Source organism: Lagopus leucura, unplaced genomic scaffold (assembly GCF_019238085.1).
Source record: "Lagopus leucura isolate 7727_CA_CO unplaced genomic scaffold, USGS_WTPT01 Super-Scaffold_100054, whole genome shotgun sequence".
NCBI lineage: Eukaryota > Metazoa > Chordata > Aves > Galliformes > Phasianidae > Lagopus > Lagopus leucura.
This window is the reverse complement of record NW_024962300.1, coordinates 799,614-866,230: the sequence shown is the minus strand read 5'-3', so window position 1 is coordinate 866,230 and position 66,617 is coordinate 799,614. Positions and strand designations below refer to the sequence as shown.

General features: G+C 52.1%; 4 protein-coding genes across 13 annotated transcripts in view; all 4 read left to right on the top strand.

The window, feature by feature from the left end:
- The window catches only part of WDR59 (WD repeat domain 59), a 48,339-nt gene extending 22,526 nt beyond the window's left edge, over nt 1-25,813 (top strand). The window contains exons 13-27 of one of the 4 annotated variants that reach the window (XM_042886047.1): nt 2,178-2,302; nt 3,129-3,293; nt 4,553-4,648; nt 6,048-6,204; nt 7,163-7,232; nt 7,485-7,638; nt 10,792-10,848; nt 15,880-16,013; nt 16,995-17,076; nt 18,949-19,061; nt 20,067-20,214; nt 20,304-20,376; nt 22,520-22,646; nt 23,017-23,159; nt 25,007-25,813. In XM_042886047.1, coding sequence (XP_042741981.1) covers nt 2,178-2,302; nt 3,129-3,293; nt 4,553-4,648; nt 6,048-6,204; nt 7,163-7,232; nt 7,485-7,638; nt 10,792-10,848; nt 15,880-16,013; nt 16,995-17,076; nt 18,949-19,061; nt 20,067-20,214; nt 20,304-20,376; nt 22,520-22,646; nt 23,017-23,159; nt 25,007-25,242 — 1,880 coding nt within the window. In that variant the 3' untranslated portion in view covers nt 25,243-25,813. Of the gene's footprint in view, nt 1-2,177; nt 2,303-3,128; nt 3,294-4,552; nt 4,649-6,047; nt 6,205-7,162; nt 7,233-7,484; nt 7,639-10,791; nt 10,849-15,879; nt 16,014-16,994; nt 17,077-18,948; nt 19,062-20,066; nt 20,215-20,303; nt 20,398-22,519; nt 22,647-22,999; nt 23,160-25,006 lie in introns of all 4 variants that reach the window. The other 3 variants (XM_042886045.1, XM_042886044.1, XM_042886046.1) reach the window with 3 other exon arrangements.
- Nucleotides 25,814-28,279: 2,466 nt separating this feature from the next.
- On the top strand, nt 28,280-35,953 carry FA2H (fatty acid 2-hydroxylase). 2 transcript variants are annotated; one of them, XM_042886162.1, is made up of 7 exons: nt 28,280-28,534; nt 31,460-31,540; nt 32,334-32,476; nt 32,561-32,667; nt 33,786-33,958; nt 34,283-34,535; nt 35,116-35,953. In XM_042886162.1, the coding sequence occupies exons 1-7, from the start codon at nt 28,280-28,282 to the stop codon at nt 35,193-35,195; spliced, it is 1,092 nt and encodes a 363-aa protein (XP_042742096.1). In that variant the 3' UTR covers nt 35,196-35,953. The 2 variants fall into 2 exon arrangements, with proteins under 2 accessions (XP_042742096.1, XP_042742097.1); XM_042886163.1 differs by lacking the exon at nt 28,280-28,534 and adding an exon at nt 30,873-31,342.
- A 762-nt stretch (nt 35,954-36,715) lies between these two features.
- Nucleotides 36,716-41,042, top strand: MLKL (mixed lineage kinase domain like pseudokinase). Its single transcript, XM_042886113.1, has 11 exons — nt 36,716-36,747; nt 37,134-37,696; nt 37,880-37,993; nt 38,145-38,319; nt 38,708-38,805; nt 39,138-39,273; nt 39,390-39,474; nt 39,660-39,811; nt 39,997-40,046; nt 40,384-40,524; nt 40,924-41,042. Exons 2-11 carry the CDS (start codon nt 37,240-37,242, stop codon nt 40,974-40,976), a joined length of 1,461 nt encoding a protein of 486 aa, XP_042742047.1. The 5' UTR covers nt 36,716-36,747; nt 37,134-37,239; the 3' UTR covers nt 40,977-41,042.
- Nucleotides 41,043-41,522: 480 nt separating this feature from the next.
- On the top strand, nt 41,523-65,179 carry RFWD3 (ring finger and WD repeat domain 3). 6 transcript variants are annotated; one of them, XM_042886099.1, is made up of 16 exons: nt 41,523-41,552; nt 41,850-42,052; nt 43,005-43,118; nt 43,271-43,667; nt 45,064-45,287; nt 47,025-47,125; nt 47,229-47,429; nt 49,468-49,559; nt 51,447-51,561; nt 55,743-55,971; nt 57,092-57,242; nt 59,842-60,018; nt 60,784-60,998; nt 61,788-62,005; nt 63,408-63,541; nt 63,758-65,179. In XM_042886099.1, the coding sequence occupies exons 4-16, from the start codon at nt 43,273-43,275 to the stop codon at nt 63,873-63,875; spliced, it is 2,370 nt and encodes a 789-aa protein (XP_042742033.1). In that variant the 5' UTR covers nt 41,523-41,552; nt 41,850-42,052; nt 43,005-43,118; nt 43,271-43,272; the 3' UTR covers nt 63,876-65,179. The 6 variants fall into 6 exon arrangements, with proteins under 6 accessions (XP_042742033.1, XP_042742035.1, XP_042742032.1 ...); XM_042886101.1 differs by lacking the exon at nt 41,523-41,552 and having other exon boundaries at nt 41,697-41,990; XM_042886098.1 differs by lacking the exon at nt 41,523-41,552 and having other exon boundaries at nt 41,697-42,052.
- The last annotated feature ends 1,438 nt before the right edge of the window (nt 65,180-66,617 follow it).

The following is a 66,617-nucleotide window of genomic DNA, read 5'->3' as shown; positions in this document are numbered from 1 at the left end:
TGTCAGGTTGGGTTTAAATTCACAGTTCCTTTCTGTACTGAAGCAGGGTGCAGCAATGGATGCCTGTGTGGCAGGTTTATAGGAAAGCAGTTTGATTCTCCTGGGTTGCCAGCAAGCTGAAGAGAGGGTGAGGAAATGGTCTAATAACTGTCCTCTGAATCATAGAGACAGCTCTGAGGTCCCTTAGGGAAGCTTTTCCTGATGCTGGAGGATTCCAGCCCAGTGAAGTTCCTTTGTAACCTCCATGGGTGCTCACAGAACAAGTTTCTAAAGGTTGCCAGCACGTCTGTCTCCATGAGGATTTTAGAATATGATAGCAAATGTTCTGGCTCTCTGTGCTTACCATGAGTAATCCCGTATGAAGAGGCACAGACTCTCTTGCTCTAGCTGGGAGTATTAAGAGAAGGGATGTCATTCTGACTACCTGATCTCTCCAAGGGAGAGGGTCTTTCATGTCCCTGACAAGGTCACATCCATGGTTTCTGTGTGGGTCTGGTAAGACTTCCTTTGTTTCAAAGGGAATTAAAATTAAAAAGGGAAATAAAAGTCATTAAAATGACTTTTCTGTAGGAGGGTAGATGTTGCTGCAAATAGTATGACTTCATGATCACTGCACAAGTAAGTCTCTAGGTAGGAGTTTCAGCTCTTTCCAGTCCACAAGCAATTGTGGACTGCTGATGTGAGCGACCCTGGAAGTGGCTTAATTTCCATTGCAAAGTCTCCATGTTAGGTTTGTAAAGCTCTGTGGGGGATCTTTAAAGAGAATGATGCTCTACAGATAAATCAGAAAGCACACCAGCTGTGCCTTCAGTGTACAGCTCTTCTCACTGGTTGTTGCCTATAAAGATCATTAGGAATCTGGACAGATATGTGGGCTTTTGGAGATTAGAAGCTAATTGGAAGGGAAGAGGGGGAGAAGGCGAAGGGAAGGCAGTGCCCATTTTAGGAACCTCAGGGATGGCTTTTTAGTTAAGCTGTGGTGGTGTCTTTGAGCTAGAAATGATTATCTTCCCTGAGAGCCACTGATCTTCCTTTAATCCTTTTTTCAATTCCCTATTGTGAGATGTATATATAAGCACTATAATAAAATCACAGATAGGAATTACTAAGCATCCTACCTGTCCAAATTCAGCAGCCAGCTGGGCAGCAGTAAAGCCAGATATATTTGTCCTAGCAGCAAAGACAGTGACTTTCAGGCAAACCCCTGTACAAGGATAGCCTTTTTTTTTTGCATTTCTTGTTTTCTGTTTTCTCCCTAAGAATAGTCTGTGTGAGATCAAGGTGAGAATGACAGCTGAGTAAATGGGACATCCCTTGTATCTTTTGATGTTTCTGAGGACATATTTGGTCGGCTTAGGAAGGGTTGCCACAGCAAAACCCCTTGAACAGGAGCTTCGTCTGTCCTAATGGAGGTGGGTAGCAAGAATTAAGGCAAGAGCCAGCCAGGCACAGCAGGCAGTGACCAATTCTTTTGAAACTCAGTCAAATTGGCTATCTTAACCATGATTCCTACTCAGCAGCACTTGCCTGGCTCTTTAAATACATTCTGTGTTTGAGGGGTTATTGTCCTCCTGAAAAATATTGATAGTGGAAGAGGACAGCTAGATCCAACACTTAAATGAGTCTTTAAGGACTGTTCGCTAGAATGCTTTACAACATTAAATGGACACTGCTGCTTCAAATTAATTAAACCTCTCCTAAGGCCAGAAATACCCTCTCCTCCCTCCCAAAGCCTTATTCATCAGATTGCTTTGGATGCATTCCCTGAAAGCCAAGAGCGGTGGAGTGTGAATCCCAAGACCAGAGCTCCTCCTGGAGACTGCTTTGGCAGTAGCTCTTTCCTGCCAGACCAAGAGACTCCAGTTCATCTGTTCATGTCTGGCAGTGCTGTGTAGGGAGGAGAAGGTGTCTCAAGTGAGTAGAGACCAGACCGTTTTAAGGCTGTATGGAGTACAGGTGGCTTCTTTAACCTTCTTGGGAAACCATTGTGCAGACAGATTGTTTCTGTTTTATGAACAAGGCTCTGAAGTCCTCTAAACGACAGCTTAGATCCTTGCCAGGTAGAACTCGTGCTTTTGTATATCAAAAAGCTGCCTGTTCTCCTTGCTGCCTCGTGGCATTGCATGCCAAAGCTCTACTCTAACTTGCCTTCACCTGTAATGCATCTTTTCTGCCAGCCTTAAAGGAAGACTTCCTGAACGACCTCCTGGTGGGAAAGAAAACAGACCAACTGGGGCTGCCTCAAACACTGCAGCAGGAGTTCTCACTGATCAACGTGCAGATCCGAAATGTCAACGTGGAGGTAGTTTCCTTTCACCACTTGGCTAGAAGGGGATATGGGCAAGCTGGCTCGTCAGAGCCTTCTGAAGGGAACTCTCCTGCTGCAGTGGGTTTATTTTGAGCCGTAGAGATCCTTTTGGCCATGGGTGGTAGAAAGGAGGATAATCGCAAACACTGGGAGTGCGAGAGGTATTTCAGCATAGTAACTGTGCTGGCACTGGCCCCAAGGAGGCTGGACTGTGTTTTTCTTCTGCCAAAACTGCAGAGGGGCTTGTTCCAGTACGTGCAGCTGATCTCATTTCAACTGTTTCTGAACTCAGTCAGATCAGCCCTCACTGTCCCACGCTCTGGCCCTCAGTTTTGGCATCTCTCTGTCACAGCAGAGCCTCTTCTGTGTGTGGAAGGTGACTGAAGGCCCAGTGCAGTGCTGGAATAGCAGGCTTGGGGCTGCTGCCTGTCATCTTTCCCCACCACTGTGGTTTTCACATTTTCAGATGCCTTCCTGAGAGTCCTGTATGGCTGTAGATGCCTGTTACTGCTGCACTGGGCCTGAAGTGTTCTGTGGCCAAGGGCAGGGGGGTGGAGTGCGGCAGCTGTTGGGAGCTGCCTGATTCCTGCTGCAGCCTGGGCTGGCTGGAGTCTCCAGATGCTGCTGGACTGGCAGTCTGCTGGTGAAAACTGTTCCCTGGGTTTTTTTTTGCTGTTGCTGTGTTCATTGCCCGTGACAACAGCACGACTTTGTCTTATGGGTGTGCAGGGGAATCAGTCCCTCAGTTTGAATTGAAGCCACCGCAAGTTAAAAGGTCCTTGGAGATCTGAATGCAAGGCTGTTGCTGTTCCTCACACAGATGGATGCGGTGAATCGTAGCTGCACAGTGTCAGTGCACTGTGGCAACCACCGGGTCAGGATGCTGGTGATGTTCCCTGTCCAGTATCCCAATAATGCTGCACCATCCTTCCAGTTCATCAACCCGACCTCCATCACTGCCTCCATGAAGGCCAAGCTGCTGAAGGTACGTGGTCCAACAGCTAGACACATGCTCAACACCTGCTGTCTAGACTTCTGGCACAGTCAGACCTTGCTGAAGGTATACCACAGACTGCTGTTTGAACTGACGTATTCTGGAGCCTGTAGGATGGGGTGTTTGTTGGCATTGCAGCCTAATTCTTCCTTTTCCCCACTGATGCTTTTTGAACATGGTTTTCTCTGCATCTTGGTATGAGTGTCGTGTGTATTACCTGAGGATCCTCCTAGAGCAGCTGCCCCAAGCCTCATAATGGACAAAATGACCAGCAAAGCATCCATTTGCAAAATGGCAGTATTTCTGAGCTGGCATGTTGTTTCCTGCTTTCCTCTACGAGCTGTTTTAAGAGTTTTGCACAAAGCCCATTAATTCCAGATCAAGTGTTTGATCAATTGATGCAGGAAGTCCTATTGCTGCTGAAATCGCTTCTCGGGCAGCAAGGGCTGCTCTCCCTTGCCACTCCTGAAAGAGCACTAGGAAAGCAGGCTTATTTTACCTTTGGACCACAAAGAAAGGATGAAGTGCTAGGCTATTTCCCAGTATTTCCTAATGTAAAGCAGATGGTGGTGGTGACAGAAAGCGTAGCTGACTTTGGACTTGTTTTCCCTGCATTTTGTTGTGTTCTGCTCAAAGCAGAGTGGAGGATCACAGATACTTTGTGTCTTCCTTGGAGAGGTGAGACTTTTTTTTTAAATATTTGACTGCAGACCATTGGGAATGGTTTGTGTTTGAATGGAAAGGAATGATGAGAAGTTGCTCTTTAAGGGAAGGAAGCAAGAACCTGGGATTTCAAAGTGCATGAGTGCCTCAGCTTTGGTCCTCCCATGTCCAACAGTGTTATGTGTTAGGGCTGAAATGGCTGCCTTGGAGCAAAGTAGCCTCAGGCTTAGGCCTAAGCTTATCCATCAGGCAGAAGGATCCGTTTGGGTTCCTTCTTGAAAAAGCTGGATCCAGTTTGCCACAAACTGGTATGGAATATTATGGGCTACAGTAATACAGAAGCCCAAAGCCTGGATCAGGGTGTGCTGAACGTCAGTGAGCCCTCCGTGCTCTGATCAAAGCTCAGTCATTCTTTCCTTGAAGCAGACAGCGCATCAGTGGGTGAATGTGGCTCCGGTGGGTGTTCTGGGATGTCTCTGGCCCTGCAGTCTCATGAGCCTGGCAACTTTGCTACTCTGCAGACAAAAAAGGATGTGGGAAGGTGCGGATATAACTATGACTCAAGCTGTATCTTGCATGTATTCCAGATACTGAAAGACACTTCCCTGCAGAAAGTGAAGAGGAACCAGAGCTGCCTGGAGCCCTGCCTGCGTCAGCTCGTCTCCTGGCTGGAGTCTGTCGTGGTATGGAGAATTCCATGGGCTTTCTGCCCTACTTTGTTGTCTTCTCTCACATCCCACGCTTCTGACTCTGCATGGAGAGTCTGGCCTCATTAGGCATGTAAATAGACCCCTGTGACTGGCTGATAGATCTGTGGAAGTTCTTGTGGTTAATGTTGAAGAAAACAGAGTTGGCTGATCAGGCTCTGAAGGTTTGCTGTTGTGTGGGTGCTCACTAATAATTAGGTTAGCAGGAGTTACTGTTGGTTGCAGCATCACAGTGGAGCATGGTAGCTTTCCAGCTCTGAGCAGATCTCACTGACCAGCAGGGCATGGATATCAGCTGTAGAAGAAAATAAGATGTCAGGAAGGTGATGAGTTCATTCTGGTCTGAAAGGCAGTGGCAGATGTCTTTACCTCTCAGTTCTATTCAAAGGTCGTGCCAACCAGAGGGCTTTTGTTTTCTTCCTTTGAACAAAGATATGAAAGTCTGGTTTTTTTCTAAAGCCTTGTGCAAGGGTTATATAGGGTTGATACCACAAATGAATGCAAGTCCCACTCTGCCCTTAGCTGAGAGATTGGTGATACCTACTCAGCATCCTGGTGTCAGGTAATAGGTCTGTGGGTGGGTGCAGTGTACTGTAACGTGTGTTTTTAGCATTCAGAAAAAGATGAGTCTTCTCAGGTTTCTTTTTCAAGAGGTTTTGTTTATTCATCATGAATAGGGGATTTTTTTTGTTTGGAGGTGTTGTTTTAATTTTTTAAATTTTCTCTTTTTCCACGTTGGAAGCTTATTTCTGTTTGGTTTCAGCAGTACTTGTATGGAAAATTTGAGTCAGATGCTTTTATAGGATTCCTTTAGACCTGAGCTGTATCTTTTCCAATTGAATGCAGATTTCTGCCATAATTTCTCAGGGCAGACCTGAGATCTCCCAGACTTTCACCACCTGCCTCCCTCACTTCAAGATGTCCGGCTTTTCTTTGACACCCCCACATTTGCATGGGGTGTCAAGATGCTCATCTTTAAGGTGACTTTGTCTTACTGGCGTCATCGAGGTACCAGGTTTTTCTCAGCTTTGTGTTTTGTTGCTGGGAGTCACATCTGAAGGTCAGATTTCCTATATAGTTTTCCCTCGAGGCCGCTGTTTCCACCCTAGTTGAGCTCTGCATTTCAACACAGCCGTGGTGGGAGAGAGCTCTCCATACAAACAGCAGTGCAGAGGAGCACTTGGCTCAGAGGTACGCATGCTTGCAAATGCTTTCGGAGCCACAGTGGTAGCTGTGCTCTCTTCTTGATCTGCTTTGACTCGAAGGAGAGGTAGATGTCTGTGTGAGGCTGCTTGGCACGAGGATTCCCAGTGCTCCAGCTGGGTTTCCTCCATGGGGCAGCAGGAGCATGACCTTGTCTAACTTTCTGTTTCAGAACCAAGAGGACAGCACGTCCAGCAACCCCTATGCTCTGTCCAACTCCGTGACGACCCCCCTGCCCACCTTTGCCCGGGTCTCCAATGCCTATGGCTCCTACCAGGACTCAAACATCCCATTTCCACGGACCTCTGGAGCCCGGTTCTGTGGTGCAGGTTAGCCTCGTCACTGATACAATGGCAGCCATCAGAAGAAGGGTACTTAAAAGTACATCTTGGGGAACAGTTGCATCTGAACAAGACAAGGCTTTGGTTGCTGCCATGCAAGGAGTATTAAATGCTTCTCATGCAGCTATATTATGATAAATTTGCAGATAATGGGCCTGCTTGCAGTTGGTGTTCCATGTGGGATTTTAGGATACAGATCTGGAAATCCAGAATTGATGGAAGAGATGGCCTTTGGCACAAGGCATGCCAAGGCACTGATGCAACTCTTCATTTTCCAGAAGTCTGGGGGTAGCTTTTATCCTTCCATAGTTCCCTCCTGCCCACATCAAATTGCTGCATGTGCTCTGGCTCTTGGGTCTTCGCAAAATGCCTGTAACTTTGGGTTGAACTTATCCTTTGTTAAAGGTTATTCTTGTTACTGACTCAATGTTTTGAGAGCTTTTTTTTCATACACGTTTCACTGAATTCCAAGCATAAGTAAAACAGTAATGCTGCATTGAGCAGGCTGAGTGAAACCTGCTCTGCTTCAAAACTCCTGCACCTGGGTGAGTGGCTGTGGACACTTGAAGTGGTAGCAAGTGGAGTAAAGCTTGTGGGAGCACTTTGGAGGTAGTGTCAGATGGCTTGGGTTGTCCTTTCAAAGAGATTTACCAGCTCTTGTGAGTTCTTTGCATGTTAATGGCCTCACTTGCATCTGGAGTATCAGAATGCTGGACAATCCTGGTGAAGAGGTAAAGCACAAAAGCATGTGTGTGTCCAACAACTTGTTTGATTGCCTTAAAAGCACCAACACATGCTCTTTCAAGCATTTGAAAGAGGTAGATTTGGGTTGGGAAAACTATTTAGAAGCATTCAGGGTAATGGATAGGCCTCTAGGCCCTTCATGCCACCCCTGGGCAGTCTGCTCCTCCTGGCAGAATCTGTATTCTGTGTCCTGTCCCTGCAGGGTACCTGGTGTATTTCACGAGGCCCATGACCATGCACCGTGCAGTGTCCCCAACGGAGCCCACACCCCGGTGAGTTGCCTGCATCACCTTTCAGATGTTACACTGCCACGTGGGCAGAGAGGCAGATCCTGTGCTGGAGCTGTTGGCCCTCAGAAAGCACTGTTAGCTGTGTGGCACAGCCTGGTCCCATAGGTCCCAGACCCCTTCTCTCAACACACCTAAAAATGCTACTCACAGCTTGGGTTAGAGGAGTTGTTTGTCTCAGCCTTCAAGACGTTTTGATGGATGTAAGCTCCAGAAAGCATGTTCTCTTGTTCCTAGGTCCCTGTCAGCCTTGTCAGCATACCACAGTGGCCTCATTACTCCGATGAAGATCCGTACAGAGACTCCAGGCAATCTGCGTTTGTACAGCGGCAGTCCCACGCGCAGTGAGAAGGAGCAGGTCTCCATTAGCTCCTTCTACTACAAAGAGAGGGTAAGCACCGTGCTAAAAAGCCTTCCCAGTACTTCAGCTTTTGACTTGTACTCTTTTCTTACGGCTGTGAGCATTGCTGGTAACGGTAGCTTCACATTCCTCTGAGGAAGGCATCTTTTACAAGCAGCTCTGTACAAATGTCGCATGGATTTATCTACTGTTAGTAACTTCTTTGCTGATCCTCTTAGCATTTGACTTGCTTAACTTTAGCACGTTGAGATCTCTCAAGACTCACCATTACAGCTTCCTTCAGTTCACTGCCTCCCTTTGCATTAGATGCGGTTAAAACCTCACGCTTGAGAAGCTTTAGTCTCCATCTAAGTACATTGCTGGCCACTCTGATTTTCTCTGCACCCTCGATGTGTATAGCTGCAAAGGGCTGGGGATCTGTGAAGCTTACTGACAGTCTCTTCTGGATTATGGGGTATATTTGAGTGATTTCTGTTACAGGTGTCTCTTTCAGGGATGTGTGCCCCTTTGGACTATTTTAAACAAAAAAAAAAAAGGTCCCTTCATGATCCTCCAAAGACCTTTTAATAACCTGTACCTCTGTTTTAGACATAGGCCTTGTATCACTGCTGTTCACAAGCAAGGCTTTGGAGAAGAGTGGGGATTGTTTCCTTCCAGGGCACACGGGGTGCAGAAGGACAGTTGGAAACTACAGGGTAGTTCTGCAGTGTTAGATGGCCTGATTTGCCATGAGGACGTTGGGCAGAAGAGCTGATGCCATGGGAGCAATCAGCCATGCAGTGTGCTCTGAAACAAACTCCCTGCGCTTCAGCAGGAAGTGGTGTGGCTTACAAAAAGGTAGTAAGCTTTCACTGAGAGCCTGAGAATTCAGGGCATTCAAGCAGTTTGTCACTGTTTTGTGGGCACATTTCTGCGGCAGTGAAGGAGAGCTTCCAGGTACCCAGAGAAAGCCAAGTGCTGCACTGGAGCTCAGGAGCAGAGGAAGAATCAGAGCCTTGAGCTTTCATCCTTTCTTGGTGCTGCAAGAAGTCTTGATTTTTCCAGTAGTCCCAAACATGACAGCCAGCCCTTCTGGGGTTGTGTCCTGCTTATGTGAAGCCAGTCAGTGATTGCACCTGCCAGCCTCTGTCCCCATTGCAGGTTTTGCTTCCATTCAGGCCCTGGGAGACTCTTGCAGTCCACATTGTGTTATTTTTTTTTCTTTCCCCACACAAACTTCTTTGGATGAGAAAACAGCACTGCCTGATACAGGAGTTACAACCTGCCCTGGTCTGTGCAGGAGAGCTTATTTAAAGTGCTTCTTCTGTCCTCTGCAGTGTGCTTGTCTCTGACATGCAGCTCTCTAAGATGACAGACAAGACTAAAAATAACGTGGAAGCAGCTTGGTGCAATTTCAAGTGACCCATCTCCCCAGTCCGTGTGGCAATGGTGACAAGATTTTTGTCAGGGTGGGGAGAAAATCTAGGGAACAAAGTGTGTGTGTAGGCATGTCGCCTGAAATCCAGGGAAGTAAATGGCTGCTCTCCAACCCCATGCTAAGCTCTGTCCTTGCATCCTGGGTTGGAAGAAGTTGTAAGAACCTTAGAAGGGAGCTAGCAAAAGTGTTCTGCAAATGAGAGAGTTCTAAAAAGCCTCCATCTCCCTTCAGCAGAAGTTTTCTGGCTCCTCAGGAGCTGATGTTCCCAGCCTTTGTAGATAGTGCTAAATAGTTTCGATGTTTAACTGTGAGGATTTTAAGGCATAAAAACCCCAGGCTCTGAATCTCATTAGCTCCTTGCTCTGAAGCTTGAATTTTATATTTCCATTGAATAAAAAATTGGAATTTGGTGGTAAACAAAACCAAAAATCCTATAACTTCATTCCCAAAAATGAATTTCTCAGAGATGACCAAGCATTTGAACTGAAATCCCATGTAGCAATGCACTAGCCTTGCTGCCATTAACAACTAAATGGAATGTGTGTGTTGCTGGGTGGGGAATGTGTCGTGTTCCCAGAAGGGCAGAGGAGATGCAGCAGAGATCTGCTTAGTAGACACAGCACAGCTACACCAGCCCCTGAGCCTTCCTGGGCTCCTTCACAGATGTGTGTCTGTACACAAGCATGTGTTTCCACTTTTTATTCACACATGCATGCTCCTCCAAAAAACAAAAATAGTCCTAATGCAGCAGTCCATCAGCAGTGCCCGGCTGCAGGCTTCTCCCAGTGGTGAGCTGCAAGGGGAGGCAGAAGCCCGGGCATTGCCTGGTGATGCTGACTGTCTATTAGCAGCTGAAAATAAATGCAAAGTACCTCACAGCACAAATAACTCTCTTCTTCTCCTTTTTATTGTGCTGACTCTCACAGAGGTATGACAAATATTTTTTTCCAAGTGAGTGCAGAATAATATGCTTGGAGAGATTCAGTTTATTGTTACAGTACTGCGTAAGCACTTAATGAAATGCCTGCAGGTTCATAATGAAAGCCTACTTTGGAGCTGTTCTGCATAGTCAATCAGTGAACTTGATTGCTCGCTCAACCTGAACGAATTCCTCAGCCCATAATGGCAATTTCCACACTGTCCTGCTGGGCAGCGGGGTCTCTACATCCCTTTAATATCCTGACATTTGCCTTTTATTGCTTTCGACATGAAAGTGAACAGCTGCAGCAGGTTCCAGTGGAAGAAGTCCTGGAGGATGCTGGATGTTAAAGGGATGTCTGAGAAACAGGAGCTTTTATTGAGCTTGCTGCAGATTTCTGTGCCAGGCAGCTGTGTTAAAAACGTTAAATGCAGCTGAGGCAGCACTTAGACACCTCCTCCTTTACCTGAAAGGGAGGAAAACTGGTTAGAGTAGGAGCCTGTCACATGGGGTACCATGGGTTGTTCTCTCCCCTGCTGTCAAGGCACGGTATGAACAAGGTCATGTTGCTTGTTGCATTGGAGGGCTGCTCAGAGTTGAGGTCGCTGCAGTCCTTCCACAGAGCAGCCCGCAGTTTCCCAGGTCTGCAGGTAATGTAGAGCACAGCTGTGCACGGATGAAAGCGGAGACCTGGTTTTGCAACTGCCATTGTGTAACAGAACCATGGGGAACGGTGTCTTTTACTCTGCTGGTTCAGAGCGCTTTTCACTTTGGTTTGTTTACCTTTGCCTTTAATTTTCTTGGTGTCTCTCTCCCCTTTTCCTGGGTATAACGTTTTCACACGCAGATGTCTCCTCGCTCTGCCCGGCGGCGTTGGTCCATACAAGCAATTAACGACTTCCCGGTACTGTGCGCTGTGCTGATACTGTCCTTGATACAACCCTGTCTTCTGCCCAAGGGCCCAAGAATAAAATGCCACCTGCCTGCCTTTGAGTAACCTGCACAGAGGTGGGGGACCCGCGCTCCACACAGGGCCTAGGGCTTCAGGAGCACTAAGTGCATGTGTAAGTGGGCAGGAGCAGACACGATCTCAAAGGGTACAAACGCTGCCTTATATATGACATGCCTTTGTCACCTGGCCTTGCAGTCAGGAAAGGATCCAAGGGGTAATTTGAAGTTTAAGAAAGGATCAACCTCTAAGAAGCGTGCGCTAAGAAGAGCGCACCGCAGAGGAGTTGAGTGATGATTATTATGCATCATCAGGTAACTGATGAGGCTGACATGAGAACACCTCATCTCTGGAAAAGACAAAACCCTTCTGGAGAGGGAGGAGTTCTGGAACATAATATTAAAGAGCAGCAAGCTGCTGGCATGGCATTGCTTAAGAGCTGTGGAAGAAGCAAACCGGTTGAGCTGCTGATAATGATCTGTCATCTCATTAAAACGAGCGTGTGTTGCACCAGAAATGCCTTATTTCCTGGAGCAATAAGTAGGATTTCTCCTCGATTCATGATCTTCTCCAGCGCTTAGAATTGCACTGCTCTGCATTCAGTCGAGGTGCAACACTGGCTGGTGCTCCCTCCTCCTGGCACCTGCCCTTCCAAGACTGTTTTGACAAGTCATGTTGCTGTAGTCCACTTGTCTTTAACGCTTGAAGACATCATTCATGTGAGCGTCTTGATAATATCAGCGTTGCTCAAGCTGCAATGTGGATTTGGGCAATTACTGTTTCATCAGTCCTTTGCCAAGCACAGGCGAAGCCTAGAAGACTCCAGTTCAATTTAAAGATGATTTCTTTAGGTCTGTGTGAACAACTGTTTTTCACAGCTGTTTGCCTTCATGCTATCTCTTCAAGACAGCAGGGGATAAAATAGAATCCCGTAACACCTAATTTAACTTGGTATAATAGGTCGAGCCTTCCTAATTACAACAACACTGAGTCTATACTGTCAAATAATAGGTGAGAGAAACCAGAAGAAATTTACTTGACTCGGAGGCTTTTTGTGAAGAGCTAACGAAATGTGAGTGGTGGAGGCAAGAAATGAGGCTCTTCATTGGAGTAGGAATTGACTAAAGGAGAGAAAACCAGGCAAGAGCTTGCCAGAGTTTGGTGCAATAAATCGTGGTCCACTCAGGACCTCAGTTGAATTTGCTTTCCACCGGCTTGGAAGGAAGAGCAAGTGCTGATGTGATGAAGTTAACTTTTTGTGCAACATGCTTATTTTTAGGGTATGTGGGATAGTTCAAGCCTGGGCATACTGATTGCATTAGTGGATAACTGCTGGAAAAGCCTCATCACGCTCTCCTGAGTGGGCAGCGGTGCCCAAGATGAAGATATTTGGAAGAAAAAGAAACACTCCTGCTGGGGGACGTTGATTTTTGGCCTCTCTGGGGACGTGCCTGGTGCTGCAGGAGATGCTGTGAGCCGTCAGTGTGGATTCTTTGGAGATAAAGTCCAGGCAGTGCTGCACGACCTGCACCAGGAGTTAATCTGCAGGCACTTGTTCAGAGTAAAGGAACCTGCAGGGGAGCAGCAATTTTAAAACTTAATTTAAAAAATAAGTTCTTAGAAGCAGCTTGAACCTGGCTTTGAACTTGTTTAACTCTTTATTTTGTAAATACCTTAATGCAGCTTAATCTCTGGTGTTGAGCCTCTTCTCTTTCGTCCACAACCTTTCCCTTTGCCCTGCTAGCACACCAGCTTACCCTACAAACTGAGGTTTTGCATACGCTGATGTGAACCAGGCACTCTGCATTTCACAAAGTCAACTTCCAGCGCTGCCTGCCTCAGCAGGACCCGCAGGCACACACACCCCACAGCCCAGCATCCTTTCCAAGCGGGCACGCAGCACTTTGTACCTACTTCTGCTGAGTATGCAGTGATGGTGGTTGCTACGAAGCAGTTGGTGGCTTATTCTTGGGCTGTCTGTTTCTACATGTAACCCATTTACTGCCATCGTTATCACCTCAGACTGCAGCAAATTACAGCCTTGGGTATGGTAGTGCAGTGCAGGCTGGCTTTTTTAGTCATTGTTCAGTGCTGTTCCTCGCTGTCACCTCCAACCCCTTGATTGCCGTAAATGCTCTGGTTTCTTTCCTTCTGGTGCTCCGAGGAGCTGATGAGCCTTAATTTGCTATTGCCACAGCTATTTTCTTTCTTTTCTTCCTTTCCTTAAGCTCTCAGGACCAGGTGGGTAGATGCAGTTCACCCTGGCCCAGACTCTAGTTGCAGATAGGAGTGCTGGGGCAGTGCAGAAGGCCTGTGTCTTTGCCCTTAGCGGTAGTTTGGTGTGTGCATGCTGACTTGCTTTTGCTCCAACCGTTGTGTTCCCTGCTCCCCTCTGTCACCTGTGCTCCAGCCCCTGGGAAGAGACGTGTCTCCTGTCCCCCCTGCTGCCTGTGAGCCTTGCCTAACACCACAGGGGAAGATTCTCACTGGAGCAGGCTTGGAATAGAAGGAAGAGAGGAACCTTGTGGTGGACCTTGGCCAGCCAGACCCGAGCTAGAGCTCTCCTTGCCTTTGAGCCCCTTTCTGCAGAGGCCTACCCGAATTTTGAAAAAGCATGACACGTAGAACTGTGGCTGCACCCTTAATTTTATGATTTTCTTTTATCACAGTTCAAGGGGCAGGAAGCAGTGGTGCTGGCAGGGTGTGTGGTCATAGGCCAACCTGCTGCTGGAGCTGCACCAGTAGAGGATTAGGTCTTCCCTGTTGGTCAGTAACCAGGCAGAGCTAGGAGGAAAAAAAGCAGGACTTTGTGAGTTCAGGCTTTCACAGGGCTCTGATGCATTTAGTGTCTTCATTTGTCTGGTGGTATGCTAACAGCAAGCAGGAAGCCATTCATGGGCTCTTTTTTCCATGCTCATCCTCATTTGTTGCCATTCTCAAAAAAAAAAAAAGTGACTAAATTGCCTGTGCAAAGTGGTGTGTGTTGTCCGTGTTCCTGGTCTTTGCAATACCTGCTGGGAGGCTTCTTCAGCTGGCTCGTGCAGGGGGCAGGAGCAGGTTGAGCTGTTCTCAGTGACAGCGCAGGGTAACGCTCCATCAGCTGCGACTTGCAGATGCTCAGGAGGTAGCAAGCTGCTCCCCAAATTTCCTGCCGAGCTCTAGACCTGCAAAGCGTGGCTCTGTGCCTGCAAGCCTGCATTCAGATGCGGCACAGGGGGCTGCTTTTGGTGAATACTGCCTGCACTCCTGCCCTGGTGGCACGTCCTCGTTCTGGGGCTCCCGAGCTTTGCTCCAGTGTTGGTTTTGGCAGCATCAGCAACTCCTTGCTGCACCTCGTCCTGCAGATGAGGAAGCAGGGACAGGCAACACAGTGGTTTGAGAACCTTATCATCATACAGTCCACATCTTTCAGCACAGAAAGGGTAGCGATGCTTTTAGGTGTTATCAGAAGAAAGTTTTGTGCCCAAGGGTGAGAGCCAGAGCTGGTCCAGGCAGGGCCTTGGCTGGAAGCTGATGGATTGAGGAGTGGTTGATCTCCCATCCTGTAGTCACCTTCCACTGCATAGTCCTCAGTTTGAGCAGTAGATGAGATAAAAACTGAAAGCAAATTGTTTGGATGGATCAGAGTTTGAAGGGCTGTAGCTGAGAACAAAATTAGGCCCTGGCTGTCCAGTTCCCAAGCGTTGAGTGCTGAGTTTCCATCTGGTACCTCTGGCTGGGCAGTGTGCGTGCTCCTCTTTACTCTGGGGAGCAGTGGAAGACCAGGGGAGCGGGTGAGGATCTGTCACGAAGGCAGAAAAGTCCACCTTCACTTCCTTCAAGACTGAATTGCCTCCTTTACTCACTGCCAAACCTGTGCTCGAGCCTTTGGGCCTCGGCCACTCGTTGTGTGGGAACACAAGCAGTGAAGAAGGCCCCGGTGCTGTGCTTCCCCCAGCTCAGTCTGCTCTTTAGGAGCACTGATGTGCCTGGGTGAGCTGTGCCTGCCTTGCAGAGCCAGCAGTGCAGCAGGACAGAGGGACTGTGAGCTCTGGCTGTGCTCAGCAGAGCCTCTGCAGCTCAGTGGGACGTGGGAACGCTTCTGGATAGGAGCGTGTCAGTGAGGGAGCTCACAGCACTGCAAGGCACCACCGCTGCTCGTAGCAGCCAGCGCTTCCTCCTAGAGATCCTGTGTAGCCTTTGCTTGCCTGTGCTGCACATCCTCAGCCCTCATCACTGCCCTCCTGCAGCAAGGAGCTGCCCGATACTCGACGGGCTGTCATGTGGCCGAGGCAGCGTTACGCAGCTTGGCACGAAGATGGCCTCTGTGTCTGTTACAGGGAGTATTTAGGATCCTGGCTCCCTGGTTTTTTCCTTCGTGCCGATTCCTCTCCTTCCTTTTTCCCCCCAGCTGTGTGCCCTGAGCCAGCTGTGAGCATGGTAGCTGAGGATCCTTGCTAGGAAAACGTGGGCCCTGCTTTATCATCTGCCATTTGTTTGAAGCTCTTGATAAAGCAGGAGAGGTGATCTCAGACCAAAGGAGGGTCTGGAGCTGTTGGCCCTGCCTGAAGCCGAGGGCGAACAGAAGCTGGCTCCTGCTGGTCTCTGTGCTGAGTGTTGGCCGAAGCCAGCGGTGGTCTGTGTGCAAGGCTTCCCAGACCAGACCTCTAACGAGTGCTAATTGAACCATATCCTGCCAAACCTCCCCGGGTCTGATTGGCAGCCCGATGCCAATTTGTTTCTTATTGGCTTTCATTGGAGAACTCACTGAATACTTTTTGAGTGAGTTTGACCTTGAGCTCGTTGCCTTGACCTGCTTTTCACTTCCTGCAGATGGAGATGCTTGTTCTCCTGGGCATGTCATGGATGTTTTCCAGGGTGACACAGAGCCTTCTGAAAGGCGGGTTTGGGTGCTGCTTGCATTATTCCTGACGCTAGTGCTTTGTTCCCTGGCCCACGAAGGCTGCTGTCCTGCTCCCCAGTAACACGCTGCCATTTGTTCTGCAGAAGTCGAGGAGGTGGAAAAGCAAACGGGAGGGGACAGATGCCAACAACCGACCCATCAAAGCTGCCGGGAAAGTTATTATACAAGATATTTCCTGCTTGCTGCCTGTGCACAAGCTGCTGGGAGAGCTCTACATGTGAGTACGGGCTGGCAGCCTTTCTTAAAGGAAAGCAGTTGTTTTTGGCACTGCCGTGCTTTTGTCCTTCAAACGTTTCTTCCTTTTTTCTTGCCTTTCTGCTTTTTTTATAGTGTTGCTCTGCCTGTGAGAAGAGACTTGTCTTTCTTCCATCTGAAAAGCAATGGAAGAAATACGTGATGGTGTAATTGTATACAGAGTGAACTGGTGCTCCAGCATCATCACTACAACTCTTTCAGGCTCGGGCTTTTGTCAGCCGGAGAGAGAAGTTAGTGGTACAAATTCAGGGAAGGAGCAGGCTGCCCTTCTTAAGGGATAGTGGGGAGGAGAAAGCCTTCCTTCTCTCTTGTCTGTGTTATGAAAGAGAATGTTCTTTAAAGAGACCCGATGGATCTTTCTTCTCTGGTTACCTCACTTGTAAAAAATGTCAAGTGTCTGAAGAACCTTTCTGACGATGAATGGGAAAGCTCATTTGGTTTCTTCAGGCTCCCCCTGCCCCTTGTCAGGCACCCAGAGACTCTGCAAGGGGTGTGTTATCCAGCTCAGAAACGTGCTTGTCTGCGGGTAAGGCTGATTTCTTCCAGTTAAGTAGAACAGATCAACAGGCTGGATGGAGACAGAGCCACATCACTGATGGATCCTAAGGACAGGAACGATCCTTGGCTTGGTGCTGTTCTGGCACAAGTTGGATCCAGCATCCCCATGGAAGTGGTGCATCTTAGGACCAAGCCAGCTTGGAGCTGGACTTGGTGCAATAAGCAGTGTGTTAGGGAAGATGAATAGTGGGAGCTGCCAGAAGGATGGCAGTGATCCCTGAGTAACACAGGGGGGCCAGATGAGATCCTGGTCGTGCTTGTAGGCTCACAGTGATCAGCACGTTCTGGGCTACTTACTATTACCAGTACCACATCCTCCCCATTCCTCCCTGCCTTCTCAGGCAGCATGCCAGCCAAAAAGCTGATCTGTCTTGCTTCTTTTCAGATTGAACGTAAATAATATCCAGGAGACTTGCCAGAAGAATGCTGCCTCAGCCATGGCCGTTGGACGGAGGGATCTTGTACAGGTATTACAATGAATCAGACCTCTTTCTCACTACCCTTGGATGCCTTGTGCTATTGCCTTGGTACCTGGACAGTCAGCTGACCTCAGCAGTTGTTCCAGTGTGTGTGAAAAGGCTGATGAACCGAGGGGTGTGAGACAGCTCCAGAGGTGCTCTGTAGCTCCTTGGTTTGGGCAGTTAGAGGTCCCCTTGCTGGGCTGCAGGCAGGATGTGGTATGCCTGTTGCCAAACAAAGTGAAGCACATTTTTCAGGCAATTCCTGCAGGCAGAGCTAGGGATGCAGTCTGTGTTCGAGTCTGCAGAGGAAGTAACTGTGCACAGAGTTGCCAAGCTGCTGTTAGGATTTGATCGATGGTTTTGTCTTGTGTAATACTTCCTGTTGTAATTAGCTCAGCGTTAATCTGCACCGCTGCTGTGTGCTAACTGCAGCCAGCTCTCCCCAAGAAAACTCTGCATCCAGAGCCCCAGCCCTAGAATGGGGGGCTATCCACTTGCATTCGGCTAGTAGCAGGGGAAGGATGACTGCTTTGGCTTGTGCCTTGCCCTGTGGTTAGTCTGTAGCAACAGGCAAACATTTGCCAGGACTGGGGAGCAGGCTGGCACTGCCAGAGGAGCCTGTGCCCCTGTGCTGAGCATTTGGCTCCCCCTAGCACTGTGCAGGGAGCAGCCATGGGCTTGCTGAATGGCAGGAGCCACCTCAAGCTGTTGTCTGAGATTGTTAGCTTGTGGTTCTGCCACACCCCCAGGAAGAAGGTAGGTCTCTTTTCCCTCTGTGCCTCATTGAGCAGACTGGTTTACCTGGAGCACAGGAGCTTGGGTAGGACAGCTTCAGCAGGATCCTTCTGATATCTCTGTTTCTTGCTCGTTGTTCCCTGCCTGTGTAACTCCAGCCTGTATTGTAGCTTGCCTTGCTCCTTAAAGATGTGGAGGTTTGAGTGATGGAGTCACATGCTAGACATGCTCTGCAGCAGTATAGGAAGTGACATTTTTCCAGGTTCCTTTCTATAGTTTTTCACACTCAGACCTGTCCTTGTTTCAGTCTCTTTACTGTCTCTTTCTCTCCCATTTATGGGGTTGTGATTCCTGGCTGTTCCTCTGGGTACTTGCAGCACTTGGGTTTTCTCCCCAGCTTTTCTGTGTTTGCAGGTACAGCTGTCCCCTCTCTGACTCCTGCTCTTTCCAGCATGGTGCTCACTTTCCTTTTCTTTTATTATTTTTTTGTGCCAAACTCAGAACTTTGTTTTGCCCTGGAATATTGTGTTCTAATTGCTCCATTTTAAAAAGGTGCAGCCGGAACAAAAACAGTCCTAGGTTTGATTCAGTTGTGCACATTCAGAGGGATGCAGACCGAAAAGATGGAGCCATTTTCAGAGAAAAGGGAGATAAGAGAAAGGTGGTGTGTGAAAGAGGGAGGTAACCCGTGGGGCAGGGGTGGCAAACTGCCCATCTGTCTGTGCTCAGCTGTGTGTGCAGTAACGCAGCTCAGCAGAGGGTTCGTGCCAAGCAAATAAAGTTGCACTGGCAATCTTTCTGTCACCAGATGTTTCTGAACCCAGGAACTGCATCGAATTGAAACCCGTCTGAGGTTTGTGAATGTAAATGAGCTAATAGGTCTGCTTAAATTCTCCTGTTGAACTTTGAAGAAGAATAAGCTATGGCTTAACCCAACTCCGAAGCAAAAGCATCTGTTTTTTTTTGCTCTACATACTCCTTGTCACACTGAGGCTGGAACTGCTCCCTCTTGGTAGTTGTGTTTTGTTTTGTTTTGTTGAAATCCATTATTATTTATCTGCGAGTGAATCTGTGCACACCTATCCCCCAGGAGTCTGCCTGTTTCTAATTGTAACTTTGATGCTTTTCCTTCCTGTCTGCCAGGTTTGGTCACTGGCTATGGTAGCCACTGATCTTTGTCTTGGACCGAAGTCTGACCCAGATCTGGAGATACCTTGGGCACAGCATCCATTTGGACGTCAATTACTGGAGTCCCTGTAGGTCTCTGAATGCTAGGGAGGGATGGGAGTGGCTGCTGAAGCAGGGGGAGCCTTTCATCCGTGTGTATATTGTATGGCAGCTTTGTGCAAGTGCGTTGGTGACGTGCAGGGGGCAGCATTTGGCCTCCATCAGGCACCCGGGAGTCCCTGGGCTGACAGCGAGCGACAGCTCAGGTGCAGTTGGAGCTCTGTTCTCCCGTGTGCCCACAACGCCTGACTTACAAATAAAGATTCAGGTTTTCTGCTCCCCGCCTCCTAAATGGTTGTGTGGGTGCAGCTGCTTGATTCGCTTTCACATTCACTGTTGCCACGCAGCATTAGTGGGAATTACTTTACTGCTCTCAGAGCCAAGTATGAGCCGCACAAGTCTTCCTGCCAGTGAATCTGTTCAGGAGGGAGAACGATTAGTAATTAACATTATCTGTTGATCTATGCCATTTGAAGACACAGTTTGTGTGTTGTACTTGCTATGCGATTGCTTGACCTCGCTCTTTCCTGCTGTGCAGCAGCTGTGGGAGGGGAGCATGGGCAGCTCTTTGTTGCTCTCAGTCTTCAGGGACTTCATAGCAATCCAGGAGACGTGCGGCGGAGATTTGCCTTGTGATCTGGGTGCAGGATGGTTGCATGCAGAGGGTCTCAGAACAAAAAAAAAGCAGTGCAAGCAGGGGATGAGTTTAGTGGCCCCAGCTTTATATCCACGAGCTGTGTGGGCCTTGTTCCTGAAGCTGCACGGAGCTGGGATAGTGGGGCCACGAGCACTGCTGGATTCCCAGAGTTCCTCCCTGCCTTTCTCCCACCTGTTAGGCCAGGAGTGTTTGCAGGGGGAGGGCTTGGTTCCTGAAAGGCGTGATAGAAAAGGCAGCAGAATGCACATGCCTCCCGTGGGCAGTAATGTGCCCTGAATGGATTTATGCAGCAGGCTTGAAATTATTTGCCTTGGAGTCTCAGTGCTTTTTCCACTGAACTGTGCCAATCTCAGACTTGGTGTTTTTCATTTCCTAGGCTGGCTCACTACTCGCAGCTCCACGATGTGCAGACCCTGGCCATGCTGTGCAGTGTGTTTGAAGCCCAGTCCAGGTTACAGGGGTGCCCAAACTCCTATGGCCCCTTTCCTCAGCGTGCCTCCAACCTGGCCTCCCACAGCCGATACGTATGACAGCCATTTCTTTCCTGCTTGCCTCAGAAGCCTTTGAACATCTCTTGTGTAGATGACACGATTTCTTTTTTTCCGCTCAACAGCCCAGCTTCACTTCCTCTGGTTCCTGTTCCAGCATGTCGGATCCTGGACTTGGCACTGGAGGCTGGAGCATAGGTACTGAGACCTGGGGAGCAGGTAGAGAAATCTGCCTCCCTTCTGGCCTAGGTCTTAGATAGCTCGTGTGTTGGGGAGGGCAGGGAGCTAGCGCTGGCTGACTGCAGATCTACTCGGCCAGAGAAGCTTTCTGTGCATTGGCCCACAGGGTATTCTTTGGCTGGAAGTTAGCATGGTTTACAGTAACCATGCTGGTGGTCCCACAGTCCTGCTCCTTCTGTCTCCTGAGCTTTGCAGAAACTGCTACAAACCCTCTAGACATGCCAAGTTAGACTCCCTGATCACAGGTTAACCCATGGCCAAGAGCTTCCACTGCTGCAGCAAGTGAAGAGAGACCAGGTTGTGTTGTTTTGCTTCCAGACTGGCTGTCGTTGCTCGTGCTGACTGTCTCACTGCTGATTGGTGATGTAAGCATTCCGTAGCCCTGGTACTTTGTACTGTTTGAGGCTGTTATCTCCGTGCAGTGAGGCTGCAGTCTTCAACAGACAGTGCTACTGAAAGGGCCTTCGTGTCTTTTGTTTCAGAGGATGTCTGGTGTTGGAAGGGTCCTCTGGAGGTCATGCAGTCTGCCTTCCTGCTCACACGGGGTACTTGGAGCAGGTTGCTACAAACAGAGCCACCTAAAACTGGTTGCTCAGGACCACGTCCAGGAAGCCTTTGAGTATCTCTGAGGGACTATAAAGCCTCACTGGTGCCTGGGGTTGTTCCTCCCCAGGTGCAGGACTTGGCATTTCCCCTTGTAGAAATGCATGAGGTTCCTGTTGGCCCACTTCCCCAGCCTGCTGATGCCTCTCTGAATGGCAGCACAACCTCTGGCATATCAGCTACTCCTCACAGTTTCGTGTCATTAGTAAACTCTCTGCCACGTCGTGCAGACCATTAATGAAGATGTTAAACAGGCCTGGACCCAGTGTTGACCCCTGGGGCACAATGCTATTTACCAGCCTCAAAGTAGACTTCCTTCCACTGATCACCACCTTGTGGGCCCAGCTGCTTGTCCAGTTTTTAATCCGCCTCACTGTCTGCTCATCCACCCCACGTTCCATCAGCTTGTCTGTGAGGATCACATGGGAGACAGGGTCAGAAGCCTTACTGAAGTGAAAGGAAAGCAGGCAATGGCCACTGCTTTCTAGAGAGCCAGCCATTTAATCACAGAACGTTATCAGGTTGGTCAGACGTGACCTCTGTGTGGTTAAGCCATGCTGGCTGCTTGTGATGATTTTCTCATCCTTCACACGTCTAGCGATGGTCCCAGGATTAAGTGCTCCATTAGGTTAGTAGGGAGTGAGGTGATGTTGCCTGGCCTGCAGGTCCCCAGGTCAGTTTTGCCTTTTTTGAAGATACTCTGAGTGATATTTGCCTTCCTCCAGTCTTCAGGCACCCCTACCAGTCACCACAATCATTCAGCTGTTATCGAGTGTGGCTTTGCAATGTCATCAGGCAGATAATTGCGCAGGATTTATTTGGGGGGGAAAAAAGCAATGCTGTGCTTTCTCCTGTCACTGGGAGAGCAGCAGCAGCAGCAACTGGGTAGGCTGAGTTTTTGGTGGCCTGAGTAGCTGTGACACTAATGACATTTCCTGCTGATCTGTGGAGGTGTCAAAAGCAAGTCACTCTCAAGGGCTCCAGGGTCACAGAGTTGAAACGTGGCTTGGGGCAGCATCAGCCCTGCTGGCAGCAAAGCTGTAGCCTGTCAGTGTCTTATCTTTGACATGGGAAATAGTGGGGAAATGGCTGTAAACAGAGCTGATGTTGTCTTGTAGCAGTTAGCAGTGCTGCCCGCAGGGCAGGACGTACAGAGACCCCCTTACGTAACTGCAGCTCTGGTGATGGGAATCCTTCCTGCCCAGGAAAGAGAACCCAGGCATTCCAGGGTTAACGTTCCCAAGCACAGCTTCAAGGAATTGCCTGAATGCTTCTTAATAGAAAGTGAGAGGCAAAGGGGATTCCTGCATTTCACATTGCTCTGCCTCCCTGTGCCTCACCAGGAGCATGGGGTTGGCATTGGTTTTCTGTGCCAAAGCAACGTCTAGGGGGGTGGGGGGGCTCAGAAGGCAGTGATGTGGCTGTGTGATGTGCATCTTGTGCTGCTGAGGGCTGTGCCTTCTGACCTACGCTCACAGCACTCTTCTGATGCCTGCAGCAAACAAGGACACTGAGCAGAGCTCCGCTCCCTGGTGCGAGTCTTCTCCAGATGAGTTCCGCTACAGCAACCTGATGTACCCCGATCATCGGGAGCGAGAGAAGGACCAGCACGAGAAGAACAAAAGGTGGGTTGTGGGCTGGGCTGTGGGGTGCCTTGGGGCCCTCAGGGTATGGCAGCCTGAGCTCTGTAGCCGGGTCTCTGCTGGTGCTTTGAAACCAGGAGGGAAGCAGCAACCCTGCTCCTGCACCTTTACCTTCAGGTGGTAACTTGGAGAACTGTGCAGCACAGCTCAACTCCGCTGGGTTTTCTTGTGACACGTGGGAGCTGCTGGGGTCCTCCTGTTAGAACAAGCCGGGGGCAGACCAGCGGTTCTCCGTAGCACATCAGCAGCACGTGGGAAGTAATCTGTTGTTGTTCTAGTGATGGGAGCTGGTTCCCATCACTAGCAACGGGACTGCAGCCAGACTGAGAGCACAGTTTGTTTTTTCCTCAAGGCTCCTGGATCCTGCCAATACTCAGCAGTTTGATGACTTTAAGAAGTGCTACGGTGAAATCCTCTATCGCTGGGGTCTGCGAGAGAAGCGAGCTGAGGTCCTGAAGTTTGTCTCCAGTCCTCCTGATCCCCACAAAGGAATTGGTGAGTGCCTGCTTCAGTCTTCTCTGGTTGTCCAGGCAACAGGCTGCCCAGAGAGGCTGTGGATGCCCCATCCTTGGAGGTGTTCAAGGCCAGGTTGGATGGGGCCTTGGGCAGCCTGGTTTAGCATTAAACGTGGAGGTTGGTGGCCCTGCATGTGGCAGGGGGGTTGGAGATTCATGATCCTTGAGGTCCCTTCCAACCCTGGCCATTCTGTGATTCTGTGAAAGTTGGTGACTTCATTGTGTTATCTTCTCCATAGTGAGCAGTCAAGACATTGATATCACTGATATCAGATGTGCTCTCTGTGATGGGAGAACATTGCTGCTCCTGTTTGTTTCTAGCCACACTTAGATGTGAGGCAGATGAGAGCAGCCAGAAGCCTTCCTCTCTGCAGCATGTCTCAGTCTAGAAATGACACATGTTCCATCCAACAGCTGTTTAGCCATCAGGACAATCAGTGGGCCAGCCTGTGTCCAGCACTCTGACTGCCTGTCGGTGGTGATAAGTCTTTGCTCCTTTTGGAGACAAACTGAGGTCTGTGAAACACAGATTGTTGTCCCGTTGTGAAGCAGGAATCCCTCCTGCTCCAACCTTTTATCTTTATTAATGACATCGATGAGGGAATTGAGTGCACCCTCAGCAAGTTTGCTGACAACACCAAGCTGAGTGGTGCGGTTGATACAGTGGAAGGAAGGGATGCCATTCAGAGGGACCTCGACAGGCTGGAGGGCTGGGCTCGGGTGAACCTGATGAGGTTCAACACGGCAAAGTGCAAGGTTTTGCATTTGGGCCGGAAGAACCCCAGGCACCTGTACAGGCTGGGAGGAGCGGTCCTTGAGAGCAGCTCGGCAGAGAAGGACCTGGGGGTCCTGATGGACGAGAGACTGAACATGAGCCAGCAGTGCGCTCTGGCAGCTCGAAAGGCAAATGGGATCCTGGGCTCCATCAGGAGAGGGGTGGTCAGCAGGGACAGGGAGGTGATTGTCCCTCTCTACTCGGCTCTTGTGAGGCCCCATCTGGAGTACTGTGTCCAGGTGTGGAGCCCTCAGTACAAGAAAGACATTGAGATTTTGGAAAGGCTCCAGAGGAGGGCGACTAAGATGATCAGGGGGCTGGAGCACCTCCCCTATGAGGACAGGCTGAGGGAGTTGGGCTTGTTCAGCCTGGAGAAGAGAAGGCTGCGGGGTGACCTCATTGCAGCCTATCAATACCTGAAGGGAACCTACACCCAGGAGGGGAGTAAACTCTTCAAAAGGGCTGACAACAGCAGGACTAGGGGAAATGGTTTTAAGTTGAAGGAGGGAAGATTTAGGTTGGATGTTAGGGGGAAGTTCTTTACAAGGAGAGTGGCTAGGCCCTGGAACGGGCTGCCCAGGGAGGTTGTGGATGCCCCGTCCTTGGACGTGTTTAAGGCCAGGTTGGACGGGGTCCTGGGCAACCTGATCTGAATGTGTGTGTTTGGTGGCCCTGCTAGGCAGGGGGGTTGGAACTACGTGATCCTTGAGGTCCCTTCCAACCCGGGTGATTCTGTGTGATTCTGTGTGATTCTGTGACCTGAGCAAGAGCCGATGGGCCCAAGTTGCACCAAGGGAGGCTCAGGTGGGATTTTAGGAACAATTTCTTCTCCCCAAGAGCGGTGATGCAGTGGCACAGCTGCGCAAGGCAGTGGGGAGTCCCCATCCCTGGAGGTGTCCCCAGAGCCGCGGGGATGTGGCACTGAGGGCTGTGGGCACGGTGGGGCTGGGCTGGGCTGTGACTTCAGGATCTGCGAGGCCTTTCCCAGCCTTAATGACTCCGTGGTTTCCAGCAGCACTGATCGTCTCGCTCTCCGTTCTGCCCTCCCACAGAGTTTGGTGTGTACTGCAGCCACTGCCGCAGCGAGGCGCGGGGCACGCAGTGCGCCATCTGCAAGGGCTTCACCTTCCAGTGCGCCATCTGCCACGTGGCCGTGCGGGGCTCCTCCAACTTCTGCCTGACCTGTGGGCACGGTGGCCACACCAGCCACATGATGGAGTGGTTTCGCACGCAGGAGGTTTGCCCCACGGGCTGCGGCTGCCACTGCCTGCTCGAGAGCACCTTCTGAACGGCGGCAGAGCACAGCGCCCCGGGAAGGGGACTGGGGATGGAATTCCCGAGCCACGTGGACTCAGCTCTGCGGCGTCTGGAGGAGCCGTGCTGGGAGCCGGCGCAGGACTGGTGGTGACCTTTCTGAGTGCTTCCAGTGTCACTGTGCTGCCTGGGTTGCTTCCAGACCGCTTGGACCAAACTCCAGTGTGTCCATTGCTGGCGATGGATGCCGCACCACCGAGCTCACACTTGTCCTGCAGGAGTGTAAATGTTGGCCGGTCTCTGCCAGGCTGTGGAAGGGCGTCGGAGTTCCTTTGGAAAGCACTCGGCTGGCAGAGCCAGACCTGCTCCAGCTGCCTAATGTCTTTCCAGGTGCCTCTGGATGGGCCAAGGGTGAGCCAGGCACAGCCTTCTTCACACACTTGAGACAGAAATAATTTGCAAGCAGCAGTGAGCTCTGCAGGCTCACTGTCACCTGTGCTCAACAAGTGGCTGTGCTCCAAGTCACTTTCTGAGCCAACAGGGTCCTTATTTTTGAACTTCTGTTTACGTTGCTGAGGTTATCCCATAAAGCAAGAGTGAAATGACGTTTTTCAGCATTATTTCCTGAATACTTTCTTCCCACTGTTCCGTATCAGCCCCTGCTGTGAAAAGCCCAGCCACACAACCACAGCCATTAGGATTAGTTGCTTTCTTCCAGAAGTTTATTGCTCTTCAGTAAGTGTCCCTGCGTTCTGCCCTGGGTGATTCAGTGCACTTTAACTTGCCTGTCCCTGCCTTGCTGGCAGCTCATCCTCAGGGCTGGGAGAGGCAGCTGCTTTTCTGTTTGGGATCCACAGCAGGTTTCGAGGTCTCCCTTCACCTGCGGGGGGCAATGCAGAAAGGTTTGGGAAGACACAGGCAGAACATTTGCTCCGTGCAGGGGGAATTGATGAGTAATTGGTGATGGTTTCAAGGGGAAAAGGGGTTTGGAAAAGCGGTGGGGATGACAGAGGCAACAGGTTTGTGCCTTCCATTGGAGAATGTCCTGGATGGACCCCTCTCTATGGGGCCGTGCCTGCCGCCTGGCCTGGCCTGTGTCTGTGATAACTCAGGCCGGGGGTTCCTGCTGTGCAACAAGCAGAAGACATCTCTTAAAATTAAAGTTATTTTTTGAAGCGTGCTCTGGTCGTCGTGCCGTGAGCAGCTCGCCCTCCCCGTGCGATTCCACTGCACTTGCTGTGCATCCTCTGGGCCCCCCAGGGCTCCCACTCCCCATTCCCACACCCACTTCCCCTCTGTGTCACCCTGGAAGCAGTGTGGCTGCCCGCAGCTCCCTACGTGCCAGCCGTCTACCCCTGCGTGCCTTCATTTCCATGCTCGAGAGTGCACGTCTAGGCTGGGAGGGAAGGGAGACTTGTTATTTAAAGATGACAGGCTGACAGATTGTGGCATTTGCACGTTATTACAGATCATTACAGGCTATCTCCATAGTATCTGAATGCCTTGCAGCTGGAGGGCGGCTGATGCTTCAGAGCGCGGTGGAAAAGCTCCGGGTGTTTGTGCAACCCTGCCGAGGGAGGAGGAACTTCTTCCCGGACGCTCTCACACCCTGCAGCGAGCGCAGCGCCGGCCTTGGGAACGCTCTTGCTCAATGCGCGGTGACTGCGAGGAGGCAGGAAGGGCTGATTCCCACCGGACGGAGCAGGGAGCTGCCGAGGGACCCCGCATCTGCACGGGCTGCTTCCTGTGCAGCCAAGTCCCCATGAACCCGGCGTCAGGGCTGCAGGGCTTCGTCCCCGCAAACGCCGTGGCCGCATTCCTGCATCCGGTGGGCAGGTGAACCGGTCTGGGAGCAGCGGGTGTCGGCAGCGCCCGAGGGCGCGCTGGTGGCTGGAGTCCCTCCGCCTGCATTGCAGGGCGCTGCCCGTCCCCGTGGCTCCAGGGGCGCAGGGTGCTCCTTGCATTGGGTGCTGCGCCCCAGACGCGCCCTCGGGATGGGGGTTGTCCGGATCCACCTCCGCCCCCATCCCCGAGTGGAAACCCCCTGCCTCGCCCTAGGGCTCGGGGACCCCGAAATGAGGACGGTGGGCCTCGAGCTGCCGCTGGGCAAAGATGTCACGCGGGGGCACGGGCGCTTTGGAGTCTGCCCCGATTAAAGGCTTCGCTCAGCAGCCGGGCCTGGGGTGCTGCAGGGCAGGGGGGGCCGCGTTCCTGGGCAGGGAGCACCCATGGCTGGGCTGGGCTGCGGCGTGGGGGCGTCCCCTGAGGCAGCCTCACACCCACGGGGGCAGAAGCCACAGCGGGGGGGAGGGGTTGGGGGATAATGGGGAGGAGAAGCAGGGCTGTCAGCAGCGCTTTATTTATCCCCCTTAACCTCCACTCCTGGAGGGATTCTTGGGGGGGGACTCCATCCTGCCCTCCCAGCTGGGGGCCCATCCGGCTCGTTGCATCGGTGACAAATCTGCAAAGAGCCAGGGGTCAGGGGAGCAGGACCAGGGTGCCCACAGCCGTGGTGCCCCCAGCATCACCCCGTCCTCTCTCTCAGGCACACCCGCACCTCCATTGCCCCAGGGGGTCCCACCGTCACTGCTGCGCCCCACATTTCTGCCATTCCTTAGAATCATAGGATCACAGCATGGCCTGGGTTGCAAAGGAGCACAGCGCTCATCCAGCTTCAACCCCCTGCTGTGTGCAGGTCGCCAACCAGCAGCCCAGGCTGCCCAGAGCCACATCCAGCCTGGCCTTGGATCCCTGCATCCACAGCCTCCTTGGGCAGCCTGTTCCAGTGCCTCACCGCTCTCTGAAGTCTTCCAGACTGGCGCAGGGTGCCGCTCACCCCATAGCCCCCATTTCTCAGAGGCGCCGCATCGCCCCCCGCTCCCCCAGCCCTCCGTTCTGCAACCCCGCACCTGCCGGGTGGGCGGGGCCACCCTCCGCAAGCCCCTCCCCGTTTTCCACCCCCCACCCAATGGGCGCGCGGGAGGGGCGTGGCCTCCCCGCCTAATGAGCGGCGCGGGCGCGCAGGTGGCGGCAGAGCGCGGCGGGGCCGGGGCCGGGGCCGGGCGGGGGCCATGGCGGCGCCGCGCTCCTTCAGCGCCGCGGAGGTGCGGGATCGCTGCGCGCGGGGCGAGTGCCTGGTGCGGTGCCGCCGCCGTCTGTACGACCTGAGCGCCTTCGTGCGGCTGCATCCCGGCGGCGAGCGGCTGCTGCGGAGCCGAGCGGGCACCGACGTGAGCACCGCGTTAGACGGGCCCCCGCACCGGCACTCGGCCAACGCCCGGCGCTGGCTCGAGCAGTACTACGTGGGCGAGCTGCGGGACGAGCAGGTAGCGGGCTGCGGGCTGCGGGAGCCGTCCGGTGCAACGGGAGCGGGGTGGGGGTGCGGAGTCCGTTGGGCGTGCCGGAGTTGGGCCGGAGGGGTGCGGGGTTTGGAGGGTGCGTTGGGAGCAGCGTTGGAGGTGTGGGGTGTGCGGGGTATGGTGGGAGCGGGGCGGGGGGTGGGGGAGGTCCGGGGGGGGGGGGGAGCGGTGTGGGGTCTGTAGGGTGCCTTGGAGCTGGGCTCAGTGCTGTGGGGTCCATGTGGTGCCCCGGAAGCAGGGTAGGAAGTTTAGGGTCTGTAGGATGTGCTGGGTGTGAGTTGGGATGTATGGAGTCTGCAGGGTGCCCCAGGGTTGGGATGGACGCCGTGGTGTCTGTAGGGTAGTGTGGAAGTTGGGTAGGAAGTATAGGATCCACTAGGGTGTGCTGGGAATGTTTGGGAAGTCTGGGGTCAGTAGGGTGTGCCGGGTGGGATGAGGGGTACGGGGTCTGTAGTGAGTTCTAAGGGGGGGTGGGGATCCATAAGGTGACCCAGAGTTGGGTTTGACACTAAAGGGGTTGTAGGGTGTCATGAGGGTGGCATAGGAGATACGGGGTCTGTAGGTTGCCTCAAGAGTCGGGGAGAATGGGATCCATAGGGTGTGCTGGGTGAGCGAGCTGATGTGCAATGGGCCTATAGGGTGCCCCAGGGTTGGAGTGGGCAGCATGGGGTCTGTGGGGCAGCTGGGTCCCGTGAGCGTGGGATGGAGCTGCACGGTGCCTGCAGGTGTCCGGGGTGAAATGAGCTGTGCAGCATCTGCAGGGCACCTCGAGAGCTGTGCGGCGTCTATGGGGCGCCCCGTGTCCCTGTCTATGGGGCTGAGCTGCGTGTGGCGCTCAGGGCCACGAAGGCTTGGGACGTGATGCAGGGTGCGTGTGGAGCGCCCAGCACCTGTGGTGCAAAGGTCTGGGGCACACCCAGGCTCCGGGGGGGGGGGGGGGGGGGGCGGCGGACGGCGAGCGGGGGGTGGGGTGCCAGCACCGCAGCCGGGCTGTTGGGGTGTGTGGGGCGGGCTGTGGGCTGTAGGAGCGCTGCTGCTGCAGCGGTGTGCGTTGACTGAACGCCCAGTGCCGCGGGGTCGATGACCGGCGGTGCTTCCCGGCGCTGTTTGCTCTCCGGCCCCGCACAGACACAGCTTTGTTCGGCTCTTGCAGCCCCAAAGCCCGGCGATGGCAGCGCCTTTGTTGGGACGCGGCCTCCACAACAAGCCCGACAGGTTCGGCCGAGCGCCGGTACCGACCAAACGGGTTCTGTGCCGCTGCGCGAAGGCAAATACCGGTGCGATAACACCAGGCGAGGGGATCGCGCGCTGCCTGGCACCGGATAACGCGTCCTGGATGGCGGTGGCACCGGGGTGAGAGCAGCCCTGCTGGGGCCGGCGTGCGCCCTTGGCGATGCTCAGGGTTGGTTTGGAGCGGACGCGGCCCCGGTGTGGATTTGGAGGAGGTGCTGTGCCGCAGGACGTCCCATAGGAATGCGAGTTTATTAAACGAGAGCCCGGCTTAATTATGGAGCGTGTGGGTCCGGGGCAGCCCCCGGCGGGTGGGCGGCTATCGGGGGCTGAATCACCCGTCCCCATTTCCGTGGCCGAAGTGCGCGCACGGAGCGCAGCACAGATGAAAGCGAGGAACGGCAATTAGCTCCGCGAGACGGCGGGGTTCAGCAGCTTCGCTGGGGGGGAACCGGATCGTATAATTAGCCGGCAATTTGAGCAATGGGGCTTTCATCAGAGCTCCGCGGGGCTGCGCGACGCTGCCGTGAGTCACCGCGCATCTCCCGGCGCCGTGTGAGCTCAGCGTACGTAGGCGCTCACCTGCTGGGAGGTGTTGTAATAAAAAGGGCCCTGCTTTTTATTATTATCTTTTTTTTTTTTTTTTTTAAACCCGCGTTTTATGGGCCGTGTCACCTCGCATCCGCATCTCACCGCCCTGTGATTCACGGCCTGAAGGCGGGATGGTGACGCGGGCACCGTGGGGTGAGCTTGGGGTGTCCGCGCCCCATAAGGCCGACAGGGGTCGCGGGCACGGGAGCATCGCTGGGTGCCGCGCGGTGGAAACGCAGCGCAACCTTCCTTCGCTTCCCAGCAGGGCCGCCCGCGGTCGGGGCGAGGTGCAGGGCGGCGGCGCTCCGTAGGCGGGCGCGACTTTCCCTGCCTTACATCACGGCTCCGGCAGGACCTGTTCGCCCTGCGCCGCGTCAGAGGCAGCAGCAGCGTCGCCCACGGCGCAGCCCCGCCGCCGCCTCCCCTTCGGCTGAAACTCTCCGGGTCTCCGTCCGGCAGAACCAAGCGGGAAGACTCAAGACGCCTAAAGCTGAAGGTCTTCCCGCTCGGTTCTGCTGCCCGGCCCGGGTGTCACCTTGTCCCACTGGCAGTGGGTCGGTCAACGGCCCCGCGTCAGCATCACGAGGGCTCCATAAAGCCCTGGCTGCCCGCCGAGGCACCGCTGGGGCCGTGTCACCTCCACTCGTGTCCCTGTGTGGGGACCGTCCCACGTGTCCCAACCATCTGGGGAAAACCTATGGCTGGTTAATGGGTAACCGAGGTGACGAGGCAGGGGAAAGGTGCGTCGGCACCCAGAAGCACGGAGGGATGGAGGTGCCACCACGGTGGTGGGCAAAGCCACGTGGGGGGGATTCCCCCTTTTTCTCCGTCCTTGTGTCCCCGGCCCTCGTGTGCCTCGATGTCCCAAACACCGCAGTGCCCTCCAGCCGTAACAGCAGCCTGGTGTGTGTGCGCGCATTGCAGAAACACATGGATGTGGTTCATGGGGACGTGGTGAGCATGCAGTGCTGCGGCAGGCGGGCAGTTGGACGAGATGTGGTGGTGGTCTCTATCGACTGCGGCGACCCTGAGCTTCCCCAGCACCCCCAAACCATCGCTTTCTCATTGCAGAGCTGCCCCAAGGCCGAGAAGCCACTGGACGCTGCAGCCCCACGGCTGGATCCCCGCTGCAAGCCGGTGGACGTGGGCACGGTGAGGCCGTACTCTGCCCTTTGCCCTGCACACAGCGCTGCCTTTATGGCCCAGGAGCAGCCACTCTGGAAGGCTCCTCTGTGGGCGCCGGTGCCTTTCTTTGACAGCAGCTTTGCCTGTAGAAGCAGGACGTGCTGCTACACCACGCCTCGCACTGTTTGCTTTTTTGTTATTATTATTATTTCTATTCATTTATCATTTGTTTTTCCCTTTTTGCTGACATATAAGGGATGTCCTGGCTGGGCAGACTGAGAGCTCGGTGTCCCAGGGTTTCTCCCTGTCCCCAAGGTGCCTTTGGATGCCTCTCGTTGCACCGCGTGGCTGCTGTGCCAAGCGCTCTTTGGGGAGCACCAGCCTTTATCTTTATTTGACCAACAGGAAACCCTTTGTTCACTATGAATATTTTGCCACCGATTGCCTTTAAAAGAGAATGTTTTCCTTTGCATGTGTCCCAAAATGAGATTTTGCTCGGAAGTTCTGCTGGTGTGGAGCATCTACATCCATTCCCACACATCCTGGGGTCATTGCCCTGGTGGGTGACCACATCCATCCCTATCCAGACTCCACAGGCAGCGGCACAGCTGCCAAAGGATGGGAGTCACTGTCCCTGGAGGTGCCCCAGAGCCACGGGGATGTGGCACTGAGGGATGTGGGCACGGCGGGGTGGAGCAGGGTTGGACCTGGGGATCTGAGGCCTTTCCCAGCCTTAATGATTCCATGAGTCCCCCCAGATTGTGGGTACTATCGGGAAGGGGACGAGGGAGGGAGCTAACCAACAGCCCTGTGCCCCCAGGACCTGGTGGACTGGCGGAAGCCCTTGCTGTGGCAGGTGGGCTACCTGGGGGAGAAGTATGATGAGTGGGTGCACCAGCCCGTGGATCGGCCCATCCGCCTCTTCCACTCGGATTTTATTGAGGCCCTCTCCAAGACGGCGTGGTGAGCATCCTGGGGTGGCGGAGGGAGGGTGGAGGTGTGCAGATACATGGGTCCGCCCCCCTGACCCATCCCCTCTCCCCATAGGTACGTGGTGTTCCTGGTGTGGACCCCGGTGGTGTTCTACCTCAGCTGGCTCAGCTACACAGCTCTGGCGCAGGGCAACACCAGGCTCTTCTCCTCCTTCACCGCAGGTACGACCCGTCCCCGGCCTTCAGCGCACGCCTGCATGAGCGCAGTCCGTCCCCAGTCCCCGCAGCCCCCAGCACTGCCCTGCACGCAGCCACCCGTGCTGGCTGAGCTCGCCTTGCTCCCCTGCCTGTCTGTTTGAGGTTTGTTCCTAGAGGGAGCTGCCGCCCCAGAGAGCGGTGGGCGCAGAGCGGGCTGCCCAGGGCAGCAGGCACAGCCCCGAGCTGCCTCCCTTCCTCCATACTCAAAATGAAGCCCCGCTGCTCACCGATGGCCGTGTCCCCCTGCGCCGCCACCCACTGCCCTGACGCTGGGGCTGGGTGAACAAACACGGCTCTCACACCACTGGCCTCGCACAGAGCACAGCTTGTTCAACCAGCACCTCCCCCTGAATCCACCACTGTGTGCAGCCCCGGCAGCGGGCAGTGGGCAGCTGGGTGACAGCTTTGTTGTTGGCCCCGCTGCGGGTGCCACCCTGTGCCAGCTGCCTCGCTCGGTGCCCAAAATCAGAGCAGGTTTTGATGTTCTGGCTTCCCTGCCTCTGTCCTGGGCTGGAATAAATCCGTCACGCATCCTTTTGTTCCTCCCCATTCTCTTTCCATCCCTTTTTGCGTTCCCAGCTGTGCTTCCTGCCTCCCCGTGCAGGGTGATGGGCTGCGCACCGGGCGTCTCGCTGCCCACAGGGGGTTTTCTTCCCATTGCCACACAGTGCTTGGATCTGGGGGAATTTTGCCAGTGAGCACGGGGTGAATTTTGCGAGGGAGGACGCAGGGTTTGCTGGCAGCAAAAGGAGGAGGTGGTGGAAAAATGCTCTGCGGGGGAAAGTGCCCGACAGCTGTATTCTCTGCCAAACAAAAACACAGCAGCGGCTCTGTTCCACTGTCACAAGCGCTGCCTGTGTCCGTCGGGTCGTGCTGCCTGTTTGGGTGGGGAAAGCTGCTCTGTAAGGACATGCTTGCAGTCCCAGCTGGCATCGGCTCCTACCCCAAAGAGCACAAATTGAGGGGAACCAAACAAGTGGGGGGAGAGGCGAGCTTCACCAGGCTGCTGGCATCAGGATGGCCATGGATAGAAGCATGCGAATCCACCCGCCTCGCTGACTGCTGCATGTCTCATTGTGTAGAGTACTCCATCCCCGTGCACAAACACTGCTTCCCCTTCATCTTCCTCCTGGGGATGTTCCTGTGGTCCCTGCTAGAGTACCTCATCCATCGCTTTGTCTTCCACATGAAGCCACCCGCTAGTAACTACTATCTCATCACCCTGCATTTCCTGCTGCACGGGCAGCACCACAAGGTGAGCGGCAGAGCTTCTGCTCCTCTCGGGGTGCCCTTGGCCTTTGCTAATGCCAGAGGATGAGCTTGGAGCAGCTGAGTTAAACCACGAGCCCGGCTTGCAAGACTTGGAAAGCAGCGGGCTCCCTCTAGCTTCACTGGGGGCTACGTCTGCCCCCTTGGAGATGGTGCCTTGCTTAGGATGCATTTAGGGTGGGAGGGTTCCTGGGGGCGGCTTCGCCACGTGTGGGGACGGCGCTGCTTGTGGGATGGATGCTTCCAGCTCTCAGGGAGGCTTTGGGGTGAGCGAGGAGCTCGCCATCCCACCGTCTCTCTCCGCTTCCAGTCCCCCTTTGACAGCTCCCGCCTGGTCTTCCCCCCGGTGCCGGCCTCGCTGGTCATGGCCTTCTTCTACGGCGTGCTGCGGCTGCTGCTGCCCGAGGTGCTGGGGCTGTCTGTGTTTGTGGGAGGGCTGTGTGGCTACGTGGTGTACGACATGATGCACTACTACCTGCACTATGGCTCGCCGAAGGAAGGCACCTACCTGTACGGGCTGAAGGCGTACCACGTCAAGCACCACTTTGAGCACCAGAAGTCAGGTAGCGCCACGTTGCTGTGCTGTGCTGTGCCTTTCTGGCTTGGGAATGGGCACAGAGGTTGGGAACGCTCCGTTGGGTTCGGCACGGCGTGGGGGTGCCTGTGACAAAGTGCCCCTCTGTGGGAGCCCTGCTCCATGCCCATCTTGCCATCAGGCAATGGCACACCGTGCCCAGCCCTCCTCGTGGCACCATTGGCAGGTGCAGGGTGAGGCTTCCCTTGCTCTGCCCCACACCTTCCCCTTGCTCAACCTGCCCTTTGCCCGGTTTCCAAGGAGAAAGCACCCCGTCCAGATAAGCTATCATCCCAGCCGGCTCCTCTCGTTGTTCCCTCTGCTCTTCCTCCTCGCCCTTGCTTGTTGCCCTGGGGCCGGGTGACGCGCCGTCAATCCCGTAAAGGACCGCCCCGCTCTGGTGTCATCACCGAGCCGGGTGACATTTGCGTCCCGGCCACGCGGTGGGGCCCTGCGGGGCTCGGGCTGTAACGGCTCCCTGCCCCGGCTCCCTCTGTCCCGGTGGCGCAGCCCTGCTTAGCGCCGTCCAGCGGTGCCGCGCGCTGAGCGCTCTCTCGCCTCCCCTGCAGGCTTCGGCATCACCACCCGCTTCTGGGATCACCCCTTCCGGACGCTCATCCCCGAAGAGACCTTTGAGAAAGAGGACTGATGGCCCCGGCGCTCAGCCGACCGTGCTCAGGGCCGTGAGGGCTCAGAACACTGTGCTGCCGAGGATCGGCACCGTCCCCCTTGTCCCTCTCCGTCGCCCGTCGTGGGGCCGCTCCATCCCCTCGGTGCTGCCGGTGGAGCCGGGGGGTATGGAGGTGGGGAGGGGGCCGGAGGAGGCTGCTGGGGCTCCAGCTCTTCCCATTGAAGGCACTGATGAGCGGGCACCTCTGTGCCTGGAGGATGAAGTGCCGGCTGCCTCGAGCCCCTCCTGCTACACCCCGCACCCCCGCCTCTCAGTGCCTCCCTGAGCCGCCCGCTGCACTGCGCCCAACTCCCACCCGGGGGCTCCAACCTCTCGGGTTGCCTGTGGGGAGGGGGGAGGCAAAATAACCGAGGGAAATCAAACCAAACCCGCGCTGCCTGCCCGTGCAGCGGGCTTCCCCTGCCCTGCGGTGCCAGGCGGGCGTCTGGCAGGGCTGGCCTTGGCCTTTCTCTAACCAGCGCTCCCATCTCCCTGCCAGGTCTGTTTGACTTTGCATTCGTGTGGTCCTCAGCTACTTGAAACTTAAACTCCAATGAATGGAATTGCTAAAAGATGCCTTTTTTTTGGTTTGTTTTTTTGGGCTGATCCTGTGATTATTATTATTATTTTTTTTTTTCTAATGTTTACTGCAGATATTTAAAGGTTTGGAATGAAGCTATTACGTACGACTGTAGACATGGCAATTGTAAATAAACTGTATATTTTGAAAAATAAAACCTTTCATGGAATCATAGAATCACCAAGGTTGGAAAAGACCTAAAAGATGATCCATTCCAATTGTTCCCCGAGGGCCTGGCTCTGGGGGGGCTCTCGAGGTCACCGTCCCTTGCCATCACCTTTCCCACCTCCCAGTGCTGGCTGGGGCCACTGAGAAAAGCAGAGCTGTGGCAGAGAGGGAGATGCTTCCCATCAGCTGTGTGACAGCCAGCCCTCTGTCACTGGAAAGGCCCTGGGGCCACTTCCCCGAAGTTGGGCAATGGGTGTCACATGCGGCCCCGAGCTTCCGAAAATTGGCCTGCGAAGCTTCCTGCCCTCCCGGTAGGGGCAGGCATTGCTTTCCTCACCTGTAACCCGCTTCCTCTGACGATGGATGGGCTGAGAGAGGGGAGGGCTGCGTGGTCGGGCTGGAATTGGGGCTGGGGGCTGCTGCTCCCTGCCACACAGCCCCCCTGCAGGGCTGGGATTTTTGGTACCAAGCCCTGGGAAAGCCGTGTGGCAAAAAGGGTTGGAACGGCAGCATCGACGCAGGGGGCACAGACACCTCCCTACCCTGCTTTCCCAAAGTGCCTCCTGTGGGGGGTTCCTCCTTCCAGCACCCCAATCCTGCATGGAGGGGCACTGTGTGCCTCTGCACCATCCTCCGTCAGCTGGAGCCGCTTTCCTGTGACGGTGGTTCCACATTGCACAATGCAGCTTCCGCTGCTGGGAAAGCACCCTATAAACCCCTGCGTCCCTGGTTTCTCTCCAGTCTGAGAGACGGCCGAGGAGGAGGTGAGCAGAACGGGGCTGGGTAAGCTGCACTCTTTGCTTTCATTTAGCAAAGGTTCCCTGGGGGGAGAGGAGATAACATGAAGTTGGGGCTGCCTAAACGTAGGAAAAAACTGTTATCTGGGTGGTAATGCTGGGGAGCACAGCTGGGGGATGCTACTGGGAGATCGCGGATCCTGCTCTGGCTGCTCCTGCTTTAATTCACATGAAACAAGCCAAAATGCCCCAGCAGTTGGACCCTTCAGTCCTCCCATCTTGGGATACTCTGTGATGGTTGGTGTAACGGTACCACCGCTACCAGTGCCTTTGTTCACACGTGTCCACTCCAACCTACACAAATGCCAGAGCAGCCGTTGGGGAGGTGAGGGCTGTGGGGTGTTGTGCCATGTTAAGGCTGTTCCTTGACAGCTAAGGTGAGGAAGATCCACGCTGTACCTGTGAGCACTGCCCAAGGGTCACCTCCAGCAGACGCCGCTGCCCCACGTCCCCATCAGCCAAGCCCTTGGCTGAAAGCATGGACATCATAGAGAAGGTCTTCTCCATCGCCCATGCCATCCACAGCCAGTTTGAGCACGTCAGGTGCTGCAAGCACCAGTGCCAGCGCCTCGTGGAGCGCATCCACATCCTGCTGGGGCCCGTGCGGGTCCTGCAGGCTCAGCCATCTTGGCAGATCTCCCACCACGAAGAGCAAATGCTGACCAAGCTGCTCCAGGTGCTGGGGGAAGCCCAGAAGCTGGTGATAAAATACAGCCAGACCAGCTGGATCCAAAAGTTCCTGAGTGCCCGCAGCAGCGGAGAGGAGTTTGTTTGGGTGAACAGGAGCCTGGAGGACATCGCCCAAGGGCTCTCGCTGCTGCTACAAGCAGAGCAGAAGCAGGCGTTGCTGGAGGCCTTCCAGACAAAGATCTGTCGCAGGCAAGATGCTGAGGATCTGAGGGATGACAAGGCTTTCCTGGACCAGGTTATTGCAAGTAAGTGTGCATTTAGTGTGTCCCTTCCCCAAGACCGGAGGTTGGCTGGGAGCTGGCAGCCCACCCCAGCCCAGCTTCAGCCTGATGGCAATGGCTGGGGAAAGCCAAAGGGACCAGAAAAACTGCCAGTGCCAGTGCTGCACTTCACCCAGCCCATCTCTGCGCCTATCTGTCTTACCCCAGGTACCAAAGAGCCTGAAGATGAGGCCTGGGAGATGCACATGGGCAGTCAGTGCATGGAGAGCAAGGTGGACTGGATGCAAGGCGAGCTGAACAAAATCGTGCGTGTGATGGACAGTAAGTTGGAGTCACAAAGAGATCTGCCCTCCATGTCCCTTTTAGAAAGGACAAACGCTCCTGTAAAAGGCTTTGCTAAGCCACAGAGTCGCTGGCTTTCCCCCGGCCCTGCCTGATTTGTGCCTCATTCCTCCTGGTGCGGCGTGAGCAGGCTTGAAGAAGGTCAATGTTGGCAAAAGGGAAGCCATCACTGAGATCGAGCGGGACCAGCTCACCTTCCGCAGGCACCTGCAGGACACTGAGCGCTACGACCTCTATGAGGGAGAGTATCTCAAGTACCCAGTCGCCATCAAAACCTTCAAGAGGCCGCTGACCACCGACACAGTGTGAGTTGGAGCAGCGCAGGGCAGTGCGGTTGGGAGAATGGCACAACGTATCTTGCCCTGGGGACCTTTCAGAATCTAAAGGGGCTGGAAGAAAGAAGATTCTTTAGTGGGGTCTGTTGTGATAGGACAGGGGGAAACGGTTCAAACCAAAAGGGGAGGTTTGGACTGGAGCTAAGGAAGAAATCGTTCGCGCTCAGGGCAGTGGGGCACAGGCTGCACACAGAGCTGCACCCATCCCTGCACACAGCCAAGGTCAGGGAGCTGAGCGCTGATGGAGCTGTGCGTGTCCCTGCTCAGTGCAGGGCTGGGAACAGACGGCCTTTAGGGTCCCTTCCCACTCAAACCTTTCTATGACTCCACGACCTCACTGTGCTGTTCCTTTCTGTAGGAAGGTGAGAGACATCTTTGAGAAGGAGATTCAGACCCTGAAGAAGTTTGAGTCTCCAAACATTCTGCGCATGTATGGGATCTGCATTGAGGAGAAAGGTACGGGGTGTGCCATTTAGGGCTTCCTCTTGCTTCCCTGCCTGTCCCTAGTGCTAGCTGGTGGCAGACAGCTTGAGGTGACACAAAGGGGCATGCCTGAGAGGCTGCTTCCCCCATCTCTGCTGAGGCTCTTGCAGGGATGAGGCAGGTCTCTGCTGTAAAGAACTAAAGCATTATTCAGATCCCCCAAAAACAGAGACATCCAGCCAGTTCTACCCAGCAGAACCTGCACTGGCTTACCGTGGTTTGTGCCTGGGAGCTCTCCTGACATGAGGTGGTCTGTGGCTGTCCTGGGGCCAGCTGCCCCCTCAGCATGCATTTTTCTGCATCAGATGGGATCCCCTGCTTCTCCATCGTCATGGAGTACTGCAAGCACGGCACGCTGCGGGAGGTGCTGACCAAGCAACAGCATCTCTCCTGGGAAGTCCGCATTCGGATGGCCCTGGGAGCTGCCAGGGGCCTTTACAGGTGAGCTCCAAATCGGTGGCAGGCCGTCCGGGGAGCCACCTGCACGCGTTGCTGCACCCCAAGGCAGAGGTTGGCTCAACACAGCACACACTGCTCTTGTTTCTGGCTGGCTGCAGGTTGCACCAGACGGAGGAGAAGTCCCGACTGCACGGCTGCATCTGCAGCAGCAAGTTCCTGGTGGCTGGGGATTACTGTGTGAAGGTAAGGACCATGCCTGGAGAAGCTCTAGAGGTAGGAGCGGGGGGGTGGCGAGGTTGCATTTAGCTGCCAACCGTGCACGTTAGAAAAGGAAGAAGAAATGTGGCCACAAAAGTTGAGCTGAGAACCGGTGACCAACTTTACATTTCTAACGCCTCCCCCTTTCTCAATCTAACTTTTGCAAACAGCTGTCAGGATTCGAGCTGTGTGAAACAGAGTCTTCCATCAAGAGAAAAGTCAATAAGAAGAACTTGAACCAAGTCTGTATGTTGGCTTACATTGCCCCCGAGAACCTGATGGATGTCTATTGCCCCTACAAGAGGTCCTGTGAGATATACAGGTATGTCTGCCCCACAAGCCCTCCCGGGTGCGATGCCAGTGGGCAGATGTCAAGCTGTCAAGCTGTGGATGGAGGCCAGGTTTAATCAAACATTATTATGAGGCGTAGCCCCCAGCCCTCTCCGTCAGAAAGGAGGATGACGTGGTAGGATGAACGCTGAGAAACTCTTGCTTGTCTTTTTCCAGCTTCGGGGTCGTGCTGTGGGAGATTGCAACCTCCAAAATCCCATTTGAAGGTGAGTCAGAAGTTGTCTATGGCCCTGTGTAAAAGCTCAGCTGCTGGAGCATCCCATAGTACGTGGGTCCCAGTGCTTGGGTCTGTATAACGTCTTCACGGCTTCTGCACATGGTTAAACCACAAGAATGCAAGAAACGCTGTCTCTGTTTGTTGTTTCTATGCATTGAAGCATTAAGACATCCTGTTTCAGTGGGGCTCAGCGGTGTCACGGCAAAGATGGGGGCAGCTCATTGCTGACACAGTTTGGGTGCCCCCTCTGCCAGCTTCTCCATGGAGGAGGCTGCAGGATGGCTTTGGTAAGCCTCCACGCCTCCTGATGTCCTTGTTTCACTTAGGCTGCTCTCTCCAGGAGATCAGAGACAAAATCTGTGACCACCAGTACCAGGAGCCAGTGGGAGAAGATTGTCCAGAAGAGCTGGAGAAAGTCATCAACCAGTGTCGGGCCTTCGATCCATTCCAGCGCCCATCTGCTGAGCGTGAGTGTCCTGGACACGTGCCCCACGGGTCCCTCAGTCAGTCAGCCGCCTCAGTGCCGAATCTGCCCCTTGTTTTCCATCGGGTTTTGCCCAGTTTTGTCTTTTGGGATCACCCCTCGTCCTGCTGACGCCACCAGGTCTCCCAAGAGCAGGTTTCCTTTTGTAGCCCTTCCTGCTTACGGTCTCCTCATACACCCTGTTCACACAGCAGGATTTATCCACACCACACACAGCCAGGCCCGCTCTTTTGGCATGGCACAAGAGCAATTAATTGCAAACTCGGGTAAATGGGGAAGGTTCTCCATCACTGGGGTCGGTGCAGGCCTGGCTGGGTAAACCACAGGTTTGCAGGCACCAAAAGCACTTTGTTTGTGCTAACGCTGGCCTCGTGTTCCACAGAGATCGTGGACTTGTTGGCTGACCTGGAGAAAAGGAGGAGCCAGGGCAGCTAGCTGCGGAGAGCCCCAGCAGGCTGCCCAGACTGGCCTCCCTGCCTACCATCCCTGCGACTGCAATCATCGAAGTGTCAATATATGTTTATTTATTAAATAAGACTGGAAAATCTGAGTGCCGGCTGGTTTGCGTTCTTCGAGGCCCGCTGTGCCCCGCTGTCATGGCAACCTTCCTTCCTTTCAAACCCCCCCCCCCCCCCCCCAGCCTCGATTTGAATCCCCTCCCGCTCCCGCTTATTTCGTCCCGGCGGCGCCTCCACCAATCAAAACGCACTTCCTGTCTCTTGCCCCGCCCTTTCCGTCCGTCGAGGATCTCACCGCCCAATCAGCCGGGCAGCTCTACCTCGACCGACCAATCAGAGCGCGCCTCACTGCTCTCGCCTCTCCTCCTCCACAGTCCGTTCACTGAGGCAGACTGACAGAGCGCTCGACCAATAAAAATCCTCACAGCTTTCGGCTCGCCCAATAGAGGCGGCGGCAGGGGGAGCGTCAGGCCAATAGGGCTGAGGGGGTGGGGCGGCGCGCAGCTCGAGCGGCGCGGGCGGGCAGCAGGCAGCCGGGGGGGGTCGCCGTGAGGTGGGCCTAGCCGGGGCTGGTCGGTTCTCGCTTCTCCCTTCTCCCTTCCTTTGAGTGGTTCGGCAGAGCTGAGCGTGAGGGGAGGCCGGGGGGGCGGCGGGCCCCGAGGCAGCGGGTGGAGCGCGGGACGGTGCCCGGGGCTGGGCTGTGACAGGAGGGCCCTGCTCGGCACAGTGCCGGATCCCGTGGGGAGAAAACCCTCAGCGAACCCCAAACGCGGCTCCGTTCGCGCTGCACGCTGCTGGTTTTGCCACGTACGGATGATTTATTTGCGTTGTTGGTCCCCCTGTCTCGAAGGTGCGGCAGGCGGATGGAGGAGCAGAGCTGCGCTCTCGGAGACCCGACCGTCCGCCAGGGGAAGCTGCTGCTCCAGCGGTGGTGCTGCCCCGAGCCCTCTGACCTGCGCCTGAGGAGCTTCTGCACGGCCGCCTTCCGCCCGTAAGCACGGGCGGCTCTGGCGGGGAGGCGCTGACCTTCCTGGAGGGCACCAAAGTGTCACGGTGAAAATGCCAACGTTAACGTCTTTCCTAAGAAACGTTTCGGGCTAGCTAACCCTGTGCGGTTTTAGGGCTTCCACCGTGAGAAAATAAGGGTTTGCAGGGGGCAGTCTTAACACAAATCTGAGTTCAGTGGAAGGGAAGCAGGACTGCTGTAACTGTATCTGTGCCTGGTCAGGTGAGAGATGGGGCTTGGTCTCCTTTCTGCCTTGATTTAGGCTGAAATATTGGTTATCAGGGAAAACCTCTTCTCCCAAGGAGCAGTGATGCAGTGGCACAGCTGCCCAGTGAGGGGGGGGGGAATCGCTGTCCTTGGAGGTGTCCCAGTGCCATAGGGACGTGGCACTGAGGGACGTGGGCATGGTGGGGGACTTGGGAGTCTGAAAGGTCTCTTCCAACTTTAGTGATTCTGAGGGTAATTAGAGTAGTGTTATAAACTGATTAATAAGAGTTTGTTAAAAGATTTATCAAAATATGTTGGCGTAACCACCTCTTGTAGATCTTGTATACATTCTCTAGTTATTCTTTCTACTGAAAGCACTCTTCTCTGTTTGCACGGTATCTGTCTTGAGAAGTCTTGTTGTGTACTTTGGGCTCTCAAGTAGTGCTAAAGATCTGCTATCCCCAAGGCCTTCCAGATTTGCGATTGCCAAAACACATGGGAGGCAAATGACCATTGGGAGACTGCAGAACTTAATCTACTCTCTCCTCCCCAAAATGATTTGCTTTTATTTGTTCAGTTCAAGAAATTATCTGAGCTTTTCTACGTGGTAAGACTGCAAAGGATTGGGTACTCTGCAGAGCTCATTTCTGGCTGTGTTTGTCAGTGTTTCTGCAGCGGTTTTGCCATGGAGGATCTCAAACTCTTTCCTCTGAGATCCTAATGCGTTTACTGGGAAGTAATAGTACAAGAAGTCCTGAGCTTTCCATGCTCATCTGAAGATTTACCTAACAGGATTTGCGATGTGCCTTTGGTGCTAACTGCTGCTGAGCTAAAGGCTTCAGATGAAGGACTCAGGAAGGTGCCAGCTCACATATGTGGATCTACTTGAGACAGTCTATCTCTGCTGTATGTCAAAGGCAAAATGACAGCTTGTCTCTTTAGTCTGAATTCTGAAGGCTGTTGCGGTCACTGAGTGCTGCAGCCAGTTCTTGCTGCCATCAGGCCGCAAGTAGGGAGCAGGCTTGTGAATGCTCATGGCTTTCTTTTTCTTTTGACAGAAATGGCTCAGGAAGAGATGGAAGTTGATCTCCAACCAGTGGTGAACTACTCCCTGGAGAGCCAGGGGGTGCTTCCTGCAGGGCCCGCTGCTCACACGGCGCTGCCCTCCCAGGCTGCAGCGCTGAGCAGCGGAGGAGGCAGCACTATCGTTGTTTCCGACGATGAAGTCGATGAAGTCGTTACCCTATCGACTGCTGATGCGCCAAGGGAAGCAGCTGCCGATCCTGACCAGCAGGCGAATCCTCCCTCGGCTCTCATCGGGCTGCTGAGGCTGCAGGGGGCGTCTGAGCAGCACCAGCTGCTGCCTGGACCGCAGGTTATGCAGCGCCCGCGAGTTCGAAGGAGCGCTCGCAGGCAGCCGAGAGCCAGTGCCTCCCAGAGGACAGTCAGCGCCAGGTAAAGAGGAGTGAAGCTGTGTCTAAGCTGTGCCCTTGCCAGCTCTGATGTTGGTTTAAAACTGCCTCGCTTCCTGGCTTGTAGAGCCCGGCTCTGTCCAGGTGTGTGACTGTGGCCAAATTCTGAGCACCTCACAAACCTTTCAAGCTCTAATGGCTCCCTGATTTCATCTGGTGATGTCTTTTGCTGTTTGTTAAATGAACCTGCCCTTCTCAGTTCTTCTGCTGGCAGTGGTGTTGTTGACTTGAGCACTGTTACACTTTCCAGTGTGCAGAGCTGCTCCTACCATTCTTCTGTTCTGCCAGGTTCCTGCTGGTGCTTCCTGCAGCAGAGCTGACTCCCAGCAGTCCCTGCCAGCATTTAGCTCAGTGGAGCTTGTGCTCTCTTCTGTGTTTCACCTTTGATTTGAGGGCTGCCTAATTAGGTGACAATTGCTGCAGAAACTGTTGTAAAAAATGCAAACTGACATTGTTGTTTTTTTTTTCCCCTGTAGATTTTTGTCATCTCCAAGCAAAGTAAAATTCAATGTTTAGGGCTGTTAGCGATGAGTTTAAAAGGTGATGAGCGGGCACGCTCCCCAACTAGGAAGAAATCCTTATTTCTGGTTTGTTTGGCTTCTGTCTCATCTTTGTAGCTTTTGCAAATGCCAAGGGTGAAGTTATAATTAACTGGAGTGCTGCCTCAAAATTCAGCGAGACCAAGATCTCCTCTTCTCCTTGGTGATTAAACATTGCTGCACTGTTTGCCCGTGGATTGTTTGTGAAGGTCACTGTAGTTCTTCAGGCTAGAAGCAACCTAGCAAAAACTGCTTTGAATGTGAAGGATAATTGAGATGATAGCTGGGTTGATGTGGGAAGAGGGAGGATGTTGCTTTCCAGGGATAAAGCTCCTGTAACAGGAAAGGGGGAAGGTGGGCAGACTAAGCACTGCAGTCAGTGGAACGAGGCTCTGGTACAAGGCTCGTGTGTCTAAATTAGGTATCTAATATCTAATATTCTCTGGAGGGATGGAAACCAGGTCTGTGCTGTGACTGCGGTTACAGTGCAGGAGTTCCACAGGCTGTCAGTGTGTAGCACTGAAGTCTTTGCTTATTTTCTCTCCAGCCCCACTGATGCCCTTCACCAAAATAAAGTCACGCGTAGTAACTACGTTTTCTTCAGCAGGCAAGGTGAAGCTGTGTGAAGATGCTGCTGTGTGACATTGCTGACTGTCCATAAAGCAGGCAATTGTATGATATTGCCTCTTTACCAGACCACTTCTGTCTTAATAAACGTGATACTCTCCTATCTGCCAGCAGTGCCTGTGAGATTTGCTGCGAGTGAGCCGGGGCAGCGTACCAAGTCTTCAGCTTACCTGAAAGGACTGTGACCTTTGTTTCTTCCTCCTGTGGTTGCAGGGCAGCATTGGACAGTTACTTTCAGATCAGCAGGACGCAGGAGCCAGCTGCAATACCAGGTTCACATCTGGAGCCCTCGCATACTGTGAGGGGCGGCCAGCAAGGCGCGTCCCAGGTCACAGAACTGCAGTCAAGTGACTCCGACAGCAGCACTTCTGAGGAGGAGGAAGAGGTGGAGGCTGCACCTCCAGCAGCCCAGCAGACGCCTGCAGCAGCTAGCTCAGGTTTGTGCTTCGTTTGTGCTGTGTGGATATTAAATCTCAGAAACTTATTGTGCTGCTTCAGAGCTCAGCAGGGAAATACTCTGGAGCTTCTCAACAGCCGGTGCTGAGAGATCATTATGCCCACAGCTGATGGGAGCAGGTTGCTACCACAAGGCTTTTTGGCAAGAGGTTCCTAAGAGCAGTAACAGCAGTGAGCGATTGCCACTGTCATCTTAAATATAATCTTTTTTGCTATTTGCAGGCTGCTGCTTATAAATAATCCTGGAGGTGTTCAAGACAACTTGAAGTTTTTTGAGGTTATTACTTAGAACGTTTCCTCTGTTACCTGCTGCTGGGGAGGATTATTGAAGACATCAGGGTCGCACCTCTGGAGGCCAGCAGTGCTTTCACTCTTCAGAGAAGGGTCAGATGCAGGATATTTTACTTCCAACCAAAGTAGAAAGAGAAAAGTGATTTTCGTTCCTGTAACTTCTTGTGACACTTAGCGTAGGAGATAAAAGTACAGCAGCTTGGTCTTCTTCTTTTCTCAGCTTTTTCTTCCTTGATTCAAACTCGGGTTCACAGGCTGTCTGCACTTCAGTGACTTGGTTTCTGGTGAAGGTATTTCATGTAAGAGTGACAAATGGTGATGTGGTGTTCAGAGGTTATTGGAGACTAACGAATATAAGAAACATATTTCTTCTTCCTCAGTTTCTTAGAGATTTCAGTCTCTAAGGAACACCCTTGTGCTTCAGTCTGTTTTGTTTTCCATTAGCCAGCCTTTCTTGATGGTTTTTTGGGGTACATCTAAGAGGCCTCTATGAGCAGATTAATTCCACTTGCATTTAGCTGGTCTTACACGTGACAGGCGCTCAAGCTGTTAAGTGCTGCCTAATATTGTGTGAGCATATGCTCTCTGTTGGGTTTTCTGGAATCCCCTTGTCTTTTCTTGCTTATGTAAGCCACTGATTCCTGTTCATCCCAGAGCTTTAGGGACTGAAAATATTATTAACACAAGGCCGTGTTGGGCGATAGCTCTCCACTGCATTGAGAATATCTGCCTCAGATACTGACTGTGGCTGCTGACTCTTGTTTTGTCAGGAGGCTGAAGGAGGTGGTGCTTTCTGCTCCTCTTTAGTATGCCAGGGGTGGTCATCCACTCTGTCGTGTGCCCATGCTTCAACAGAAGGGCTAACAGGCACGCCACAAAAACAGATGGCCCAGCAGAACCAATAGCTCAGATAACCATGAGCTGCTGAAGTCAGGGTGAGTGGACAGGCAGCACATGGTAAATGCCTCCTTGGTACATGAAATATTCATACTTAGATCCCTTGGCAGTATTACTTGGCAGAGTAACTTCTCCGTGATGGTATCTGTCTTTCTCTGAGCACAGTGGTGCAGGTCTGTGACCTTACTTCAGCCTAACTGTAGATCTGTATGCAGCTGTATTTGTTCCTAGCAAGTCAGAAGAGCCATTGTTATCAGGGCTTTTCTGTCTTCTAAAGCTCTCCTTTGTCACCAAATGTGCTGGAATTCTGCATCTTTCTGTAAAAGGTAACAGAAAGTTCTTCAGTATGGCTGTTGAACAGAAGGGCTTACACATCAACTGCCCGACCTGCACCCAGGATCTGAAGCTCTGTGTGCAACCTGTGCCATTGTCACACTGCTTGTACTGATGCTGTGATCATTCTGGATCAAGTCAAGGAGAGTCCCTCTTCCCCCATAGGTATCAGTTTATTTAAGCAATGCTTTCTTTAGTTTCCAGTCAGGATCAAGCAGAGCTGCCTCAAACTCTGCCTCGAGTTCCTGCAGAAAATGGAAATAATGAAGATGAAGAATTTGAAGCCCAGCAAAAGCAGGTGAGGTGACCTAAATGCTTTTGGAGACACATTACATATGGTAAAAACCACATTTGCCTACAGAGAGTTTTGTTGTTTTTTTTTTTTTTTTTTTTAATCTTAGAGAACTCCACTGAAGAAACAGGAAGCACCAATTCCTGCTGCAGCACTGGGGGAGGAGGAGGAAGGGGACACCTGTGCCATCTGCTTTGAGCCGTGGACCAACGCTGGGGAGCACCGTCTGTCAGCCCTGCGCTGCGGGCACCTCTTTGGTTACACTTGCATTGACAGGTGGCTCAAGGGGCAGGCAGGGAAGTGTCCCCAGGTAAAGTGGGCGTTTCTGTGCTCCGGGAAGGACTTGCTGTTGGGTGACTTGTGCCACAGGCATGGTCACCGTAACTATGACAGTTATTTGCTCTACAAGGGAACCACCTCTGCCTGCTGTCAGAAGTAACAAAAATCACAATTATTTTGGTGCATCTGGCGCAGGCACAGCTAGCAGTGCTTCAAGGGAAAGATTCTGATGTGGATTTTCTCCCCTGAAGTAGAGTGCTCGTGACTAGCAGGCTCAGAAGGCTGCTAGTTTGAACTCAACCTGTAATTGGTTTCAGAGCACTGCACTGTTCCTGGAGTGTGGAATGGCAGACAGATTCCTAGAAGCAATTAAGCGTAAAGAAGGCACTATTGGACTAGAAATCTGTCTGAGAACCACTTTCAGTAGGTTTAACTGCTCTTTTTGGACTGCATCTGCTTTTGCAGCCTAAAGATCAGGCTGTTCAGGTAGGTTTCAGAAAGTGAACTGAGAAACAAGCTTTAATGTGCAGTTGCAATTGGTAGATCTGCTTCTGAAGGTGCTTCTTTCTGCTTTTGTTTCCATGCTTTTCTGGTTTCCATACTGGTGTCATTTTGATTAGGTCTGTGTTGACAAAAATAGGCCGATGAGTGGATGGAAGTTCAGTTCTCCTGCTTTCCAAGACAGCGTCTGGAAGCTCAGCATTTCTTTGGCTTTCTCATTTTGAGAGCTTCCAAGTCTTGCTTGACTCTGTGCAGGATTCCCTCCTTGCACAAGAAGCCTCCTGTTGAGCTGTGCTGTGATTAAGCCCAAAGAGCCACTGTTAGCACAGCCCAGACCCAGACCAAAGGTCCAGACCTAACTTTGCCCATCTCTGACAATTGTGTGTAACCTTTTTGCCTGCTAAATGCCCAGGCAAAACTCTGAGACCTCCTTTGCTCTTCGGCACTTTGCTTTCTTCTTGAACCTTAGCAATCTGTAAGGGGTACTTTTTCCTGATTGAATGGTTTTTTGTTTGTTTTTAATGTGATTACTGACAACTCCCTGTGAGAAGTCCCTGTTCTGGAGACAACCTTGCAGCTACATCATCTTCCTTCTTTTTCATTCGCCGTCCCTCGCAGGCTGAGTGTTCTCTAAATGAATAGCACCGAGTTGCTGTGCGTGCTGCTCTGTATACTAAGTGGCTCGAGTAGTGCAGTTACTGTGAAATTGCAGCATTCCAGATCCTGTTGGTGACAGCTGCTGGCTGCCAGGAAAGCTGCCTTCACCACTCGCCGCTCTGCGAAGCACTTTTCTGAGATGTGGGGGAAGTTGTCTGGTCTGAAACTGTCGCCCTTGGTTTCTTCATGCTGCTAAATAATAGAGAAGCCTGCAGTTGAAACGCACGTAGCAATTTAGCTCACCGCTGAGTTGACTTATCTCCGTGCTCACTGCCTCTCTTCTGATCAGCCAACTATGTTTGCAGGACGGGAAGATTTCAGATGCTGTAATTTCTTACAGGTCCCAACCCAGGGAGGTGTTGTCCTTTCTGAAGTACGAGCCGGTCGTAGCAAGGTGCTCAGTGATGGAAGCACCTGGCTCTCCCTGTATCACGAAATCAATGGGATGGCAGTGCTTGATTGTGTTACAGGAACGCTCGTGTGGATTTGGGCCTGCAGGGATTGATCAAAGGAATACGAAATATAAACCAGAGTGGGGAGTAGGCTTGGGTGCCCGGGTTCTGCTCTTAAAGTAGCCGGTCTTGATGCTTTCCAAGGCTTGGCTGCCATGCTGCTTTGAGTCATTTCTCCTCCTTTCTGTGCATTTTCTGACCATGCTGTGTTTCTGGTGCTTTAGCAAAATAAACTTGGTGGGAAGCAGGCAGCTGGATTCTATTGAACCTTCGATAATGCAAGGCCTGATCTACACTGCAGACCCCCAGCAGAACTGCAGTGCCTGCAGGATGGGGTGTCTTGAAGTGGCAGTGCCTCCCTTCAGAACTCCTAGGGAGTATCCAGAATAGCAATTTGTAGGGCTGCGTAGCCTGGTTCGTGGCATTCGTGTAGATGAACTGATGGTGTCTTTCTTTCAGTGCAATAAGAAAGCAAAACGTTCTGACATCGTGGTCCTGTATGCCCGCACCCTGAAGGCACTGGATACCAGTGAGCAGGAACGCATGAAGAGGTATGGAGTGTCCCCCACAGCCTCGCTGGTTGCATGTCAAAGAAAGCAGCAGCCTGGCTTTTACTTTATGCTTTAATTTCCTGTATTACCTGATCCATTTTGTGCTTTCCCTTGGGGGTTATCATCAGCATGGCTGTCGTAGGTCTTGCTGTGGTATCTGTGCCTTGCTTGTAAGGAGAGGTTTCTTTGGAAATAGAACAGAGTTTGTACTTTGTGGCACTCGGGTTGCAAAAGGTCTCTTGTGCCGGATCCTGAAATGCCATCGCAGGAGGACGTGTGGGGTTGTTGCCAAAAGCTGTATGTTGCTAATTCATCATTAGATGAGAAAAGCATGGCATAATTAGAAAAGCAGGGAGGGTGAATAACTGACCTTTTCTGTCATCTTTTCTGCACACATTAAGCAGAGTAATCTCTCCTATGAATCACTTTCCATCTTGCTTTGTCAAACTCTTCATGTAGCTTTACTTGCAAAGGTCAGCAAGCATTACTATGACTCTACTCCCCCTTCCAACTTCAGTGTAGACTTTTTTCCTTTGAAAAAAGGAATAGTGGAAAATGGGCACGAATTTCTTTTTGCTAAGATGCTGTCACATACACTGTTTTGGAATTGCAAGGCTGCAGACTTCTGAGCTCCCTTGAATCTTGTAGTGAATAGAATTTAATTGGATCTGCTGTAACATGCTCCTGAGCATAATGCTGGTCTTCTAACACTTTTTCAACGGACACCTCTTTATGCTAGTAATTATTAATCAGAGATGTTCAAGGAATAACTATCACCAGGGGAAGGTCTCTCTTCTGTCCAGGTCGCTGCTGCCCGATGGTGTTTGAACTGCTCCTTTAAGGAAGGTCACAGCTGCATTTGCTGGATAGATACAGCAAAACAAAGCACAGTGAAACCTGTTTTCAAGCCCTTAGAAGGCATTTGGGTCCTTAAATCTTGTTGTTCCTCAGGTAGAGGTGACTAACTGCTGTGTGTGTCTCAGGATCCTACAGCAGCTCTTCCCGTTTGTCTCCTGCCTGCTGCTGGTTGGGAGGCAGACAGCAGTGACTGCCTGGCATTCCCTCTCACTCGCTGGCAGTGGCAGCTTTGTGGCACGTAGCCACGAGCAGGGGACAAATGTGGACCCTGAAACATCAATATTGTTTGCACGTAGCCTTGAGTTAGGTGTGAGCTTGTGCTTTTGTCCCTTGCATTCAGAAAAGCTGCCCTTTTGATTCTGGGTGCTTGTGTCTGCGATGGTTCAATACAGAGCTTCATCTACTTCTTATGCAACCAAGGAGTAACACAGTGAAGCTACAGGGAAATGACAGAACTCTGTGCTTGATAAATGTGCAAGGCGAAGTCTGTGTATTTTAAAGGTGCTTAGGCAAGCTGGATCTCCTGCATGTAAACTGCTGAAATAACCAGAGTACTGCAGCTTTTGGAGCACATGGTGCAGCGTCAACATAGACCCAATGTGCAGATAATTTTAAGGAGTTCTTCCCCCTTCCCCCCTTCAACTACTGCTTTCTATGTAAAGTACTTATTGAAGCAAAACTGAAGCGTGTTTTCAAAACAGCTGCTGCTAATTTTTTTTATGTGCACTTTTAGGCTCAAGATGAGGTAGAAAGTACAGTTTTAACACAGGCCTATTATGGCTGCTCTGTTTCCAAATGAGAGTATTTGGACTCCAGAGGGTGAGGAGACATTATTGTTCCACATTATCCTTGAGTCATTTGGTACAATTAAGGCCCACGCTCTGGGTGACTCCAGCCCCTGTCCTGTCTGAATTTACCTGAGTGGGACCCGTGTTGGAACAAAGTTCAGGGGCAGCAGTCAGCAGAGAAGCATCCCAGAAGTACGTAGCCCTGAAGTTTGCTTTTTTTTTTGGTCTCTCTATCATGCAGCTCTTTAGAAAAGGAGCAGAAGTTGAGGAGACAGGCAGAGCTGGAGTCTGCACAGAGCCGGCTGCAGCTGCAGGTCCTGACAGATGAATGCAGCAAACTCCGCAAGCAAGTTCAGGTGAGTCTGACCCTCCTGATGCACAGAGGACTCCCTTTCTCCCCAGCCTGACTTTTGCTTCCTGACAGGAGAGAAGGCAGGCTTCCACATCTGGTGGGATTTAGTAAACTCAGCCATTCTCAGTATCCCAGGCTGATGTAGTTAAGGAGCCACTTAGTGCTGACTGCATTTTTGCTTGGAAGACTTGAAGTCACGAGTGCAGGGTAACAGTAGGTGCTCCTGGCTGCTGGTGTTGCAGGTTGCTCCTTGACTCTTGTGGCTGCTAGCGAGGTCTGGTAATGCAGTGCCACATTTGTCCCGCTTACCTTTTTTTTTTTTTTTTTTTTTTTTAATTGCACCAAAATAAGCATTGGGAATCCGTGGCATAATGGAAAGTTTTTTGATAAATAGTTGGTGAGGAAAGCATGCCTGTGGCAAAAAAAACCCACAAAGCAACCAAACCCCTAAATGTATTGCAAAGGTCAGTCAAGATTTGAGCTAAGCTCTTCCTGGGCTGTGAGCCTGTCACTGGGCTCAGCTGGGGTTCTACAGCTGCTGAGAAGCACCTCAGGATACACCAAAAGGAAACAACTGCTTGCTAACCGACAACTTTATCCTGTATTTTGTAACCTGCCACAGCTGCTTTCACAGAATGTCTGTGAAGCTGTGGACCTTGCTGGAAGTTCCCGCTGCGAGTCACCTCACATGTTGCATCAGTACTGGATTTCACAGCCGGTTTGCTACGTTTTTGTTGCATGAAGTAGGTCAGAACTTGCCTAACCTCTCACTGTCTGGTAACTTGCTCAGCTTTAAGCTTTTCTCTACTTTTGGATTTTTCAGAGCCTTGGCTATTTCTGTCTGTACATTAAGCAACATCCTTTTTGGCCAAAGTTTTTCCAAGTGATGTAACGCATGACTTTACAGATTGCTTCCTAAGTTCCTGCATGAGGCTGTATTCTCATCAGAGTGTGTGAGAAAACTGGCCTGCTATAAACTTTAGCTTAAGAATGGCAGGAATAAGATAGAGCTGCAGGTCCACAACGCCTTCCTGCAATTCTTTAGGTATTAGATGATAGAGTATCCAGTCTAACTGAGTTAAGTCGCACGTTATAAAGATTAAGTACCCTGTGTCCTTAAGCTCCATTTCAGTATTTATACTGCATTCATCACTGTCCTGCATCACTTGATGTGAGTGCTGGAAGCAATTTCAAGGTACTTGTCTATACTGTGAATGAACTGGAAGTGAAAAACAGTTTGCTGGGGAGCTGTATATCAGCAGGAAGCATAGCATAAGCTGCTGAGCTGTTGGATTATATTCTGAGCGTATGCATAACTAATCCCTTATATTATGGGAGCTCATCTAGTAAAGCAATTACTTACACAGAGCCATTCAAATATGGAAAGGACCCCTGGAAGCTTCCAGCCCAGCCCTAGCTGGGCAATTTCAGGATTGGATTGGGTTGCTTGGGGCATCAGCTTATCAGCTGGTGGAAGCAGACTGCAGAACCTCTGTGGACAAGGCACTGTTTGACTGTTCTCACTGAGAACTGACCTTGTTGTGTCTGGCGTTTGCTGCCCTGCTCCTGTCTGTCAGCAGTGTGGTTGACTGTACAAGGAAATGTGTTTAATTGGTGTAGGAAGGTGGAAGTCACCCCAGAAAACACTGCTGTGGGATTACATCACACTACAAATTTGTGAAATGCCCATACGTTCAGAGGGACTTTCAGAGTGGGAAAAGTCCAGTTGCACAAGACTTCATTGGAAGAGCTGTGCTCACTGGTTGCACACAGACTGATATCTTAAGTCTTAGAGAAAACATCAGCCATCAGTTCCCCCAGGGCCCTTCTGTGAGCCCTTCTTTGTTGTTAGTGTGTGTGAGAACTGTGCCTTGTGTCGTATTGCTTGTGACCCTTTGGTATGCTTCTCTTACACAAAAATGAGCTTGTTTCAGCTTCCTTATGGAAGTGTGTATTAAAAATGCTGTTTCCAGGCTCCTTGGCTCAGGTTCGATGCCTCTAGTGCTGCAGTGCAGTTATGGGGTCATGCACTTATCTCTATTAAATGCAAATCTTAGGCCGTGTAGAGCAAGATAGCAGCAAGACTTCTCTAAGAGGTCTGCAGGAGCATGGCCAAAGAATGGCTGTCATCTGATAACTGCTTTTGTTTTTAAAGGTTTGTATCAGCTGTTAGAACCCTTAATCTAACACTTGGAAGAAAACTGGCTTCAATCTGTTGTTGCTGGCTGTTTTCCTTTCCTATTCATTGTGCTCTCCTATTTCAGCTTTTCATGCATACTCCTCTAGAAGATTTTTGCTGGATATCCTCTTTGGGAACAGGTTGCCCACTGAGGCTGTGGATGCCCCCTCCCTGGGAAGCACTCAAGGCCAGGCTGGCTGGGGCTGTGAGCAGCCTGGTCCAGAGGGGGGTGTTCCTGCCTGTAGCAGGGGGTTGGGTTGAGTTGATCTCCAAGGTTCTTTCCAACCCAGCCCATTCTATGATTCCTTCTCCAGCTGTTCCTTCATCAGAGCAGGAGCCAGGCAGACTGCACAGCATCTCAAGGGAAGCCATCAGCTTATCCTACCAGACCTGTCCTTCTTGAGCACAGTTAGTGGGGTCTGTTCTTTTGTTTGCAGTTGCCTTGGTAATGTATCCTGTTCCTGGTTCTGCTGGGTTCCTCTTTTGGCTGTAAATGCAGACGTCGTACTGATGGTCTTTGTGTTTTTAATTGCCCGCCTTTCTTTTTAATGAAGACCTTGCATAAAATTGAAATTTTGAGTGCAGGTGGCAAGAAGAGTTTTATAAACTCCCCAGAGCAACAAATATTTTTAATCTCTTCTCATTCTCAGTGGTGGTGGCATCTTTCTGTCTTTCAGAAGTAGGGCTTACTAAATTTTTGATGAAAAGCTGCTTTCTTCTCAGTTACCTGTGTACACACTGACTGCTTACTCCAAGCCCGAAGCTATGGTTTCTGATTGTCAGCATCCTGGCACCCCTTACATCCTCCTGCATCCTCCCCAGATTTTGTCTCTGCTCACCTCGAGTCTTCAGGCTCCATTTTCAGTCTCATGGGGGGATTTGGAATGCAGAATTGCTCTGGAAGACATTGGGGCTCCTCTTGAGCAGTCCCCAGAAGTTATGGGGCTTGGTGACAGCAGTTCATGTAGAGCTTGGGATTTGTTCTTGGCTCTTGAGAACTCTTGCCTATGCTTATCCACGAGTTAAGTGACCCTGGCTGGCTTGGTATGGAGGCTAGCTTGCAATCTACAAATATATTCCTTATATCTCTTTGGCCCTTAATTGTTTAAAAACTACGTGGTATTTGAAGCATAATCCAAGTTGCTCAGCCAACAGAAAGCAAGTAGTAATTTTCTTCATATGCATCCTCTCTTTAACATCACTGGGTGCTGCACTGCCTGGCTCTGCCCTTGGATCACAGCGAGCCGTTCCCTGGAAGTGCTGTGACCACTGACAGGTGATGGAAGTGCAGCAGTGCCTCTCCTCACATCACCCACCTCCCCCCGGTGCTCTGTGGGGAGTTGGGGAATATCTTGTTTGTGATGGAAGGTGACCTTGGCGAGGGCTTTGCTGAGCACCCTTGAGCATCAGTTGAGGTGGAGGGAGGCGGGGATGAAGCAGAAAACAAGGCAGGAGCTTTGAGAGTTGTTGTTCCTGGAATTTGCTGCCCAGGGTTTACAAGAACAGGGCCATCTTCATTAAATTGAGGGTGTTGCCGGAAACAAGTCGGTCTGTGTTGAAACTGAAGGTTTTTGGTTGTTTTGTTGTTTGGTTTTTTTTTCTCCTTTATGGGGTATTCTGGAAACTCTGGAAAATGGTTCTAATTGACTGTCTCTCGTGGCTGAGCTGCATGTAATACTTGGCAGTTCATTCTCCTCTAAACAGCATTGATCTGGTAATAATTGTCATTGGCTTTTCTGCCTTGCCCCAGAGCCCTCCTTCTAATACATACAATAACAAACTGAGTAAATGTGGCCAGAGCCTGCAGAACCTCTGAACGCTTTTGTTGCTCTTGCAGTCAGTGGACTGGGAAATGCAGTGTTTCAGAAACAGTGTGGAAACAGAACAGCCCGTGTTCTCTCTCTTTCTCTGAGAATGGGAGCCCCTGCAGTACGTGGATCGCACAGCACAGCGTGCTTCGTCTCCAGCACAGCGTTAAAACTCTCTGAGCTCTCTTTCCTTTGCAGGAGCTGAAGGCTCTGGTGGCTCAGCACAACGTCAGTGCTTCTAAACCCCCTGGCAACTCCCGCACCTGCTTCCCAGGCAGCCTCCCCTCCAGCCAGAGCCGGCGCAAGTACCACCTGGAGAAGGTTTTTGTGGTGTCTCAGGCTGGCAGCTGCAGAGTGATGGCATACTGCGACTCGCTGAGCTGTCTCGTGGTATCGCAGCCTTCTCCACAGTCTACTTTTATTCCTGGTAAATGGGCAGGTTGAGATCGGGGGGTTTGTAGGTGGTGTTAAGTTACAAAAGGTAAATGTTTTGCTTGCTCCCTACGCCTTCTCTCCCTGGCTTTACCTTTGTATGTGCCATATAAACGGGGAGCACTCACAAGTCTATCTCTGGTTCATGCTGCTGCTTTGGTGAGCTCTGCCCGGAGAGATGACTCGTCTCCCCCCTCGCTTCTGCAGTGGGATCCTAGCAGAGGATCTCTGGCTCTTCTGCTCAATGCCACGTCCTCAGGAAGGTGAAAGAAGGAGAGGTCAGCACACGAGGGCAGGCAGAGTCGCTCCTGATGCGCGAGCAAGAAATGTCCCCTGTGGTGCAGGCATTTTGATCCACGTGCTTTCAACCGACTCCTTTTTAAAGGAAAACAAACTTTTAGCATGAACGGCAGGAGCACCGTGTGCCAGCGTGGGAGCAGGAGGCCGAGAAGTGCAGCAGTGCTGTTCCTGCCTGGCTGTTATGGCTGGGGCAAGTGAACTGACACCTGGCCTTGTGCCAGCTTCCTGTCCCTGTGAAACAGATGGAGCAGTTAGGAGCCTGAGAGCCTTTATTTGCAAAGCACTTCCATGAGCTTTCTGAGTGGTGAAGCTTGTTTTAATCTCCAAACCATTAACCAAATAATGTGCCTTATCTCAACATAAGAAAATTCCATTCACTGCGTTCAACTCGCCTTATTCTTTGGAGCCATGGAGTGAATCTGTGAATGGAGGCTTTGTGACACACAGGTGAAGTTCACCTGCAAGCATTTTATGCTGCGACACTTGTTCTCTTAAATTGCCATGTAATCCTACTGTGCTTATTTAGGAGAAACTGACTAAAGAGCAGCAGCTCGTGTAATGAGAACTGTAACACTAGCACTGGCTTTGCTCTGGCTGGCTTGAATACTTCAGGATTTTAAGAGCTTCATAATGATTTGTGGCAGTTCTCACTCAGAACAGCAAATAAATGGGGCGCATTCACCCCACCACAGGTTTTCATGTGGGGATTGTAGATGGGGCGCAGCGCTGCTAGTTGTGGGCTCCTCAGCAGTTGCTGGTAGGCATGCTGCCTGGCACACAGGCCTTGCAATAACCTGTCTTGTCCTTCTCGTTAGGCTGCGGTGTGAAGATGATGAGCGTGGCCAACCTGAAGAGCAGTCAGTACATCCCCATCCACAGCAAACAGATCCGGGGGCTGGCTTTTGGCAGTCGTGCAGATGGCCTGCTGCTGTCTGCTGCTCTGGACAACACTCTCAAACTCACCAGGTGAGCCTCCCGCAGTGAGTGTGAAGCTCTGTGCGAGAGTCTGGATTGGATTTTGTAATTGTCTTGTAGCCCTTGCTGTCCTGTGCTTGATTTTCTGTTTCTGCAGTGAAATGTGGAGCACAGGAGCTTGTATGGCATAAAGCAGAAACTGTGCTTAGCTTGAGCACTTTGTTCCCTGCGCTGATGTGGGCCTCTCTGACTTGAGTCTTGTGGATTGTGCAGTTCATCTGGGATTTGAAGTGTGTGCACAGCACTGTTGAGCGTGTGCTGGAGAAGCACAGGTGCTCTGGAGCTAGCAGTAACTGAAAGCAGCAGGCTGGAAACAATTATGCAGAGGGTGAGAGATGTCTCTCCATCCCTGGTGGATTTTCAGCACACAAGTGTGTGTTTTCTTGCTACTCTGTGCTGCCTTTCAAGTTTAAGCTAACTCAGAACCTTGTTGGCCTCGGTCTTGCTGAGTTGCAGCAGCGTGTCCATTCTGGACCTAGGCAGAATATGCCATGTGATCAAACAGTCCCTGTTCTTTCCCACATGGGAAACAATGAAGAGAGCATAATTCTGTAACAAACATGTGGGGAAGCAAGCATTCTTTACTCGTGGTACTGTGCTGAAATCCTTGGTTGGCTATTTAAAAATTAGTGTCAAAGATGGCAATTTTAAGTCAGCGTGCCAGCTTTATGACTGCTGAGGTTGGTGTGCTTGTCGTGGCTTTCCTGCAGAGCAGCCTCTTGTTGCAGGAGCTGCTTAAACTCGATTTCCACATCTGCCCCTCTCTGCCTGATGACCTGCATCAGAACTTGTGATCCTTCTGCGTTTGTGTTTGATTCCAGGATGCTGGAGCTCAGTGCTCGCTTCAGCAGCATCTTTGTTGAAAGAAGAGTCCCCCCCCCCCTTGGCCACCTTCCCAGTTCCTCATTTCCAAGTCCAGTCCTACAAAAAGGAATTACCAAGATATCAAGTCCCCCGTTCGTGTTCACAAGAGCTTAGAATAGCACAGAGGCTTTGTTTTCCCTTGTTTTTAACCGCTCTCTATTCTGATGGCATCTCCTGATAGTTCTCTCCAGCCAGGTCTTTGTGGTTGTTCCCAATTGCTTCTGTGCACTTCTGCACATCACTGCCTTTCTCCAAGTGAACCCCATGAGTTATAAAGGTGTTATTTTATTCTGTTCTGTCTCACTGGAGTGTACCAAGCCTGTATTGGCAGTGCCACCCTTGGCAGAGGGAACTTTCTAACATACATTCTAACCCAAGGCCAACTTCATCTGTTTTCCTGGGCTGTGCCCCTCCAGGTCATCCCCTCTTCAGCCTTCCACGAATTCAAGTTCTAAGCAGTTAACACTATAAATGTGCTTTTAACAGTCTGAACCCCATTCATTGTTTCTCTCTTGGATAAGCTGGTTGCCTTTGAGGCGTAAGCGATGTCACAGAATCACAGAATCACAGAATCACACAGAATCACAGAATTGTAGGGGTTGGAAGGGACCTCCAGAGATCATCGAGTCCAACCCCCCTGCCAAAGCAGGTTCCCTACAGCAGGTCGCACAGGTAGGCATCCAGGCAGGTCTTGAACATCTCCAGAGAAGGAGACTCCACCACCTCCCTGGGCAGCCTGTTCCAGTGCTCCGTCACCTCACTGTAAAGAAGTTCTTGCGCGTGTTTGTGCGGAACTTCCTATGCTCCAGTTTCTGGCCATTTCCCCTTGTCCTGTCTCCACTCACCACTGAAAAGAGTCCGGCCTCGCCATTCTGCCCCCCACACCTTAGATATTTATAGACCTGGATCAGGTCCCCTCTCAGTCTCCTTTTCTCAAGGCTGAACAGACCCAGTGCACTCAGCCTTTCCTCATAGGGGAGATGCTCCAGGCCCTTCACCATCTTCGTGGCCCTCCGCTGGACTCTTTCCAAGAGATCCCTGTCTTTTTTGTACTGGGGAGCCCAGAACTGGACGCAGTACTCCAGATGAGGTCTTACCAGGGCAGAGTAGAGGGGGAGGATCACCTCCTTTGACCTGCTGGCCACGCTCTTTTTAATGCACCCCAGTAAGCCATTGGCCTTTTTGGCCACAAGGGCACACTGCTGGCTCATGGCCAACGTGTTGTCCACCAGGACACCCAGGTCCCTTTCCGCAGAGCTTCCCTCCAGCAGGTCATCCCCCAACCTGTATGTCCCTTCCATGAAGGCAGGAAATAAAGAGATGTAATCTGAAGATGCAAGCCTAGTGATTTTAGGAGTAAGCAGTGTTAAGATGTTACAGCAGAGGGTTTCTCCTGATTTTTTTTCCAGAAGAGTAACTCAGGTTTCTTTCCCATAATGCAGCTGAGATCCTGCTCTGAGATTTCCATTCTCAGTCTCTGAAAATCAATCTGGAAAAGGAAGCATCGCCTTGGAAGAATTATATCCCCCTTCACAAGCAATATGAAAGGGTTTATTCCATTATTATGCAGCCGTGTGTAGAGCACGAGAGTAATAATTTAGAATTCAATCTAAGGAGATTAGCTTTTAAGTCCGTAGAAAGAAACCTGATGTGCTTCCTGTGGTTGCACTGCTGTCTTGCCAGTCGGTGTTGTGCAAAGGCCCAACAGTTTGTTTTTCTCCTGCAGCTTGGCAACAAACACCGTGGTGCAGACATACAATACTGGCCGCCCCGTGTGGAGCTGCTGCTGGTGCCTGGATGATACAAACTACATCTATGCTGGATTGGTCAACGGCTCCATCATGATATATGACCTGAGAGACACCAACTCCCACGTCCAGGAACTCGTCCCTCAGAAGTCCAGGTATGGCATAAGGGTTTGTCACTTTTTTTTCTGCTTTACTGGTGTACATTAAGCTGAGCATGGCTCCCTCCGTAACTGATAGCTGTATGGTTAGTGTAGGTACTTGGCCAGTGCATCCTGTGAAGGCACAAAGCCAGCAGAAATGGACCCAGCAGCAGAACCGGCTGGGTTTTGGAGCTGGGTTATTGTTTCCTTTGAAAAGGACAAATGACAAAGAGGACACTGGTGCTTCCATCTCTTCTGCTCAGAATCAAATGTTGATTTAAGAGCATATCTCAGGGGATAGAAGCTGTGTGGACTTGGCCAGTAAGGCTGTTGTGGTCTTCACGCTGCCCAAGACGATCACAAGCTTTAATGCTTTAACCAGGATTTAATGCAGGGCAGGCTGAAGTGGGGCCAGCTATGTCAAGCTGCTGTTTAAACAACCTGAGCACGTTGCTTTTGTCACCTGGCCTGCCCCTGCAGTGAAGGAAAGGACTCACAAGTACATGCCCTACTGATGCCTGCTGAAGCCTGCTGTCCCTGTTTGGAACTGTTAGAGCTGTGGATTGCACCACGTCTGTGTGCTGTGTGATGTCTGTTTAAAGCATAAGGCAGTAATCTTGCCCAATTTTGTTTATCCACGTCGAAGCCACTGGGGTTCCTCTCCTGAAGGGCTGTTTCATAGCCTGCCTTGCACGCTTTCTTTGTGGGAGCTCTGGAGTGCTGAAGCAGAACGCTGCTTGACTGCAGCTGGCAACGCTGACTCTTGCCACTCGTTTTCAGGTGTCCCATGGTATCGCTGTCTTACCTGCCTCGAATGGCCTCATCCTCTTTGCCCTGTGGTGGCATACTGGCTGGGACCTTGGAAGGAGCTTGTTTCTGGGAGCAGAAGGCTGGGAACTCCTACCGGCCTCATCATCTGCTGCTGGAGCCAGGGGGATGCATTGACATTCAGACAGAGGGCACCTCGCGGCACTGCCTGGCAACGTACAGGCCCAGTAAGTAACAGTGTGCCTCTGCAGCATGTGCTTTGTGCTGATGCTCTGTCTGGCTCTGTTTGGTTCATCAGCAGCTTAGGAGCTGAGCACCTCCCTGAAGCGTGGTGTCTTACTGGCACTGGTGAGGCCGCACCTCGAGTGCTGTGTTCAGTTTTGGGCCCCTCACTACAAGAAAGACATTGAGGCCCTGGAACGTGTCCAGAGAAGGGCAGCGAAACTGGTGAGGGGTCTGGAGCACAGGGCTTACGAGGAGCAGCTGAGGGAGCTGGGATTGTTCAGTGTGAGAAGAGGAGGCTCAGGGGAGACCTCATTGCACTCTACAACTTCCTGAAGGGAGGCTGTGGTGCAAAAGGGTCTGGCCTCTTCTCCCAGGCAAATAGTAGGACCCGAGGAAACGGCAAGAAGTTATACCAGAGGAGGTTTAGGTTGGATATGAGGAGAAACTTTTTCTCTCAAAGGGTGGTCAGGCACTGCAATGGCTGCCCAGGGAGGTGGTGGAGTCGCCGTCCCTGGTAGCGTTCAAGAGGCGCCTGGATGAGGAGCTACGAGAGATGGTTTAGTGCTTGTGGTACTGATAGGAATGGGAGGGTGGTTGGACTAGATGATCTTGCAGGTCGTTTCCAACCTTGTGATTCTGTGATTCTGTCTGCCTTGACCACGGCAGTGGGTGTTTGCACATAGGTGAGGGTGAAAGGAGGTGGCTGTAAGCTGGCTTTGCTTGTCTTCCTACAGTTACTCTTGTTCACAATGAAATTTTTCAAGGGCTGCCTTTTTACTTTTGCCCCGCAGGTAAAAGTAACCCGTGTGTGCGTTGTGTCCTGATGGAGCTGACCTGCACCCCGCTGACAGAGGCCTCTGAAGATGTGGTGTGCTCTGCTAACCCTGTCCAGACCTTCAGTGCTGGGCCCACCTGCAAGCTGCTGACCAAGAATGCCATTTTCCAGAGCCCAGAGGAGGATGGCAGCATCTTTGTGTGCGCTGGCGACGAGGCATCTAATTCTGCCATGGTATTTCCTGTTCTATTCAGGGTTCTATTGCAATTCTTTGGGAGAGAAGCTTAATCAGTCACAGCATTGATGTGTTTTAGTGGGAATTACCTTGTCACAAGCACTGCCCTGTGCTTTCCTGTAGCAGATGCTAGTGATAGCATGGGATGTTGGCCAATATCAGCCTGTGCTCCGCATCCACGGAAGGGAATGTAGGCAGCAAGCCCCTGTTGTCTGCCAGAGGAATGTAGTTGGGCTTGTTGCAACTGAGCAGCGTAATGTGATTGCAGTAACTGAGCCCTGGTGGGATAGCTGATGTGCCAAGTGCTGTGAGGGCTGGGCAGGGCGGAGGGAGGAGGAAAGCTGAGTGGAGCTTTGTCCTTCTTGTGGAGAAGCAGCTGAGGTGCAGAGGATGGACAGCAGTGTGAGAGCTGATGAGGATCAAAGGAAGGGCATAAGGGTGACGTGCTGGGAGTCTGTGACCCGAGTAGGCTGTGAAAGCAGGCAGAGGCTTCTTGAAGCAGATTGAGGAAAGTCTCCAGACCCTGGTTTTAGGGAGGTGTGAACTTCACTGACACTTAGTGGAAGGGCAAAACAATGAGATGCAGGCAACACAATGTTTCTGGAGTGTGTCAGGAGCAACTGCTGAACAGAGGTGTCAGATGAGACGATGTTTCCCTAAGTCTGCTTAGCAAACAAGAAATAATATATGTGAAAATCAGCGGCAGCCTTTGCCATGGTGACTGCGAAACAGCGGAGCTCAAGATCCTGAAGGAAATAGGGAAGGTGAAAAGCAGAATAAAAGGCATTTAGCAGAGTCATGTCTGGCTTTTTCAGGGAACTGCTAGGAATGATTTGACGGAGGCAGTTCTTCAGGACAAAGATGGTTGAGTGTCACCCTTCTGGTGTCTCCTCCCTGCATGGGAGCTGTTTGCACCAGCACTCAGTAAAAATAAGCAGCTGTCCATCCTCTGCACCTCAGCTGCTTCTCCACAAGAAGGACAAAGCAGATAGATCAGGAGAATGCCTTGAATGAAGGAGAGGCTTGCAACTGAAAGTGCCCCCAGGTGGGATGCAAAGCTCTAAGCTTTAGACCATAACATCCCAGCTTGTGTACAGGAGTGCTAGGCTGTGTCAAAACCCTCACTGAGATCAAGGCAGGTTACAGCTGCTGCATGCCTTTGTCTGCAGATGTGGACATTCCCTGAAAGCAGGTGGGTTGGTTGAGCATGACTGACCTGTGTGAGGTACAAAGGTGTGCCAGAGCCAGGTGTGGATGGAGCAGCCCTTTGCTTACAGATCTCCCTGGGAGGCTGGAGGCAGTGTTTGTGGTGCTGCAGGGGGGGATGGTTATTTTCTTTGGAGAGCAGCTCCGTTTTGGATGGGGGAGGAGAACCCTGCAGTCATGTTTTCTGTCCCACAGCTCTGGGATGCTGGCAGTGGCTCCTTGCTGCAGAAATTGCAGGCTGACCTGCCCGTGCTGGACATCTGCCCCATGGAGGTGAACCAAACCCACCTGCTGGCTACCCTGACGGAGAAGGCAGTGAAGCTCTACAGGTGGCAGTGAGCGTGTCCCCGTGGTGCTCGCCGTGAAGGCTTCCCAAGTGTGCTGCTGCTGGGCCCCACAGCAACAGCACAGTGCCACACTTGGTGTCCTGCACATGCTGCTTGCAAGAGGCAGGAGCTGCAGCAGCACCTTTGTGGCAGCAGTCAGGAACTGGGACACAGAGGTGCCTGGGGTGCTTCCTGTCATCTTCCATCCTCCTTTTTCAGGTCTGTCATTATTTCTCCGTTGGTCAATTTTCTACAGTCGAGCTCAGCAAGCTGCCTCAGCACAGCAATAATTCTTGGCCCGTCTCCAGCGTGTGTTGCTGCACTTTTTCCAGTGTGAATATATTAGAGGGATTTGCAACTCTCTTCTACGAATCAACAGAATAAAAGGAACTTGAAGACCTGCGACTCCCACTGTACTCTCACACGGAGTCCTGCTGTGATTACTGGGTGATGAGAAGATGGTAATGCTGGCGCCTCACCAGCGTTGCTGATACTTGGCACAAAAGCAGGCTCACTATTTCAGAGAACATATCCCCACGTTCTTTTTTTGAAGGCAGAGGGCAAAGGCAGTTAGTGGTTCCTGAGGAAGGAGACCCCGTGTTGTGGCCATGAAGAGAGCAGGCTTGAAAAATCTGCAGTTTTTTGTTATCTCTCCCTGTGAGCATATTTATATATATATATATATATTTTTTTGGCACTGTAGTTGCCTAACCCTGTTTCCATCTCTCTCTCTTTCCCCTTCACCTGCCACCAACATCCAAGCAAACTTGAGCAGTGTGGTTGTGGAAAAGGGAAGCTCATAGAAAGGCAGGGGGTGTGGTGGATAGCTGTACTGCTGGCTGCTGCAGTCTGTGTGTCCTTCCTTGAAGTACTGATGCACTGCAACAGCCCCTACAGTGGGGGAGAATGCTGTCTCTTCTCCTGTGGGCATCGGTGGGGCTGCCCATGGGGATCAGCCCTGGTTGCTGCAGTTGAGTCTTGACATCCATACTGTGAATATGCTGCAGGGTATGAGAACGCCCATTTCCAAATCAAATCACGGAACAGGACTTTGGTTTCCTTTTGTTTATCAAAAGCAAAGCTGTGGGGATGTTAAAGAAGCCACAGGGTGAGTCCCTGCGTTGGCACCGTGTCCCTGGGTGCAGCACTGTGGTAGCAGCATCTGTGCTGGGCGTGTGGAGCCTGCTGCCAGAACAGCTTTGTTTTCTGGGACGTGCAAGGTAGGATCCTGCTGGAGTCTGCTGAGATCTCTGCTTAACTTTGTAAATGGATGTATATTATTTTATTTTTCTATGCTGTAAAAATAAAGTGTTTATAGTTACCAAATGCAGTCGGTGCTGCTGTGCCTTAGAAGCACCTCAGCAGTGTGTGCTGCTTGTCTTGGGGCTGTGAGTGAGCAGCCCTGTTTGCAGGTAAGCTTTCTCACATTTTGCACTGGGCTTCAGACTGAAATAATGCCTTTCAGTGGGTGGAGAGCCTTCCATCCTCCACCAAAAAATCTTCATATGCACGCAGGAAGAAAGGAATTAAGATTTCCCATCTTCTGATTTTCTAGGTAGCAATTATTTTCTATTGTCTTCATTCCTGCAGGGTGGTATTAACAAATTAAATTCTGTTGAAATAAATGAAAGGAGAACAGCATTTTGATGTTCTGTTCAATCCCAGAGTTCGGAAGAATCTTTCAAAGATAAGAACCTCACACATTGCTGTCAGGTTCACAGTAAGCTTTGGCAAAGAGCACCTAAACTGCATGCAGAAAGCTGCACTGAGGGCTGGGGGAAGGTCAGATGTGTTAATGAAACAGGTGCTCATCTTGTCTGGAGTCAAAGGGGCAGATTCTGGGATAGGGAGAAGAAAAATCTGTCTGCAGTACGCAGGGCAGCTGTCATTAGGGCTGGAGGCAGGGAGCTGCTGCATGCCTATTTCTGCTTCTGTCTCTGGGAAGATTTGGAGCAAGGCAGCCCTGTGGCAGCTCCTGGAGTAAATGTGATGGGAGGCAAGAGGTGAGCTCTGCTGTCTGCTGATGGGGCTTTCCCGTTGGCTGCGTGCGCTGCAGGCTGCCGAGGAGGAGAACCGCTCCTCATTTTAACTCTTATCTCCTTTCGAGATAAAGATTTTTAGGGGCAAATACTGAAGAGGCAGCAGTGCCTCTTGCTCAGTTCACTCATCTTTGCTCGAAGAGGAAAAAAGCCCAGTTGTGTTTGGGTGGCAGTGAGCTGTGGGCTCAGATGCTGCAGGGAACCTGTGCACAGAGCACTGCTGACGAGATCTCGGAGCTGCGGCGGTGTTGGGGAGCACTGAGGGGATGTGGGACGGTGCTGCAGTCCCATCTCTTGGCATACAGTGCCCCTGAGTAGTGAAAAATGGAGGAGGTCGGGCAGAGCTACGCCTGCCGTGCTAATCTAATGCTCAGAGTGACCTCGGGATGAACCCAGCAGGTAACAGGCTGTGCCTGGGCAGTGCTGTGCAGGAGCGGAAGTGCCTCAGCCTCATCTCGGTGATTATCCCACCTGCTGAAGCGTAATGAATTGCAGAGTCCCCAGGGGTTGCTTTTGCTTCCGCTCGCGGCACAGGGGGAGTCTGCCCACTGTGCTGGAGATGGCATCGAGCTGGGAGCAGCAGTGAGTGCTCAGGGAGGCAGCAGAAGGCTGGGGAAGAACTGTGGTCCGTCAGGGGGGAAATTGCCTTTTGTTTTTTTCCCTTTAAGTGTGAGCGTGAGGCACCAGGCTCACCCTCACCCAAGGGATGCAGTCTCCTGTTTTGTCCCCAGCCTCCTTGGAATCTGAGCACTGCCATGCTCTGCTTATTTCCATGCACAGATGAGCGAAGATGCGAAGCTGTGGCCTGGGAGATAAGTGGAGGCAAAGTGGAAGTGAAGCACCAGCCTTCATCAGCAGAGATGGGCAACGGGTGTAGAGGCAGCACTGAAGTCCTGGGCTGTGGAAGGGACGGAGCCTCGGCACTGCTTGGCAGCTGAGCCAAAATTGAGCACCGTGCCCCTCGGCCACGTGGGACAAGCAGTCTGTGTCCAGTTAGAAACTGGAGCATCCGCCCTGCGCAGGACAAGTTTTCTTCCCCA

What these genes read in the sequence shown, in the direction of transcription:
- RFWD3 (XM_042886099.1), top strand. Translation starts at nt 43,273, where the DNA reads ATGGCTCAGGAAGAGATGGAAGTTGATCTCCAACCAGTGGTGAACTAC. An exon ending in GAGCAGGAACGCATGAAGAG is followed by an intron (nt 49,560 to 51,446) that starts GTATGGAGTGTC and finishes TCTATCATGCAG; the next exon opens with CTCTTTAGAAAAGGAGCAGA. An exon ending in CTCGTCCCTCAGAAGTCCAG is followed by an intron (nt 60,019 to 60,783) that starts GTATGGCATAAG and finishes ACTCGTTTTCAG; the next exon opens with GTGTCCCATGGTATCGCTGT.
- FA2H (XM_042886162.1), top strand. Translation starts at nt 28,280, where the DNA reads ATGGCGGCGCCGCGCTCCTTCAGCGCCGCGGAGGTGCGGGATCGCTGC. An exon ending in GCGAGCTGCGGGACGAGCAG is followed by an intron (nt 28,535 to 31,459) that starts GTAGCGGGCTGC and finishes TTCTCATTGCAG; the next exon opens with AGCTGCCCCAAGGCCGAGAA. An exon ending in CTTTGAGCACCAGAAGTCAG is followed by an intron (nt 34,536 to 35,115) that starts GTAGCGCCACGT and finishes CCTCCCCTGCAG; the next exon opens with GCTTCGGCATCACCACCCGC.
- MLKL (XM_042886113.1), top strand. Translation starts at nt 37,240, where the DNA reads ATGGACATCATAGAGAAGGTCTTCTCCATCGCCCATGCCATCCACAGC. An exon ending in CTGGGGATTACTGTGTGAAG is followed by an intron (nt 39,475 to 39,659) that starts GTAAGGACCATG and finishes TTTTGCAAACAG; the next exon opens with CTGTCAGGATTCGAGCTGTG. An exon ending in AGGTCCTGTGAGATATACAG is followed by an intron (nt 39,812 to 39,996) that starts GTATGTCTGCCC and finishes GTCTTTTTCCAG; the next exon opens with CTTCGGGGTCGTGCTGTGGG.